At 49.2% G+C, this 72,089-nt stretch overlaps 1 protein-coding gene and 2 pseudogenes across 4 annotated transcripts; all 3 read left to right on the plus strand.

Annotated features, from left to right (window-relative positions):
- The first annotated feature begins 2,472 nt into the window (after window positions 1-2,472).
- LOC107277770 (disease resistance protein RGA5-like) lies at window positions 2,473-22,224 on the plus strand. Of its 4 annotated transcripts, none has more exons than XM_066305180.1 (6): window positions 2,473-2,622; window positions 16,839-17,728; window positions 19,416-21,336; window positions 21,519-21,623; window positions 21,724-21,823; window positions 21,920-22,224. In XM_066305180.1, the coding sequence occupies exons 2-3, from the start codon at window positions 16,911-16,913 to the stop codon at window positions 21,331-21,333; spliced, it is 2,736 nt and encodes a 911-aa protein (XP_066161277.1). In that variant the 5' UTR covers window positions 2,473-2,622; window positions 16,839-16,910; the 3' UTR covers window positions 21,334-21,336; window positions 21,519-21,623; window positions 21,724-21,823; window positions 21,920-22,224. The 4 variants fall into 4 exon arrangements, with proteins under 4 accessions (XP_066161277.1, XP_066161279.1, XP_066161276.1 ...); XM_066305182.1 differs by having other exon boundaries at window positions 21,923-22,224; XM_066305179.1 differs by having other exon boundaries at window positions 21,724-21,817.
- A 10,185-nt stretch (window positions 22,225-32,409) lies between these two features.
- Window positions 32,410-36,366, plus strand: LOC107278780 (disease resistance protein RGA5-like; annotated as a pseudogene).
- An 11,550-nt stretch (window positions 36,367-47,916) lies between these two features.
- LOC9270039 (disease resistance protein RGA5-like) lies at window positions 47,917-51,269 on the plus strand (annotated as a pseudogene).
- The last annotated feature ends 20,820 nt before the right edge of the window (window positions 51,270-72,089 follow it).

Consider the following 72,089-nt stretch of genomic DNA (forward strand, 5'->3'; position numbering starts at 1 on the left):
GTCTATTGATCTTAAGAATGTTTTTTCCCCTTGTTCTTGCAAATATTCAGCTTGTAGTGTTTCCTGACTGAATTCATATATAATTATGTTTTGTCAACCTGTAGAATATCAAAATTGTATGTTTCAACACCATTTTCCATTATTCCATTGAGCAACAGAAGTAGCAATGAAGACAGTATACTTGGAAGTGCCATATTCAACAAAAGAAGGGTCCTTAATTTTTCTTTCCATGATAGCTTCCAGAAATTGCAAGAGCACACATATATATCTAACTAGGAGGTAGCCCGTGCAGTTGCGCAAGCATGCATATATTTAGTTTGCCTTGAAAATAGGTCTAACAAAATAAGTCCAAATTAAATAAGTTATTTTTCATTTTTAACTGAATATTCATTACCACTCTTTCCTGAAATCTTTGAGAAACTTTTATTGCTAAATAAATGTATTTTATTTATACCTTTCTTTAATTCATTAATGCATGGCTGTGAATTAATAAAGATAGCAAAGTTCTTTAATAATATTTATTTTATTCTGAATTTAGGTAGTGAGTTATTTTAATTTCAAATTTGTTTTGAAATCAAATTTGTTGTTTTATTATTTTATTCTAAATTGTCTTTTGGGGGTTTTTAAATTGTATTGTGCTGTATTTAGGTTCTTCTTTTAATAATTATTTTATTATTCCAAATTTCAGATATATATATTCTACATGGACTCTTGTTATATTTTTATTACTAATTAAAATGAAAATTTTATTTTCGAATGCTTCTTTTGATTTTTTTTCCTGAAATTTAATTACGAACTCCTAGCAGTGGATCTGCCATAGCTATTGACCTCGCAGATCATCTTGTCAATATCCATGTCGGTGAGCCTCTTTTGATTTATTGGCCATGATGTGATGGAGCTCGGATGGAGATGAAGCTGTCTTCTGATCTTTGTCGAACACGCTGAAAAGCTCCATCAGCTCCTCCTCGAAGTCCTTATCCTTCATCTAATCATCTTACGCGCCATTAGGCCCACAAACTCTCCTGGAAGTCGATGTCGCCACTATCGTTGGCATCCACCTTGCTGATCATGTCCTGAGGCTTCGCCTCCATCGGGTTTCTGGCTGTGGCGGAGCTCGGCGACAGAGATGAAGCCGTCTTCTGGTCTTAATCTAATTGTCTTGCACGCGATTAGGCTCAGGAACTCTCCTGTAAGTCTATGTTGCCGCTGTTGTCGGCATCCACATTGCTGATCATGTGGTAATTTGAAGATACTTGGAGTGCATGTGGTGAATTCTTTTTTTACGAAACACAGTACTAACACAGCACTTATAATTATAATTTATAAGTGCCCGTTCTTCGAGAGAGGTATATTGGTGCCGGCCTTTAAAAATAACCGGCAGGAATATCCCTTCATCAATGATCCTCCGCCCACTATTGATGTCGGAGCTATAGATGGCCTTTTGGCCCGTCCGGCACGGCTCGGCCCAAGCATGGCCAGGCACGGCCCACCAGCCATCGGGCCGGCACGGCCCGATTCGTGCCGGGCCGTGCTGGCCCATGGGCTGCTCCTCCTGCCCAGGCACAGCCCATCAGCCGTCAGGCCGTGCCTGGCCGGCCCGAAGGCGCAGGTGGCCCATCGTGCCGTTTTATATAAGTCTATATTCCATCCCTCCTCTTTGGGCCGTGAAATATATATAGCGAAAATAAGTCTATTTTTCGTCCCTCTTCTTTGGGCTGTGGTATATATATATATAGTGAAAATAAGTCTATTTCTGTCCCTCCTCTTTGGGTTGACATATATATATATATATATATATATATATATATATATATATATATATATATATATATATATATATATATATATATATATATATATATATATATATATATATATATATATATATATATATATATATATAGCTAAAATAAGTCTATTTTACATCTCTATTCTTTCGACCATGGCATATAATATGTCTATTTTACTCCCTATTGTTTATGTGTCGGGCCTAGTCTGAGGCCCATCGTGCCGTGCCGGTGGAGAGGCCCAAGCACCAGCACGGGCCCGACCCCTGACGGGCCGTGCCGTGCTTGGGCCGGGCCATCGGGCCTCGGGCCTTTTGGCCATCTATAGTCGGAGCTTTATTAAAAACCAGCTTGTTTGCTTCTAAATAAAGTCATCACCACGCACGTTAAATAAAGTCGCTTGTTGCTGCTAAATAAAGTGAGATTTTCCAGTGAGACGCACTTGGCCTTATTTTTTTAGACCGGCGATCGAATAAAGTCGATTGCATTGCACAGGCGAATAAAATTTATCACCTCTAGTGCCGCACTACCGATAGTACAGACGCTTTTGACTCCAACACGAAAAAAATTCATCTTTCTCGTCATATCAACTCGCACCATCCTGAGTGACTCATCCATGTTCCTGATGCCTTCACCAAACTAATTTAATTAACCAGAGTAAGCTGAGAATCAAGCTCTCCCCACCATATGATCACTTTCCCTGAAGACCTGCAACCTCACGCTAGCTGATCCAGCTGCTAGCCATGGAGACGCCTCCGAGCCCCAGTTGAACCAAGCTGCGCCAACATCGATCTGCAGGAAGAGTTGCCGGCTCCTCTTCAGTTTGTGAGGTCAGGTATACATCCAATAAAAGAGGACTCCTTTAATTTGCCCAGTTGTTTAGTGCAGTTTGTAGGTGTTTCAATTCCTGCGTTTTGTTGGAGCACTCCCAATTATCCTCTAATTAGGACACACAATAGAGGAGAGTCAAGGGACGACTCAGAAGGGAACGCAGGCACCAGGTGGAGGACCGCCCATCAGAGATACAATTGATGATGGTGAGTCGAAGAAGTTCTATTCTTTCATGTTCTTTAACTCACCATCATCAGCCTCCACCTGGTGCCTACATCCCTGTCGGAGGGTTAACTCCTCCACCAGGGAACCGTGAGCCCTTTTTTGGTTCGGCCAGGGGCAGCGGGTGAAATTTGAGGCTTCGAGAGCGAAACTGAGTCATCTTGAGGGGATCAAGCCCCGCCCCCCCCACAAGACGATGAGACAAAAGGGGTTTATACAGGTTCGGGCCGCTATGAAGCGTAATACCCTACTCATGTGTGTACGATTCTTCTGTGCTTAGAAAGTCCCTGAATCCCTAGTATGCAAGCTAGGGTTAGACAAGCTTTGGCTCAGGGATTCTAAGTCCGATCCCCCCTCCTCGCTAGGCATGGTCCTCCTTTTATACTCTAAGGGGATACTACATGTGCTGCGAGTGCTACCTAGGGAGAAGGGAAAATATTCTCTATATTAATTACATGTCTTGTGCTTTAGCCCAAAAGCTATCTGCACGTCGGTTGTTGCGCGGGGCCCCTCAAATCATGCAGGGCGCCTTTGTCATTCGCCATTTAATGGATGAGGACTTCCGGGTTCTCGTTCACACCAGAAAACGGGAACCCGGGTCAGTTCAGAGTGGTTGGACCAGCTCTGACCGAGGTAAGAGGCTGTGAAGCCCCTCCTCATTATGATGGGACGGGATGGAGCATGCCACTCGCCGCCTGACACACTGATAGGGTGGGGGTACACAGTCGCCGTCCCATCGGTCATTCAACCGGTCACAGTCCGGTCAGATGCGCAGCACGCCGCATTTAATGCGGCATGGCGCGGTTGCATAGACCGCTTTAAATGCACTTAGGTGGGCGTTAGGCGCGCCCACCTAACCCTGTACACGTGGGCTGATACGTGGAGGGGGTCGGAGCAGCTCGACCCCACGCGAGGGCGGCCTCCTCCCTCTAGCTGGGAGGGGGCAGCCGCCGCGCCACCCCGGGCTCGACCCCCCTCGGGGGGAGCCACGTGGGTTTGGGGGCGGCCCAACCCCAAGCTGGGAGAGGGCAGCCGCCGCAAGACCTCGGGCTCGACCCCCCTCGGGGGCATAGTTGAAAAAACCGAATCGGCGATCGAACCGCTCGAGTCCTTAGGTCACCGGTCCAGCGGTTCAACCGCGGGTTTACACGGTTCGAATGTTGAACCGGAAGTGTTATATTGTATGCATATTCTCTTGTTGTCACTTGTGAAAGTTAGCTGGGTGATGGATGCATGGGGCTTTCAGCCAGCCAACCAGTGTTCGAATCCCCTTTCCACCCCTTTTTCTTGCTATTTTCAATAGTACACATGCACGTGCACAAGGCCTTGACTGGCCCATCAAGGCCCATCCTCTCTTGGCATGACAAACTGGCCGGCTCGGCTCGCTCTGGTTCGGCGGTTCACATGAAAACCGGCCGGTTCAGGCAGTTTCTTCCGGTTCAAATGCTGGGGCGGTCTTTACAGCAAACCGAGCCGTCCAGACCTCTGGTTCCGGTTTAGCCGCCGTGCCACCCCGGGCTCGACCCCCCTCGGGGGGAGCCATGTGGGTTTGGGGGCGGCCCAACCCCAAGCTGGGAGGGGGCAGCTGCCGCAACACCTCGTGCTCGACCCCGCTTGAGGGGAGCCACGTGGGTTTGAGGGCGGCCACCTCCCTCTAGACGTGATACCCCCGGGCCCATATCACCGACAGTAGCCCCCGGCGTTAGCCCTGTCCAAAACCTTCCCCCGGTGGCCAGGGTTGACGCCACTCTCCTAGTCTAACGATGTGGGCTCGGTCTCTTCTCCATTCTTTGCTGGCACTAGGGCCCATGCGCCTTTTTCGCTCCAACTTGAGGGCGACTCGACAGCCCGTACCTTAGGTTGTGAACTTATTTTCTGTATATATTCAGCAAATGTTGTTAGATTCTCTCGGGTGTGCGACTTCATGCTACGCACCTCGCTTGCCCCTGTCTTTTGTTAACCTCTGTTCATGTTCTACTTCATCTATTCAAACGATTATTTTCGCTTGAGTGTGAGGACTGAACTTTCCATAGCCAGCAATCCTCACCCGCGATCAAGCCAAGCTGGGTGCCATAGCCAGCCGGCGGGGCCAAAGCCAGCTGCTACGGGAGAGCCAGCACATGGGGCCCCGGGCGTCGACGGCGTCCAGAGCTCGACGCAGGGCTAGGATAGAGACAGGAATCGTAGCCCCCACACTTTTAGCAAAGAATCATTTGAATGGGTGAAGTGAATACAATCTTTTTGTTACCAAGGGGGGCAAACGAGCGTGCGACACGTGGGTATCGCGGGACCGTGAGGAAGAGATGGGTGAGAGATAAATATAAGTCATAATAACTTTGCTGATAAGCATGAACAAAGAAGATACAAACTTAAAGGAAGTATTACAAATGCTATGCTTAAAAAGAGCCCCCGGCCAACGCTAAGCTTTCCCAGAGAGGTCTGCTTTGGTCCGGATATTGTAATACCTCCTTTGTTACCTTTGTTTATCCTTGTTTGCACGTCGCGACCTTTCAAACCTTTAGCTCAAAGAAGGCCTCCCACCATGAGCTAGGAACCATTTTGGGTAGTCTGCGACCACTTAGCAAACGAGGTCAGGTTCCCACGAGCCTATGGCCCCACGCTACACATTCTGTTTGCTCTTTCCTTTCGGTGGCCTCCTTCCAATATCTCTCCCTTCTACATGGACGACTACCTTCGCACGAGTGTGAGAGCCGAAAAACTCTAGAGCCAGTGATCCCTTTCCATAGTTGAGCCAGGCCGGGCACCGTAGCCAGCCGACGGGACCAAAGCTGGCCGCTACGGAAGAGCCAGCACAGGGAGTCCCGGGCTTCAACGGCACCCGGAGCTCAACTTAAGGCTGGGATAGGGCTAGAAAACTTAGCCTCCACACTTAGCGAAGACCCGTTCATGTAGATGGGAGAGAGGTTGGGCTCTTACCACCGAGGGAGCAAACAAATATGCAACACGCGAGCCAAGCAGGGCCATGAGAATAAAATGAGGGGAAAGTATAAGATTTCATGCTGTATTAAGCTGACGAATTGAAAAATTGAAAATACTTGAAACTTTGAAAGGACGATCAGTTGAGCCGGGCCGAGCGCCGTAGCCAGCCGGCGGGACCAAAGCTGGCCGCTACGGAAGAGCCAGCACAAGGGGTCCCGGGCTTCGACGGCAGGCGGGACCAAAGCTGGCCGCTACGGAAGAGCCAGGACAAGGGGTCCCGGGCTTCGACAGTACCCAGAGCTCAACTGCAAGAATCCTCCCAGGAGTAGACCGAGGCAGGCGGCAGGTCCATAAGCGTACCCCGCGCTTGGCCCTGGAGGGCCATGGGGAAGAGGTTCGCCTTGACCCGGTCGTCACCCCCCACCGCCTCTATGATCGTCGTGTAGATCTTGAGGGACTCGGAGGGGTTGACGCTGCCGTTGCACATCTCGGTGAAGCTGGGCCGGAACTTTGGGGGCCATCGAACATTCCGAAGACTCGTCACAAAGACCTGGCCGTGAGGCTGGGCCGGAACGTTGGGGGTCATCGGATATTCCAAAGACTCGCTACAAAGACCTGGCCGCCAGCCTTACTCGGTGGGGATGTGGGGGGCCTAGCCCCCCTGCCTAGGGTGGCGCGGCACTCCAGAGAAGGCTGCGCCTTCCCCCACATCGGCGACGCGACGCTAACCATGCCAGCGCTCGAAAAACCTCAAAAATCACGAACGTGCCCCCTACCTGGCGCGCCAGATATCGGAGGGTTAACTCCTCCACCAGGGAACCGTGTGGTCCCCTTTTTTGGTTCGGCCGGGGGCAGCGGGTGAAATTTGAGGCTTCGAGAGCGAAACTGAGTCATCTTGAGGGGATCAGCCCCCCCAAGACGATGAGACAAAAGGGGTTTATACAGGTTCGGGCCGCTATGAAGCGTAATACCATACTCCTGTGTGTATGATTATTCTGTGCTTAGAAAGTCCCTGAATCCCTGGTATGCAAGCTAGGGTTAGACAAGCTTTGGCTCAGGGATTCTAAGTCCGATCCCCCCTCCTCGCTAGGCATGATCCTCCTTTTATACTCTAAGGGGATACCACATGTGCTAGAGTGCTACCTAGGGAGAGGGGAAAATATTCTCTATATTAATTGCATGTCTTGTGCCTTAGCCCAGAAGCTATCTGCACGTCGGTTGCTGCACGGGGCCACTCAAATCATGCAGGGCGCCTTTGTCATTCGTCATTTAATGGATGAGGACTTCCGGGTTCTCGTTCACATCAGAAAACGGGAACCCGGGTCAGTTCAGAGTGGTTGGACTAGCTCTGACCGAGGGAAGAGGCTGTGAAGTCCCTCATCATTATGATGGGACGGGATGGAGCACGCCGCTCGCCGCTTGACACACTGACAGGGTGGGGGTACACAGTCGCCGTCCCATCGGTCATTCAACCGGTCACAGTCCGGTCAAATGCGCAGCACGCGACATTAAATGCGGCATGGCGCGGTTGCATAGACCGCTTTAAATGCAGTTAGGTGGGTGTTTGGCGCGCCCACCTAACCCTGTACACGTGGGCTGATAAGTGGAGGGGGTCGAAGCAGCTCGACCCCACACGAGGGCGGCCTCCTCCCTCTAGCTGGGAGGGGCAGTCGCCGCTCCACCCCAGGCTCGACCCCCCTCGGGGGGAGCCACGTGGGTTTGGGGGCGGCCCAACCCCAAGCTGGGAGGGGGCCGCCGCCGCAACACCTCGGGGTTGACCTCCATCGGGGGAGCCACGTGGGTTTGAGGGCGGCCTCCTCCCTCTAGCTGGGAGGGGGTAGTCGCCGCGCCACCCCGAGCTCGACCCCTCTCGGGGGGAGCCACGTGGGTTTGGGGGCGGCCCAACCCCAAGCTGGGAGGGGGCAGCCGCCGCAACACCCTGGGCTTGACCCCCCTCGGGGGGAGCCACGTGGGTTTGAGGGCGGCTTCCTCCCTCTAGACGTGATACCCCCGGGCCCATATCACCGATAGTCCCCTTCTGTGTCGTGCTAGGATTTTATCTCTAGGAATCTATCTTATCTCTACGATTATATCTTATCTCTATAATTTATATTTGACTCTTATCTCTAACTGACATATCTGTACTTCTGACACAAACTCTATAGAATTTATAGTTGGATAGGCAGCTGCTTGTTCTCTAAGCTGAGGACGTGGGTTAAGGGTGTGTTTAGTTGGCAAAAAGAAAATTTTTGAATATCACATCGGACGTTTGACCAGATGTTAAAAAGGGTTTTCGGACACGAATGATAAAACTAATTTTATAACTCGCCTGGAAACATGTATGGAGTATTAAATATAGATTAAAAAACTAATTGCACAGTTTCCATGGAAATCGCGAGACGAATCTTTTGAGCCTAATTAGTCCATGATTAGCTATAAGTGCTACAGTAACCAACATATGTCCAAAGATTCGATGTGATGTTTTTGGGAAAAAAATTTGGGAATTAAACAAGGCCTAATTTGTTTGGTTGATAAACTGAGTGGAATGCCTGAACAATTATATGGGCTTAGCTTGGTGGAAGGAAAAGTAGGTGGAAGGAAAAGTTTGTGATGATGTTACCTGACAAGTGCATACCTGAGTTTTTTTTAAGTCGTGGCTGAGCTAATGGATCGGAATCACTCGTGCAGTTTCAATAGCAACTACTCCATCCGTTTCATATTACAAGTCGTTTTGCTTTTTTTCTAGACAAACTTCTTCAAGTTTGACCAAATTTATAGAAAAATATAATATTATTTTCACACAAAATAAACATATTATCAAAATATATTTAATATTAGATTTAATGATACTAATTTAATATTTTAGATGTTGTGAAATTTATCTACAAATTTGGTTAAACTTAACAAAATTTGACTAGAAAAAAAGTCAAACGACTTATAATATAAAAAAGGAGAGAGTAAATATTAAGCTACTGGCTACTGCACGCAATAGCAGCCATCCATTTTTTTTTGGTGAACGGACCAGATCGTAGGTACAGTACCAAAACATACGTACATAACACTACTTGCTAAAGTGGTCTACAACTCCCTAATTATAGATGGCCATGTAGGCCGCCCAGCACGACACGGCCCAGGCCCGGCCGTGCTTGGGCCGAGGCTTGTCGGGTCGGCTCGGCCCGACCGACGCACTGTGCCAGCCCATGTGCCACACTCACAGCCCAGGCACGGCCCAACATGACTTGGGCCGTGCCGAGCCGGCCCGAAGGCACGATGGCCCATCGTGCTTTTTCTCAGAATAACTCTAATTTTGCCCCCTCCTATTGGGCTGTGATATATATAGCTAAAAAAAGTCTATTTTACCTCCCTCTTCTTAGGGCTGTGGTATATAAATAGCTAATATATGTCTATGGTCCCTATTCTTTGAACGGTGACATTTATATGGCTATTTTTAATCCCTATACTTTGTGTGCTGGGCTGGCCCTACCGTGCCGGGCCAGCCTAGCGTGCCGGTGAGGAGGCCCAGGCACGGCCCAACGGTCGGGCCGGGCCGGTACGGGCCCGACCTAAGTCGGGCTGTGCCATGCTTGGGCCGGGCCAAAATGCCGTGCCGTGGGCCGGACCTTGGGCCTCTGGCCTTATGGCCATCTATATCCCTAATGACGTGATGCTTCTTATTTGCTGGGTCGATTATTTAGAATACTTGGACAAAGTAACTTTCTTTGCAAGGACAAATGGTTTATCTTTGTAACAAACCTTCGTTAGATTAAGTATGAAACCCTGCTTATCGATCTTAACTACTACGCGCAGATTGATCGATCAGCAGCGAAACAACGGTAATTTGAACTTCACATAATTCAACTTCTAGATTTGCTCTATGTGATCACCGCTTCTCCCCGAAGCAACCGACACCATTGCTCCCCGCGAAAGCCGCCATCTCCAATCACCGGAGTCAGCCCGCGTCGAATCCCGTCAGCACCTACACGACGACCACACCAAGCCGTGTTCCTACCCCCAAAGTTCGTCGCAAACAATTCCGCTCTGACCACCGATTCACCATCTGTCAATCTAGCCCCGAGCCGAAGCCGACAAATCACATGCCATCTTCCCAGCCACTGAATGACCCGAGCGCTACGTCTAGCCATCTCTCTGTTAAACGCAGCTCATCGAAAGGCCCGAGCCACCCTGCCCGAAGTGTTCGATTCCACCACGGAGAACACCGATCACCTCCAGCTTCAATCAACCCCGAGCATGAGGCCTCACGTTTCCCTGTTGAAAATAGCTCACCGGAAAGGTTGGGCCACCCACTCAAAGGGTCGAACCCACCGATTGGATCGCCAATCGCTTTTGTCGCCATCAACCCGAGCATCACGTCCGGTTGTCTCCCTATTGATTGTAGCCAATATCGAACTGTTCAGACCGGCGTTTGAAGTGTTCGATTCCACCGATCAAATTCCATTGATCGCCGCTGTGCTCCACCTTGCGTCCATGTCCGTCCCTAGACATCCTGTGTAGTCATCACGGCGTGGAGCACCTCTCTCGTACCTCTACCACGGATCTCCCGCAGGCTCTGATACCACTTGTTATATAATCAGCCCCGAAAACGACATCATTGCTAAGCGCAGAAGAAAAACGCCATAGGAGATCCAAACACGATGACGACACCGAGGCACGATATTTGATAATGAAGTTCAGCCGAGGCCTACATCTCCGGGGCACTGATTACGGGCGCTCCTCCCCAATCCAGCATATAACAGCGTATCAGAATTACAACGACTCACGGCCGGTCGCCGCCAGCAGCTGCTCCCTCTTGCTATGCTAAATCGCCATGCGGTTACAACAGGCACGCCCCTCTACTTATGAGAGATACTAGGTGTCACGCCCCGAACTAGCCCTGAACAGAACTAGCCCGTGACGCTTCAAATTAACCTGTTAATCGATACCAGTCCCAGGAAACAGTGCTGGTATCACAGGAAGACAGAATATCACAGCAATAGAGGTCTTTTTATTACAGAGTAGGAGTACAGTTATGTTGGGCTGCGGACAGATTCCGAGCTCACAACTGCATTACAAAAGGAAAAGCGGAAGCCAAGACTTGGACCAATCATCACAGGCGCGACTTGGGAACTAGGCCGAAACCATAAAACTCATCGTAACCGACTTGCTCCTGGAAGAACTCCTCGTCAGCGGGATCCACATCATCTTCTTCAGCGATTGGGGGGGATTATTTATATAGAGCATGGGTGAGTACAGGAGTACTCAGCAAGCCATGGGAATTAAGTGTTTAATGCAGGTTTCAAAGGAAAGGCTGTTATTTTTTGCAATTGATTTTATTTAAACTCCTTTTTGAAACATCTAAGTGAGTGCTTCTCAAACGACACGGAAGAGGCAGTGCGTCTCGTCCGGTCGGAGGATGTGCAATGTATCAGTCTTTGAATTGATTCAAGGTTGGCACCTGGCCAACAACCTTAAAACGGCCACTCGGGCCTGGCTGATCCCATCAGCCGTAGATTTACCAAACATCGAACCCATTCCACAGCAGCAATTTCACAAAGCAGTAGTCAAACAAAACTACGCTAGGAATCACCTCACATCCGCCCATAACCGTGGGCACGGTTGTTCGAACAGTTTAATAACCTCTGCAGAGGGGGTACACTTTACCCACACGACATTACTAACCCGGATCATCCAGCCCGTGCAGAACGGCCACGTCTAGAGACCTTAAGGCTTTCATGACAAGGCATTTCGAAAGCCGACACAGGTTCACCATATGCCAACGAGAGGGGTCCCAGACCAACACCAGATTAGGTCCCAGACCATACTGTGCCAGGAAACCCGGGGGTTCTCCCCGGCACCACCCCGTTGAATCCACATGTCTCTTGGCATCATGGCTCCCCCGATTAGCGAGTTACTCAGCCAGGGGTGTCCCATTCCACCCATGTGGTCGCAGTTGTCTTATGTTCGGATGAAATTCCAAGGAAACAGTCCTTAAGTGCAAGAGCGGGAAACCGTACTCCCGGTACGTTCCCCGGTCCGCGATTTTGGAAATTCATTTAGTTCGCAAGCACCGACCCAGGTGTCGGGTTTTCCAAGTCTTTTGTAAAACCCCAAGTTTTACCCATCGTTGGATATTTTAAATTTGAGGGGAGGTGTTCCGATGCGCGTGTGCGAAGGCCCGTGCATCGAAGCACAACGGTCGACAAAGGAGGTTTAAGTGTTCAATAATTCAAGGAGGGTAATTGCAGCAATTAGGATTGGGGCCGGCAGGCTATCTCGCAAGCCGTGGCCGATTTACTTGTGTTAATCCTATTCATGCAATATTTGTGGAAGAGAAATACTTAGATTTAAATTATAGGTGCAAGATGATCAAAGGTGACTTGCCTTGCTCGAGATCTTGAGCTTGATCTTTGAAATCCTCGCACTGCGGGTATTTGGGCTCCGAAACTACACGCAAAACGGGGCAACTCAACAAACGGCGAAAATAAAGCCCTATTATTGAGCTCTAAGCGTGCCATTAGCTGGATCTCGAGATTTGAGGATTTTTGGAAGTTGAACAGAGTCAAACGGATACACGGTTGAGAAGATATTGAATTTCTAAGATTATTGGATTTTTGGTCTAAAGGAAAAGGATTTATTAAAATCCTTTTTGAAAAAGAAAAGAAAGAGGGAGGGGGAATAGACTTCGCGGGCGGCTTGAGCGTGGCCCGAGAGGGGTTGGCGCAGCCCGGCCTTGCCATTGGGCCGGCCGGCCTGAGGGTCGGCCCAAGGGGGCTCGCGCGGAGGGGAGGAGAGAGGGAGCCGGTGGGCCGGGTTCACCTCGCGTGGTTCCGAGTAGGACCCGCTTGTCGGTGACTTGGCTCACCGTGAGTGAGGTGCACGCGGGGCGTGCTAGGGTTTGGGGAGGGGAGGCGCGGTGCACGCGCGCGGCTCGCGGTGGACGTGGTGCGCGGCGGGCCCACGCGCAGCCTCTTGGCTCTCCGTGGGCCGCGTGCACGCGAGCGGGGACGGAGGGAGCGGCTGACCGGGGTCGGCTTGACCCGGTCTTGGCCGAGCTGGCACCGACGTGGCGCCTACGTGGCTGCCACGCGGGCCGGCTGGAGGAAGACGACGACGCCGGCCGGAACGGACGGCGGACGGCGGCGGCGAGCGACGGGGTGATCTACGGCGAGGCAGGCGAAGGCGAGCACACCGGGAGGTTGCACGGAACGAGGGGAGATGAGCCAACGGCTCGGATTCGCCGGAGGGAGTTCGACGGCGGCGGATTGTGGCGGCGACCACCGGCGCCGAGAGAAGAGGGAAACGGCGACGAGACGACTAGGGTTCGATTCATTTACACTAGAGCATCTACGAAGTCTCCGGAGTTTGATTCTAGCGCCGGATTGGGCGGAGCTACGCCGAGCGAGGCCGGCGACGAGAGGCGCTATCGAGCTCGGGCGGCAACGGCGGCGAGCACACAGCGAGCGGCGGCAAGGGTTGGGGCGGCGCCAGCTAGCTAAGAGGGGGGTCTACTCGTGCTACTACCCGAGTATAAGGGGAGGAGATAGAGCGAGGAGGGAGAACGGGGAGATGCACTACCGTGCGGGCGGGCGTAGTGACGATGGCCGACGGCGCGCGGCGTGATCGCTCCGGCCTCGGGCCGGTGAAGAGGAGGAAGACGTGCGCCCGGAGTCCCCTTCACGCGTCCTTCACACGCACCGGCTCTCCCGGTGCTTTAGCGACGAACGGCGGAGGCGAGATAGAGGGGGGCAATGGTGCGGTGGAGCGAGGGCGAAAGGGAGAGGGAAAGGAAGGGAGGACGCCTTGGATTTATAGGGGCGACAATGTCGGTTTGGGAGGGAGGAACCGACATTGGGTGGTCAAGCCAGCGAGCTGGCGCTCCGGCTAGCGGCCAAAACGGCGACAGGGAGGATGACGCCGGCGGAGGAAGAGAGAAAATGGAAAAAGAAGAAAGAAAGGGGGGGCTTGCCTCTTGCCTATTTGGGAAAAGAAGGAAGAAAAGAGAGGGCGACAAGGCAGTGGGAGGAGGAGCTCTGCCTCCAACCCTTGGAAGCATGCCGCGGAGGTGGCAGGGTCGGGTCGTGACGACGGCGATGACGGCGGGGTGGTGTGGAGTGGAGCGGCGACACAGGCGGCAGGTGCGGGCAGGCGCGGCAGACGCTAACGGCGGCGGCGACCAGGCGGTCGGCCACCACGGCGCGCGCGCGCGGGAAGCAACGGCGCGCGGCGATTTGAGCGGCGCGGCTATAGGCGCGGCAGGGCAGCGGGGCTGGGCGGCGCAGACAGCGCAGGCGCGGCACGGGCGGCGACCACGTGGGCGCACGCGCGAAGCAACGGCGCGCGGGGGCCGATTTCACGGGCGGGGAGCTCGCCGGGGATGGAGGCGAGGAGAGGGAGAGCGAGGGGGGCGCTTGGCGCGGCTCTCGCGCACGCGCACGCGCGTGCGGCGCACGGCAAAGCGAGGGAGGGGAGGGAGGGAGGGAGAGAGAGAGAGAGAGAGAAAGATGGGCCGAGAGGGAAATCGGCCCACCGAACCTGAGGGAGGCAAACTAGACTTTTGCGGAGGAATTCGATTTGGGAAGGAATTGGATTCGGGATTTGAGATCTGGAATTGGCACGGAGACTGACTACAAGCAAAGAAACAATTTTCGCAAATAGGGTTTTTAGAATTTAAATTTTCCCGCTAGACGCCACGACGGAACGGGCGCTACACTAGGATAGAGTCCGAGTCTTACTCTAGTCCTAATACCTGATACAACTCTAAGTCCTAAACTGTAACCGACTACGTACACATATTCGACACAAAACTCTAACAAGGGGTATCAGGGCTCAAGTTTGGAACCTAGAACAATTTCCATGGGTTACATGGTAGGAAGGCCAGGTAACAGATCTTCGGGGTCACATGGGTTAATGTGACGGGGGAGATTTGTTAGGCCCGATGTATGACGGGGGAGATTGTTGGGTTTAGTGCCACATCGGTAATTGATGATGGGAGAGCACAACTTAAAAAGTGGGGGCGGTCCTCACCCATCATACTAGTGTTTTGGATTGTATAGGCCCAGGACCTAAAATTGTGGCTCTGGTTGGGCCTGTGGTGGAGCAGGCCCAATGTGACCTGGGTGGTCCACGGTTGGTTAGGACGGGCTGCGCACTCTAACACCAGCAGCAAGAACAAGAGCTTGGCTCTCTACTTCTTTTGCAAGGTCAGTGAGTTGTATTCGATCAAGTATACTCCTACTTTTCAAGTGCAGTTTGTAGGTTAACACTTGTCTGTTCTGGATTGTTTGGTGTCTACAAAAACATCTAAAACATTTGCAGAAGGAAAAAGTACGAATTATCCCCCTAAACTATCACAAAAGTACGAATTACCCCCCTAAACCATAAAACCGGATGTTTTTAACCCTGAACTGTCTATACCGCACAAATAACCCCCCCTCAAGCTAATCCAGAGTGATTTTGTCCAATGCGGCATACGCGTAGCAATCCAGTCAGCATTTTTCTTTTAAAAAATAGTGGGGCGACTATCTCACCTCTCTCTCTTTCCCCTTATCCTCGACCACTAGCGGTGTTGACTTCGTATTGCCGCCGGGACAACAAGGAGTGGAGGCGAAGAGGGCACCGTCGGAGTCAAGGGCACCGTCGGGAGCGGTGGGCAGTCGGTGGAGGTGAGCGGAGCAGCGTCGAGGCAAGCACCCCGGTTGGCGGCCTAGAGCGGTGGCACAGGGAGTAGCGCAGCGGCGGTGGAGATTGGTCCATGGCGGCACGGTGGAGAGGATATGGTGCCAGCGACGAGGCCTACGTCAGCGCCAGCGCCAACACACCCCGCGGTGACTCTGATCCCATCGTCCGCATCTTCTGCAAGGCTGATTAGGGCTTTAGTGTCACCATCCGCCAACGGCTCCGTCTTCGGGCACTATGGCCTTGTGACAGCCGACCATGTGTCCTGAACAGCAGGACCAGAAAATTCACTCCATGAACATGCACGTCGACGGCGGTCCAGCATGTCAGCGGTGATGGGAAAGACCAGCTGATCCAGCACACATTCAATATCTAATGCGTTGACGAGGCGTACTGCTTTGCCTCGCCCGTAGTGGCCTCCCACCTCTCCGCCATGCCCGCTGCTCGCCGCGCCTTTGCCAACCGTGCCGCTCACCGAGCACCGTGCGCCTGCCGTACCCGCCTCTCCGCCATGCCTGCCGCTCGCCTCGCCCCTGCCACCCCAGCCGCACCGCCTCTCCGCTACGCCCCCACATCGCCAGGAGATGAGGACTGACAGAGAGAGGAGAGAGGAGAGGTGTATGACAATTGGGGCCCATGGTTTTTATTTATTTTTTCTTGATTGAATTGCCACGTGTGTATACCACGTAGGATAAAACCGCTACAGATTTGATAAGGGGGGTTATTCATCCGGTATACATAGTTCAGGGTTAAAAACGTCCGGTTTTATGGTTAGGGGGGTAATTCGTACTTTTTCCTTTGCAGAACACACGGCAATTAATCTGGGTAGACTGGGATTTATTGTGTAAAATTGGGACCGAAGCAAATAGCAACGTTTAGTTTCTTGTATGAACCGGTCATTGGTACTGCCAGATCTGAGCAAACAATGTATGATCTGGTCATCTGATAGTTGTGTCCAGTGAGAGTTAAAGTTACAGAGGATGCCGCGACCATCTTCTCTTTTCTGCATTTGAAAGAACATCTGAAACATTTTTACACAATTGAAGGATTTGTGCTTTATTGTGACTATGAGAGCTTGATGTGATTCATTTGGATCCTGAATTATTGTTGTTAGTCTCTGACAAATATTATTGTTAATACAGATATTGAGTGAGTTTGGCTAGCAACGGTACTTGATTACCTGATAACTGTATTTCTGTCATCTATTTAATACCTTCAGCAGTTTCAACAATTATTCAGTTTTGTATTCTTTCAAAACTCCACCTTATGTGTAAACATGCTATGCCAGCTCTTTTGCCAAAATTTCCCATCCTTCAATACTTGCCAAATTACACATGCATCCATTGCTAACAGATTTCTTCATATGCTTTTCATTCCACCATGCAGTTGTCTGGTGGTGAACAGCACCTCATAATCATCACAAGAAATAGAGAGTTGGGGAGTAGTGAACCATCAGGAATGGAGTTCGCCACAGGGGCAATGGGCACGCTCTTCCCCAAGCTAGCGGAGCTGCTCAAGGAAGAATATGATCTGCAGAATAGTGTGAAGGAGGGGATAACATTCCTCATGGCTGAGCTCCAGAGCATACAAGCTGCCCTTGAGAAGATCTCAAAGGTGCCCCTAGACCAACTTGACAAGCAAACCAAGATCTGGGCTTGGGACATTAGGGAATTGTCCTATGACATTGAGGACAACATCGATATGTTCATGGTACGAGTGGATGGTCTTGAGCCAGCCAAGAAACATAATTTCACATGGTTAATCGACAAGTGCCACGAGTCATTGTCCAAGATAAAGATCCGTCACAAAATAGCCAATGAAATCAAAGATATCAAGAGCCAAGTTAAGGAGGTGATGGAACGACGCGATAGGTACAAGATTGATGATGTCGCTACTAATCTTCCAACATATGTGGATCCTCGTATCTTGACATTATATGAGAATGTCACCAAGCTTGTTGGCATTGATAAGGCAAGTGATGATCTAATGAGGAGGTTGTCCGTGGGGGATGAGGCGCCCAAGAAACTCAAGATGGTCTCTGTTGTTGGAATCGGAGGCTTAGGCAAGACAACTCTTTCCAAAGTAGTGTTTGACATGCTTAAACTGCAATTTGATTGTGCTGCTTTTGTTCCCGTCGGTCAAGACCATGAAATCAAGAAAGTCCTGAAGGACATCCTAGTTGAACTTAACAAGGACAAGTACATGTCATTTGATGTAACAGGAGTAAGTGAAAGGCATATGATTAATGAGCTTCGAGAATACCTTGACAATAGAAGGTTAGTGTGTAGTACCCACCATTTTTTTGTCTTTCATGTTTAACTTATGCTCATGGGAGTTCGATAAGCTACTAGAACAATGTTTTATTAGCTTATGGTTGTGATAGCTGTAGATCTTTATCTGTATTACTGGTATATAAAACTTTTTCTATATTTCTTTAATAAAAAGAAACCGCTACGAATATATTCTAATGTTAATTGCAGAACAGGAAAATGTATTTGACCATCTAACTACCACTGGTGGAGAAACCATCTTTACTCCCGGTTGAGAACCCCCCTTTAATCCCGGTTTTCCAACCGGGAGTAAGGATCCGGGACTAAAGATGTCCATCTTTAGTCCCGGTTGAAATAACCGGGACTAAAGATACATCTTTAGTCCCGGTTGGTACCACCAACCGGGACTAAAGAGAGGGGATCTTTTTACCCACCGGGACTAAAAAGACAATAGCGGCAGTGCATATGGTTCCTTTTTCTTTTTCTTTTTTTATTTTTATTTTCTCCCGAATCAAGTAGGCAAATCCCCAAATCAATCCCCAAATCTAACTAACATTTCAAAATCACATCACCAAATCCACATCACAATTATAAAGTTACTTATACACACAAATCAAATACATCACAATATCCTAAGAAATTACTCAAATACATCATAGATCCAAACAATGAATCACAAATTTGTAACTTCTCAGTCAAATACATCACAGTGAATCATCACAAATTAAAAAAAAAAGAAGCCGCTGCCGCCGCCGGTCGCCACGAACGACGGGCGTGGCCCCGCCACCCGCCGCCGGCCGCGGCCCCGGCGCCCGCCACCGCGTGCGGCCCCGCCGCCTGCTGCTGCCCGAAGCCCCGCCGCCCTCCGCCGGGCGCGACCCCGCCGGGAGCCGCCCCGCCGCCGGCCGCCGCAGCGCGCTGCCCCGCTGCCGGTCGGCCCGCCGGATGGGAAGGGGAAGCCGGCCGGGAAGGGAAGGAGGAAGGGGAGAGAAGGGGATGAGAGGAGGAAGGGGAGGAGTTGGAGAAGAGTGTTAGAGAGGATAGATCTGAGGAGAGGGGTGAGATTCAATCTGTCTAAGTTGTAACTGTGGAGGAGAGGATAAGGGATAGGGATTATATGCTACGTGTTTAATTTTAGTCCCGGTTGGTGCTGCCAACCGAGACTAAAGATCAAGATCAAGATCATCTTTAGTCCCGATTGGTAGTACCAACCGTGACTAAAGTGGTGATCTTTAGTCCCGGTTATTGACATCAACCGGGACTAAAGATCCTCGGCTCCCTGACATACATCTGACAGGGGATGAACCGGGACTAAAGATCATCTTTTGTCTCGGTTGGTGTTACCAACCGGGACTAAAGATCAAAATTTTTATAACCGGGACTAAAAACAATCTTTAGTCCCGGTTCTTTTTGGATCCGGGACTATTGTGGATTTTGCCGGACCAACCAAAGATGGTTTCTCCACCAGTGTACATTAAACCACTCGTTGCTAGTGCAAGGGACCAATTTGATCTAAAAACCATTTGATTCAATAGAATTAAATAATAAAATGAGAATTATCTTTGCACATTATTGTTTTGGGCACTCATATTGCTTCAGTTTGAGAAAATGAGAATTAAATAATCTCTTATTTGTACGTATGTACGGTTTATCATTTCACTAATACATGTCCCTTCTATTATCATTGGGGTAGGTACTTGATTGTTATTGATGACATATGGGAGCCATCAAAATGGAACATTATTAAACTTGCTCTGATTGATAGTAGTTGTGGAAGTAGAGTAATCACAACAACTCGGATTCGTCAAGTGGCCAATGAAGTTGCTAAAGAATTTGGTGATGTTTACATGATGGAACCACTTTCTGATGATAACTCAAAAACGTTATTCTACAATAGAATATTTGGTGTTGCCTGCAATGGTCCAACTGATAATCAATCGGTTGAGGCAACCGAAAAGATCTTAAAGAGATGTGGTGGCATACCTCTATCTATAATTACAATAGCTAGTTTGTTGGTTGATAAACCTGCGAGGGAATGGTCCGTAATTTATGACTCTATTAGTTTTGGGACTGGAGATCAAAATGAGGCAGTTCAAAACATGCGGAAGATATTGTCTTTTAGCTACTATCATTTGCCCTCATACCTAAAGACTTGTATGCTGTACCTAAGCATATATCCAGAAGATCATTTGATTTACAAGGATATTTTGATATGGAAGTGGATAGCCGAAGGCTTTGTCCATGAGGAACAAGATAAGGGGTTATTTGAGGTCGGCGAGAGGTATTTTATTGAGCTTATAAATAAAAGCATGATCCAGCCAATTGAGGAATTTTGTAACGTGAGTGGCTGCCGCATACATGACATGGTGTTAGATCTCATCCGAAAGATAGCAACTGAAGGAAACTTTGTAAAAGTATTCGACAAATTACATGAGATGCACGGTCTGTCTTCACAGAGGACAACTATCCGAAGGATTGCACTGCACAAGAGTTGGAACCAAGGCAAAAATAATGACCTGGCTGTTGGCATGACACACTTGAGGTCATTCAATGCCATCAACTGTAATATTAACATGATGCCCTCGCTTTTGAGCTTCCATGTTCTACGCGTGCTAGATCTAGATGATTGTAATGTCACGGGAGGTTTATACCTCAAGCATATCGGGAAACTACGTCAGCTGAGGTACCTAGGAATGAAAAACACAAGTGTTGCTGAGCTTCCAACTGAAATAGGGGATCTCGTGAACTTGCAGGCACTAGATGTCTGGGAAATAGGTCTGAGGGAACTACCGTCGACCATTTGCAAGCTAAGCAAGCTGATGCGGCTATGCGTCTTTGGAATAACGACCGTGCCAATGGGTTTTGGGAATCTGAGTTCACTGCAATACCTAGAGTTGGCCGAAGGTTCCATCAAAAGTATCGCAGACATCGCCATGGAGGTGGGCAAGCTGATGGAGCTGAAAATCCTCAGTATTAGTCTAGATAAGTTTGACGAGGGCACGGAGAAGGCTTTGCTACAGTCTCTGTGCGGCTTGCGTAGACTCCGGAACCTGAGGATAGATTTCTGGCTTTGTGAGAGTACGATGATCTGGCAAGGCTGGGATCACTGGGAGCCCCCGCCGCAGCTCCGTGAGTTCTGTATATTTGACGTGGAGCTGGCTCGGCTTCCAGCGTGGGTGAACTCCATGTGCGTCCCGTACCTATCCGAGCTGCGACTTGACGTGGTAGCCATGGAAGCACGGGACCTGGACATGCTTGCAAGGATGCCAGCACTCCGCACACTCTGCCTGAGAACCCAGGCGAGATTTTCGTGGACAGTTGGTGGTGCCGGACTGTTTCCGAACCTGAGATTCTGTAGGATGGACATAGCACTCGCATTTCTTCAAGGAGCCATGCCGATGCTCACGCAGATTGAATTATATCTGTGGGCGTCTGAATATTGTGCCGCCACTGACGTTGGATTGGGGCACCTCCTTCTGCTCAATCGCGTCGAAGTTATCCTCGACTGCTGTGATGCGACTACCAGGCAGGTGGAGGAAGAAGAGGCGGCGTGGAGGCGCATGGTGAATGCTCACCCGAACCGTCCTGCAATTGTCATGCACCAACTTTGAAAGGTACAGCTGATTTGGTTAATCATGATTAATCAATTGATTAGTTCACATTCCCTTACCTACATGCACGCTTCCCCACTTCTGACTGCTCTCCAAATTCTGTAACCAAGCTGCTTTACTTGTTGTCTGTTCTGTTGGTGTATTTCGTTCCTCAGTTCATATTGCTCTCGTAATTTCTTTTCCAGTACCAGATGAAAGGAAATGAAGATAACGATGAGGGAGAGATTTCAGCTAAGGATCATGTTGACGGAAATAGTGACGATGAGATTTCAGCACATATGGACCAAGAGGTGCTGCACTTGCGCGTGGCAGCACCTATTTGATTCTGGTTGCGTGATTAATTACATGCTCTTGGTTACTGACTAGTGGTTAATTTGTTGCCTGTTTCAGCTGGACAGTGATGCAGCCAAAGAAGAGAAGGAGGAGGAGATTTTACGAACTAATCTTGAACTGGCTCTCTGCACTCATTCGGTCATGCTTTCAGGTACATGTACGTACCAAAGATGCACATCGACATCTTCATGACATTCTTCAACTTTGATCATACCATGATCTCTAACTTTTCTTCCTGGCTGTAATTAAACAGCAGCAGCAGCAGGGCAAGAAGAAGATTAAAGGGCGAAGAGTTGAGCGGAACTGAAGAGAAGCTCATCTCCATCGCTGGGCCTTTATTTTTTCTTGCTTTTGTTTTTCTTTCCCTGTTTTTCTCTCAAGGATTTATATAGCGTGGTTTGTAATAATGGTTGTCTCGGTTACAATAAGTCCCAACTAGACTGAGACAGAAATACTGAACATATTGGCCACCAAACTGTAATGCGTGATTTTTTACACTATGCTTGTTTTTCAATATCACCTGTTTTACTTGATTCAAGGTTTGGTTGGAACGTGGAAGCATTTTGTTTGAGACATGAATTCTTAAATGGCCAGCAGGCAGCAACAGCACATCATACTGCTGCTTGCTGCCTGACCAAGTGCCCAGGGATGAGAACTCACTCCTGGCCATGATCTGATCCTCTGAGTAGTAAACTGATGCTTAGAGCAAGTACAATAGTAGGCTATAAGCTAGCTACAAATATATTTTAATAAGATAATAGAGGAGAGAGAAGAGCAACGGGCTACATATCTGTAGCCAGCTGCAACACGGACTCCAAGACGTGATGTGCGTATGACAGGTGGGACCAGGTATTAATAGTATAGTAAGTAACTATTGTATGAATTTGCTATTAGATTGGTTATAGATGAATTGGAGCTAGTAGTGGGCTATACTATTGAACTTGCTCTTAGTACTCATTTTTCATGTTCCCCTGTTTTCTTTCCAATGATTCCTGTTGTGATCTGAATGCCCTTACTCTCTGTTTTGCTCTGTTTTATTTAAACAATGGTAGCAAAAGCAGAAAACCTGGGAATCTGTGGCAATTTCGCAGCGCAAAATGCACCACGTCATTGACATAAAACCAGCCCCGAAATCGACATCGGTAGCTAAACGCGGAAGAAAACACCATAGGAGATGCAAACATAATGACGACACCGAGGCACGATATTTGATAACGGAGTTCAGCCGTAGCTTACATCTTGTTGCGTCCCAAAACGACCCTAAAATACATCCTTTAAATTATGCCTAGAATAATTAAAATCCTTATGAAAGCCTCCAAAAATTAAAATATGCAAAGTTAAAAGTCAATTAAGGCTTGGAGGATTTTTGTATATTTCCTAAAAGCCTAAAATATGTAAATAAATTTTAGTGGAATTTTCGGAGCACAAATAATAATTATTAAGAAATAAACAAAGTTAAAAAGGTTTTATAAAAAGAAAAACCTTAAAAATCCCTCCTTCCCTCTCCTGGGCCGGCTCGGCCCATCTCCCTCCCCCTCTCTCCTCTCCCCCGCGGCCCATTAGGCCCCTCCCCTCGCGCGCGCCACTGACGGGCGGGCCCGCCCGCCACCCTCACTGACGGGTGGGGCCCACCCGTCATCCCCTTCCTCCCGCCGCTCCCGCCGCCTCGCCCGCGCCTAGCGCCACCGCCGTCGCTAATCCCGCCGCCTCCCGTCGTCCCCGCGTGAAATTAATAGGGGGGAATTACTCCCTGTGATTCCCTCTCCCTTTCCCCCCATTTTTCCCTCTCTCTCTCGCATTCAAATGGCCGGATTTGCTCGCGCAAATCTCGCCGGCGCCATTGATGGCGGCCGGACCTCCCGCGCCTATTCCTCCCCCGCCGGCCGCCCTCTCCTCCTTCCAACCCCATTTAAACCCTGCCCGCACCTCCTTCGCCCGTTTCCACCCTTTGCCGCGCCTTCTCCTCGCCGGAATCGAGCTCGCGCCGTCGCCCTCTCTCTCCTCCATCGCCGACGACCTTCGGCCGACCCTCTCCGCTCGCCGGGACCGCCTCCCGCCCCGGCGCGGACTCCTCCGGCTTTGCCGCACCGCCGTCGACCCCGTCCACCCTCTCGTCGAGCTCGCCGACCGTCGGAGCGCAGCCGTCCCCGTCCACCCGAGCCGCGCCGCCGCCTTCATCCGCTCCGGCTGCCTTTTTCGTCATCGCCGTCGACCTAGGGTGAGCCGTGGACCGCCACCTCGTTTCCCCCTTTCCCTCCCCTCTCTCGGCCGCCGCTCCGCCGTGCCTATGGCCGCCGCCGGCGACCATAGGGGCGCGGGTGCGCCGCCTCCCGCCGGCCGCGCCGACGTGGCCGCCTTCGGGCTCGCCGAGCTGCTGCCGCGTGGGGCCCGGCCATCTGCCGCCCGCGCCCTCGGGTGCGGCTGACGCGTGGGGCCCACGGCGCCGGCCGGTGTGAGCCCGGGTGCACCCGGTCCACCGTGGACCGTCAGGCTGCCGCGTGGGCCCCACTCCCGTGGACCCAGTTCGCGCGCCCCTCCCCCGGCTGACACAATAAACCCTTTTTAAATTAAAATTTAAATGAAGAAATTCGTAAATATTCATTTAAAGAGCATATAAACTTCAAATGGCCATAACTTGGCCATTTGAACTCGGAATTGGACCGTTCAAGTCTCTAATTTTTCCTTAAGAAGTCAAGAACCCATTTTTTGCTTTGTTCCTGCTTGTTATGTGGAGTTTATTAGAGTAAAAGCCTGTCACGCCCCGAACTAGTACCGACCGAAACTAGCCCGTGACGCTCCAAATTAACCTGTTGATTGATACCAGTCCCAGGAAACAGTGTTGGTATCACAGGGAGACAGATTATCATAGCAACAGCGGTCTCTTTATTATAGAGTAGAGATACAGTCATGTTGGGCTACGGACAGATTCCGTGCTCACAACTGCATTACAAAAGGGAAACGGAAGCAGGACTTGGACCAAACAACACAGGCGCGACTTGGGAACTAGGCCGAAACCCTAAAACTCATCGTAGCCGGCTTGCTCCTGAAAGAACTCCTCATCAGCAGGATCCGCTTCATCTTCTTCAGCAACTGGGGGGGATTATTTATATAGAGTAAGGGTGAGTACGGGAGTACTCAGCAAACCAAGGGAAAATAAGTGTTTAATGCAGGCTTCAATAAGAGGCTGTTGTTTTTGCAGTTGATTTTATTTGAACTCTTTTCTAAAAAAACTAAGTGAGTGCTTCTCAAACGACACGGTTGAGACAGTGCGTCTCGTCCGGTCGGAGTATGTGCAATGTATCTGTAACATCCCGGCCTAGGGCTTAATAGGATTAATAGAATACTCATATCAACAAGTTGCAACTTCTTTTCCGGAAGCGTGCTTGGTCTGGAGCAATTTGGGATGGGTGACCGACCGGGAAATTCTTCCCGGGTGCACACGAGTGAGGACAAAGTGTGCAAAAAAGACATATGTTGGTCTGTGATGGCAATCTATGACCTATGAAAGCTATCAGATGTAAGTGGGCCCGGCTTGGGGGAGGCCGACCGGGAAATTCTTCCCGGGTGCACACGAGTGAGGACAAAGTGTGCAGAAAAGACATATGTTGGTCTGTGATGGCAGTCTATGACCTATGAAAGCTATCAGATGTAAGTGGGCCCGGCTTGGGGGAGGCGGGACGTTACAGTATCAGTCTTTAAAATTGAAAACAAGGTTGGCACCCGGCCAACCGCTTTTCAAACGGCCACCCGGGCCAACAACTTTCAAACGGCCACCCGGGCCTAGCTGATCCTATCAGCTGCAGATTTTTCAAACAGCGAACCCCTTTCCACAACAGCAATTTCACAAGCAGTAGTCAAACAAAACTACGCTAGGAATCACCTCACATCCGCCCATGACCGTGGGCACGGCTGTTCGAACAGTTTGTTAACCTCTGCAGAGGGGGTACACTTTACCCACACGACATTACTAACCCGGATCACCCAGCCCGTGGGGATCAGCCACGTCGGGAGACCTCCAAGCTTTCATGAAAAGGCATTTCCAAAGCCGACACAGGTTTACCATATGCCGACGAGAGGGGTCCCAGACCAACAACAGGTTAGGTCCCAGACCATACTGTGCGAGGAAGCCCAGGAGGTCCTCTCCGACACCACCCCGGCGAATCGACATGTCTCTTGGCATCAAGGCTCCCCTGATAAGCTAGTTACTCAGCCAGGGGTGTCCCATTCCACCCATGTGGTCGTACTTATCTTATGTTCGGATGAAATTCCAAGGAAACGGTCCTTAAGTGCAAGAGCGGGAAAACCGTACACCCGGTACGTTCCCCGATCCGCGGTTTTGGAAATTCATTTAGTTCGCAAGCACCGACCCAGGTGTCGGGTTTTCCAAGTCTTTTGTAAAACTCCAGTTTTACCCAAGTTGTTACTCAGATTTTAAGTTTGAAGGCGACCGTCGATACTCGCACAGAGTGCACGAATATCGAGGCGCAACTAGATGGTTATAAGGGGACATGGTGTAGCAGTTAACAATGGAAGGATCAAATGCAACAAGTTAGGTAGGTCCGCCAATCTGTCTTGCAGACGGGACAACAGATTAAGTGCGATCCTATCAATGCATAATATTTTGCAAGCAATATAATTAAATTTCAAATATAGGCTTAAGATGTTCAAAGGTGGCTTGCCTTGCTCGAGATCTGGAGCTTGATCCTCGAAATCCTCGCGCTGCGGATTTTCGGGCTCCGAAACTACACGCGAAACGGGACAACTCAACAAACGGCAAAAATAAAGCCCTATTAATGACCTCTAAGCTTGCCATTAGATAGATCTCGAGATTTGAGGAATTTTGGAAGTTGAACGGAGTCAAACGGATTTACGGTTGGGAAGATATTGAATTTCTAAGATTATTGGATTTTTGGTCTAAAGGAAAAGGATTTAATTAAATCCTTTTTGAAAAAGAAAAGAAAAGAGGGATGGAAATTAGACTTTTCCTCGGGCGGCTAGGGCGCGGCCCGAGAGAGATGGGGCGGCCCGGCCGAGCTAGATGGGCCGGCCGGCCCAAGACGGCCCAAGGCGCGCGCGCGCGGGAGGGGAGAGTGAGCCGGTGGACCGGGCTCACCACGCGCGGTCCTAGGTGGGACCCGCTTGTCAGCGGCTCGGCTCACTGTGCGGAGGGAGCACGCGGCGCGGCGCTAGGGTGGGGGAGGGACGCGGTGCACGCGCGCGGTTCGCGGTGGACGCGGATGCGGCGGGCCCACGCGCAGCCTCTCGGCTCGCGGTGGACCGCGCGCATGGGGAGGGGCTGACCGGGATCGGCCCGATCCGATCTCGGCCGAGCTGGCACCGACGTGGCGCCTACGTGGCTGCCACGCGGGCCGGCGGGAGGTAGACGACGACGCCGGCCGGAACGGACGGCGGACGACAGCGGCGAGCGGCGGAGCGAACCACGGCGATACAGGCGAAAGCGAGTACACCGGGTGGTTGCTCAGGACGAGGGGAGACGAGCCAACGGCTCGGATTCTCCGGAGGGAGTCCGTCAGCGGCGGATTGCGGTGGCGGCAACCGGCGGAGAGAAAAGGGGAAAATGGCGGCGAGGTCACGAGGGGCCAATTCCCGGCGGCGAGAGCATCTACGCGGCCACGGGAATCCGATGCTAGCGTCGGATTGGGCGGAGCTACGCCGAGCGAGGCCGGCGACGAGCGGCGCTTCCGAGCTCGGGCGGCGACGGCGGCGAGCACCCGGCGAGCGGCGGCAACGGCCGGGGCGGCGCCGGCTAGCTACAGGAAGGCTACTCGTGCTACTACCGAAAACTAAGGGGGAGAGGTGGAGCGAGGAGGAAGAACGGAGGGAGCACTACCGCGATGAGGAGGGGCGCTGTGACGAGAGGCCGACGGCGCGGGAGTAATCTCTCCGGCCTCGGGCCGGGGAAGAGGAAGAAGAGGGCGCGCCCGGGGTCCCCTTCCGCGTCCTTGCTCGTGCCGGCTCCTCCGACACGCGCAATGACGAACGGCGACGGCGAACAGAGCACGGGGCGGCGGCAATGGCGTGGAGGCGAATGGGAGAGGAAGGGAAAGGGGGGGAGCTGGGGTTTATAGGGCGACAACGTCGGTTTGGGAACCGACCTAAGGCGGTCAAAGGAGAGGGCTAGCGCTCGGCGGTCGTGGCCAAAGCGGCGACAGGGAGGAGGGAGGAGGATGACGCCGGCGGGAGGAAAAAGGGGAAAAGAGGGAGAGAAAAGGGGGGCTTGCCTCTTGCCTCTTTGGGAAAAGGAGGAGGAGAGCGGGGACGTCGCGGCAGAGGGAGGAGGGCGCTCTGCCTCCGCCCCTTGGAGGCTAGCGCGCGGAGTGGCGGGGGCCAGGCGATGACGACGGCGATGACGGCGGGCGGTGTGGAGCGGAGCGGCGACACGAGCGACAGGCGCGGCAGGCGCTGACGACGGCGGCGACCAGGCGGTCGGCCACCACGGCACGCGCGCGCGGGAAGCAACGGGCGGCGCGGCGGTTTGAGCGGCGCGGCTCGGGCACGCGCGCTGGCTAGCGGGGCCGGGCGGCTGCGCGTCAGGGCAGCGGGGCCAGGCGGCACAGACGGCGCAGGCGCGGCAAGGGCGGCGACCGCGCGGGCGCGCGCACGCGAACACGGCGCGCGGGAAGCGGCAGCGAGGGAGCGGAGAGGGAGGACTCGGCTCGGCGCGGGCGGCTCACGCACACGCGCGCGGGCAGAGCGGAGGGGGAGGGAGTGCTCGGCGCGGCTCTCGCGCACGCGCGCGCGGCGCGCGGGCGGAGCGGAGGGGGAGGGGGAGAGAGAGAGAGAGAGAGAGAGAGAGAACGCCGGGGAGGGAGGGGGAGATGGGCCGAGAGGGATTCGGCCCATCGACCCCGGGGGAGGCAAAATAGACTTTTGCGGAGGGATTTTATTTGGAAGGATTTGGATTCGGAATTGGACTCAACGATAGATCAGGGATTGAGATCCGGGATGGCACGGACACTAGACAACAAGCAAGGAAACAAATTTCGCAATTAGGGTTTTTAAGAGATAATTTTCCCGCTAGGCGCCACGACGGAACGGGCGCTACAAAGCCCTTTTCTTTTCCGTTGGTCGTGTAGACGCTGCAGCATCGGAAGATCCGCTCTTCGTGGAGGTTGAAGCCGACATTTGTGAAAGCGAGCAAGGCAAGTCACATCATCTTTGAACATATTGGATCCCACTTTGTGAAATTATTTTGATTTAAATTATTGCATTATCGCTTTACTTAAATTCCCGCGTTATCACTATTTTATTTAGCCATGCCTATTTACCTTTGTTATGACCTTATTATTATTGCTATTGTTATTATTACCTTGTTCACCCTAGAATAAACAAAACCCCAACTAGTGGGCACTCTATTCATGGTTCCACTAGTATAAATTTAGGTAGATGCTTCGCTGGTTAATTAGGCAAACTTTAGGTGGTTTTATAATTCTAGACTTTGGGAATATTCATATTACTTGGACATTATGGAATGGTTGGATTATTGTGGAATTGGACACACACCTCCCCCTCTATTCAAAACCCTCAAAATGGTTTTAGGCTGGGCTCGGGCTGCATGGTTTTGATAGTAGCACCTCGGCCACATAAGGACTGGTCTTCGGGCCTCTGTTGCAAAGCACTACCATACTTCCATATGTCTAGTGGGTAAGGCTTAGTTTGTGGCTCAGTCTGGTTATAAACAAAAGTACACGGATGGAGATGGACGAAGTCGGTGGTCGATGGATATCTCTAGGACAAATGAAGGCTACACGAGCTGCGGCCCGGTAGTCGAGATGTCATGGCACAGGGCTGGTGTCCTGCTGCTAGAGGCTCAGTCCTGCCTACCCGTCCTGGAGGTTCCGGCCATAGGTGGGGTTAGGTCGGTACTCTTGTCTATGGCTAGGATAGGTTGGAAACTATGTCATGTCTTCCGTCCATATGCCGTGGTGGTATGTGGCACGTGGTTGCACGTGAGGAAGACGTGTCTTGTGGATAAAGTTGTACACCTCTGATCAGAGTAAAACCTATTCGAATAGCCGCGCCCTCGGTTATGGGCAAGCCTAGCAATGTACCCAAGTTAGAGTTTTTAATTCTTGAAACCTGCTTAACAACTAAAATGTGGAATGGTTGGCCTGGGTTGGCTTGGGACGAGCTAGGACCCAGGGTTGGGTTGCCAGTTCGGTCTGAATCATCGTAGGCCTTGGGTTAAGGCAGGTTCGTGTGGGTTCACGGCCTTGTTTCATTATATTAAATAGTTCTAGGATCGTGTTTTAAAATTTAGCCTTGAGCAACTAAGTGTCTTTTAAATGCTGTTTACTGCAAAACCTAACCCCTATACTATAACACCATTGTACTCCTTTGCATTTATGTTGCACTTGTGGGTGTGTCTTGTTTAGTACGGTGGTTGTACTCAGTCTTGCTCAATTTTTCCCAAACCCAGAAGAGGAGCTCCTGGATGATGAAGGCTTTGGTGTTTAGCTCATGCCTGCCGTCAAGCGCCTGTGGTCGTCGCCCTAGTCTTCCACTGTTTGCCATTGCCTTTCTGTGTGCTGGGCCTTCGTCGCCCATGTAATAATTAACTATTTACGCTTTCGCTTGATTAAACTTTGAATTGTATCAACTTTTGGTGTACCTTGCCTCCTGGGACAAGGAATAATACACGCACGTATAGAACGCCCGTTGGGTTATTTCCGGTCGTGACACATCTCCGGGGCACTGATTACAGGAGCTCCTCCCCGATCCAGCATATACAGTGTATCAGAGTTACAACGACTCACGACCGGTCGCTGCCGGCAGCCGCTCCCTCTCGCTATGCTAAGTCGCCATGCGGTTACAACATGTACGCCTCTCTATTTATGAGAGATCCTAGGATAGAGTCCGACTCTTACTCTAGTCCTAATACCTATTAAACTGTAACCGACTACGTACACATATTCGACATAAACTCTAAAAATAAATTTGCCATTGCCACTGCCTTTCTAATTTGCTGGTTAAATTGCTGCTGCGATGCTCTAGTACATGATGGATCACACCACAATTCACTCATTAACTCAAAAGATGTCTTCAGTGATACAACAACTCGTTGGCCATGTTTGAGGGCCTAACACACAGTAAAAGCTCAGGAGGGACACAGTGTCTTGGAATGTCAAGAAAATAGCTGGAAAACCAGATCAACACAACTCTTTATTGTTCGGTATTGCAATCAGCAGGACAAAGTCGCCATTCTACATTTGTCAAACGCAGCCTAAAGACTCGGTGGCGGCCGGTCAGGGAGGGCGGAAGAGGGGGAGGCAGTTGGCTCCATCAGCGGCAGCGCGCCGCCTCGCTGCAGCTACAGCACGACAGCAAGCGGGAGGGCATGGAGGCCTGATGTGGGTGTTGCAGCCAGCTCGAGAATACGGCGGTTGGGGAGCACAGGAGCAGCGAGTCCGGAGGTGGGAGGCGGCCGGCTCGCAGTGGGGATCCTCGCTGCCGTGGTTTGGGAAAGTCAGGTGCTGGGAGGTCGGATGTAGGGGATAAAACCGGCTAGGGCGGGAAGTAGGGCATCAGGAACGCGGGAGCAGCCGAGCGGGGAGGAAGTGCTCTGCCACCACGCGCGCGCTGTCGTAACAGAGTGCCCTACCATATGAATGCACGACGACATGTACTCCAATCTGAACTTGAAATGACTCAAAAGCCCTTTCCAAATAATGGTCAAATACCTAACATAACCTTCTATATCAGTACTGATAGTATATATTTGCAGTACAATATACTAATGTACTGTAAAAGTTCTCAAAGCAAATTGTCCTCCAAACTCAGCCTAAATGTACACTTCGATTCCAAACATTTCGTATTAAAAAAAAGAGAATAAAGAAAAGACATGTTGTAAAAAAATAAAAAGAAAAAAAATACCTGATTAGGTATTTAGGTGAGGCTGTTGGCCAACCTATGGCTTTGTATATGGCCGTATGCTTGTATTTCTCTCCGTCTTCCTCCTCCTGACGTCTCACTCCACATCCAATCCTTCCACACACCTTCCTATTCCTGATCCTCAGTGAGTTTTCCATGGCGATTCCACCCACCTGAGCAGCAAGCTCTCCCTGCTCTCACCTCTCGCTACATCCCCACCACCACAAGGTCCACAACCATCAGCCTCATGCAGGAAACCCGTTGCCTCATTTACTTTCCGTAACCCCAGCCATGGGGATTAATGGAGCCACCAAGAGCAGCAAGAACAAAGCTTGGCTCTCTACTCCTCTTTTTTTTCAAGGTTAGTTGAGTTCAATTCAAGGGTTACCCCTCCCTCTATTTTGCAAGTGCAGCTTGTAGGTGAACAATTTTCTGTTCTCAGTTATTAGGCATCTGGAAGAACATCTGAACATATGCAGAAACATGTAAAACATCTTGTATGAACATGTAAAACATTTGTAGACAATGTAGAATTTGTGCTTTATTGTGATTAATTCTACTTAAATATATTGAGTCAGCTTAGCTAATAAGGATATATACCTGACTGCGTGATACATGTACTTTCCCTTCTCTCTAACAGTTTCAGAAGTTTTAATATTTATTCAATGAAATCCGTGTGCCCTCATTTCTTTCAAATTTCTCCCTTTGGTGCAAGCATGCTATGGCCAACTCTTATGCCAAAATTTTGCATTCTTCATTCTCATTAAAGAGCGTGTACACTGCCAACGGATGTCTTCATATGCTTTTCATTTTACCAGGGCTTTTCAAAATGCTTTGTGCAAAGTGTGGCAAATCCTGCAAATAGATATTATGAAAGCAACTGACCTGTAGTGAACCAACACCATATCATCATAGCATTATCATCACAAGAAACACACACCCAAGCGAGGGAAGGAGTGAACAATCGGAAATGGAGTTCACCACAGGGACAATGGGCACCCTCCTCCCAAAGTTGGGCAAGCTTCTTAAGGAAGAGTACAACCTAAGGAAAAGTGTGAAGGAAGGAATCATATTCCTCAAGGCCGAGCTCGAGAGCATACAAGCTGTCCTTGAGAAGGTCTCAATGGTGCCACTAGATCAACTTGACACACAAATCAAGTTCTGGGCTAGGGATGTTAGGGACATATCCTACGATATTGAGGACACCATTGATACCTTCATGCTGCATGTCAATGGACTTGAGCCAACAAACACAACTTCACATGGTTAATCAATAAGTGCCACAAGTCTTTATCCAAAGTAAAGATCCACCACAAAATAGCCAACGACATCAAATATCTCAAGAGGCAAATCAAGGAGGTGATGGATAGACGTGATAGGTACAAGATTGACGATATTGTTGCTAAACCTCGAACAGTGATTGACCCTCACCTCTTGGCATTATATGAGAAGGCCACCAATCTTATTGGCGTTGATAAGCCAGCTGATGATCTAATCAAGATGCTATCCATCGGGGATGAGATATCGAGGAATCTCAAAATGGTTTCTATTGTTGGATTTGGAGGATTGGGCAAGACAACTCTTGCCAAAGTAGTATTTGACATGCTTAAAGGGCAATTCGATTGTGCCGGTTTTGTTCCTGTCGGTCAGAGACCTGACATCAAGAGAGTTTTTAAGGACATCCTAATTGAAGTTAACAAGCACAAGTACATGGTATTTGATGCATTGGCATTAAATGAAAGGCATTTAATTGATGAACTCCGAGAATATCTTGACAATAGGAGGTATGTATGCAATACCCACCAAATTAATTGTTTGTCTTGATCAACCTAAGGTAATAGAGTTCTATTAGCTACTAGAATTATACAGTAATTTACTTCTTTCTGGTTGCGGTAGTTGTACATTTAGTAAAGTAGGTGAAACCCCGGACGTTGCTGTGGGAGTTTATTATGATAATAATAAGTAATTATAACGTGTAAGACAACTTAAACAATATAAGCTTACATAAACATAAGTTCATATAAGTTGATGTGATTTAAATTTAAATAGGATGTGGACTGATGATTCAAATGTAATAGTAATGTTATGTGCCTTTATGAGAGAACAGAAGAAGAAAGATAATTTAGACCATAAATCTAAGGGCTAAAAAAATTGCGATGATATGGCTTAATGAGAGAAGAAAAAAAGAGAGATATTTTGAACCATAGATGAATCATCTAAGGATAAAAAATAATTGATGTGATATGACTTAATGAGAGAAAAGAAAAATAACATGAACTAAGTGAGGATGAATTATATAGGTATATAGGATATTAAAAAAATGATGGAGGTATATTGAAATATTATGTGAATTATGTGGGATGATTTAACATGCTTACATTTTAAATCTCTAAAAGTTAATAAATTATTAAATTATTGATAATATAGTATATATTTGCGTGATGCTTAAATGTAATAATTGTTAGTGGATGATGATGTGGTATCTTTACATGTTAAGCTTTAGAAATTAGAGGGTTATAACTTTATAGTAAGAGATGATATGTATTAGTTGTATTAGTGGTCGATTCAATTTGGTACTGAAAATGGGACACAAGTTAATTTATTCCCCTCATCAATCATCCTGTTGATGGGTGCTTATGTCACTATGATCTTTGATGCTTATACATTTCTATCTACATGGATATACTAATTCCAGCCCCTTCCATTCCCATGCTGATAGGTATCTGATTATCATTGATGACATATGGGAGACATCAACATGGAAAATTATTAAATGTGCTTTCTTAGATAGTAACAGTGGAAGTAGAGTAATTGCAACAGCTCGTATTTCTCAAGTTGCCAAAGAAATTGCTAAAGAATTTGGTTATGTTTACATCATGAAGCCACTTTCCATCAATAACTCAAAAAAGTTATTCTATAGCAGAATCTTTGGTGCTGATTACAATGGTCCAAGTAATAATCAACCGGCTGAGGTAACTGAAAAGATCTTAAAGAAATGTGGTGGCGTACCATTGTCTATAATTACAATGGCTAGTTTATTGGTTCATAAACCATTGGAGGATTGGTCCGACGTGTATGAATCTATTGGTTTTGGGTCTACAGATCAAAATGAAGTAGTTCATAACACAAGAAAGATATTGTCTTTTAGTTACTATGATTTGCCTTTATACCTAAAGACTTGTATGCTCCACCTGAGCATATATCCAGAAGATCATTTGATCGAGAAAGACTGTTTGATATGGAAGTGGGTAGCAGAAGGATTTATCCGTGAGGAACAAGGGAAGGGGTTATTCGAGACTAGAGAAAGGTATTTCATTGAGCTCATAAATAAAAGCATGATCCAACCAACAGAACAAACCCTTTTTGGCTGCAAAGTGGATGGTTGTCGTGTCCATGATATGATGCTGGACCTCATCCGCATCTTGGCAACAGAAGAAAACTTTTTAAAAGTACTGCATAGAGGGCATGAGCAGCAGAGCCCATCTTTGCACAGCAAAACAATCCGCAGGCTAGCACTTCATAAGAGTCGGAACCAAGATAACTTTGCCATAGGCATGGAGCAGCTGAGATTGTTCAATGCCATCGAGTGCCCTATTAACATGACTTCCCCCCTTGTGAACTCCCACGTTCTACGTGTGCTAGCCTTAGAAAATTGTGTTGTCATGGGAGGTTGCCTCAAGCATCTCAGAAAACTGCTTCAGTTGAGGTACCTAGGATTGAGATACACACGTATTGATGAGCTCCCAAGTGAAATAGGAGATCTAATGCACTTGCAAACACTAGACATAATGAACACCGGGTTAGAGGCACTCCCAGCGACAATTGGCAAGCTTACCAAGCTGATGCGTCTGCGTGTTGACAATGGCACAAGAGTTCATGCCGGGGTAGCGAATCTGACGTCCCTCCAAGAGCTGTTGCTAGGAAAAATTTCCGATGACACCTGCCCAAACTTTGCCGTGGAGCTGTGCACATTGACAGACTTGAGGGTGCTCAATATTTGGATCAAGATGGAAGATGAGGGCACATTGAACACACTAGTGGAGTCTCTGCAGAGTCTACGTAGAATTCAGAACCTAAATATTCGTCTCGACATAAAGGACACTGGCATGGAGACAAAGTACTCCATGATGTGTATTTGGGAAGACTGGGAGCCCCCACGGCAGCTCCGTGAGTTCTATCTGAGTGGTTGGACTGGTTTCTTGCCTCGACTACCGGCCTGGATGAACTCCAAGCGCATCCCGAACCTCTCCAAACTGGACATGAAAGTGCTTGCCATGGAACCATGGGACCTAGACACCCTTGGGAGAATGCCGATGCTCCACTACCTCCGCAGGCGTATTTGCACGAAGATATCTTCATGGACGGTTGGTTGTGGATTGTTCCCAAACCTGCGATACTGCATGATGAACATAGAGCTCAAGTTTCTGCAGGGAGTGATGCCAATGCTCATGGAGATTGAATTTTATGTGTCGGCGTCGAGCCTTGGTGTTCCCAACGACGTTGGATTGGGGAACCTCCCACTGCTCAACTGTGCCCATATTTCCCTTGAGTGCAAGGGTGCGACAGGGAGGCAGGTGGAGGAAGCAGAGATTGAACTGAGGCGCTATCACCCGAATCGTCCTGCCATTTATGTGTTCCGCTTAGATGAAGTTCGATTGGTTTTGTTAGTCATCATGATCATTTGATTGATTAGTTAGTTGAAGTTCACATAAGCACTCCCACAATTAATCATATTTTTTCTCAATTCGTCAATTACATTCCTCAACTCACATCTCAAGGCCCTCTCAATTTCAATTTCAGCATCTGATGAAAAGGGACAAAGATGATGGTGATGAGAAGACTTCAGCTGCGGGCCAAGTTGTAAAGCACTTTCCTGGTGTGCAGACAATCAGGAGGAAGAGGTTGCGCAAACAGGACGAAGGTGTTCACCAATATTGAACGAACCCGTTTTTTGTCAGCATGCGGTTTACTCATGCAGGTACACGTCGAAAAAACGGCACCCCAAAATTTTGGCATTGTGTCCGGCTATTTATCTCTTTTGCACAAATTTTGGCATAAAATGGAACCTACGGTACCTTACGAAACCTTGGTATGGCACCACACAAACCGGCTCCAAATTCGTTCTTGTTATCCGTTTTTGGTTGTTCCCCTGTTCTCCATTATTCTGTTGAGAGCTCGGCTGGTTTTTATGCAAGTACTTCCTCCGTTTCACAATATAAGTCATTTTAGTATTTTCCACATTCATATTAATGTTAATAAATGTAGATATATATATATATATATGTCTAAATTTATTAACATCAATATGAATGTGGGAAATGATAGAATGACTTATATTGTGAAACGGATGGAGTAGCAATGAAGAAAACATGAAAATCTGCGGCAGTTTTGCAGCACAAAACGCACTGCGTATATGTTCTTTTTTGTGCGTGCGTGTGAATTGTGTGAAGGAGCTGGGCTGACAATCCTGCACGAAAAAGGATTCAATTTCGATAGTGGCACTTGTGGATTTAGCCTTATCGGGTCTTCCATTAGGTCCGTGGCCTTTATTTGGTATTCAATTAAATGCAAAAGTATCATTGGGCTAGAATCTGTTTACCTTCGGTCGATCATTGGAGTATTGGCGAACTAGAATCTGTTTAACTTCGGTCGACCTGTCAGACCTTGAGGTAGATTTTGATGAGAGAGAGAATTATGGAAGCCATTTCCAATTTAGCGCCGGAAAAGGCACCAGGGCCAGACGGCTTCATCAGCGTTTTTTTCAAGCGTGCCTAGGAAATAATAAAAGTGAAGTGCACCAGCGGTCCCTAAATTTGTGTGGGTGTGTCATCTAGGTCCTTGAACTCTCAAAATGTATTTTTGGGTCCCCGAACTTGTTTTGGGTGTCATATAGATCCAAACGGGCTTCGACCCGCTCCATCCGCTGATGTGGCATGCCACAGTGGCGTCTACGTGTCGGTGAGGACCCACATGTTAGTCATATTTATAAAAATAAAATTAAAAACCATATTTTCTGGAGACACACGGACGAGCACCTTGGGTGCGCTCGATGCCGTGCGGCCCCGACCCCGTGCGCCCTCAACTCTGACGCCGCCACCTCTTCTTCACGACTTCACCCCCCTCAAGAAAACTCGCCACCACCCCGCCATTCTCCTCCGCGGAGCCGACGGAGGCGGCGCCGCAGCCGAGCCCTGTGCGACCGGCGGAGTAGACGGAGGCATGCGCTGGTGTGTTGAGACGGCGGAGGCAGCGGGGTCGCGGCGGAGCTCCGCGCGGAGGGCGCGGCCTCGTCCGAGGCGAGTGCGCCGTCGCCTGCGGCACGGAGACCGGAGGCCATCCGAGGCCAGTCCTGCCGGCCGTGCGGCTGCTTGAGGGCGGTGCACGAGGCAGCCTCCGCCGGGAACAGTGCCATGCATAATGTGGCAGTGCCATCCAAACGCAGGCATGCCTGCTGGCTAGACGCATGCATGCCAGCGTGGGCGTGGGTTCATGCAAACGCATGCATGCCTGCTGGCCCGCAGGAGGCGGCAGCCAAGACGGGCGCGCGGTGGCGACGGTGCCGCACGTGGCTGGCGTGGTGCGAGCGGAGGCGATCCTGCACGGCGAGGCTGCCCGGCACGACCCCGCACGGCCCCGCACGGCTCCGCATAGTGCAGCGGCGGAGGTGTCGGGGACGCGGGGGCTGCCCGGGGGCACGCGCAGGGTTGCTTCGGCCGGAGCCACACTAGTAGTGGGATATGCGTAGAAGGGGCTTCGGCAGCAGGGGTCACACAGAGGCGGCTAGTCGGTGCTTGAGGCGGATCCGACGGGGCCGTGTAACGCAGCGCCCCGCTTCGACCCGCGTGTGCGCTGCCGCGCAACCATCGCCTCGGCCGCGCCGTCGTCGCCGGGTCGCCGTGCCTCCCTTTCCATCCCCACCACCGCCTCTCCCGCGCCGCTGTGCTGCGCCGACATCGCCCGGCCGCCACCCGCGCCATCGCGCGCCAGCCGTCTCCCTCTCGGGCGCGCACACATGTGAGAGGGGAACAAGAAAGCACAGCAAAGGAGAGGAGGAATCGAGAAGGGAGAGGAAAGAATAAGGAGGAGAGAGAGATACCGACATGTGGGACCCACATGGGCCCCATCGACACGTAGACGCCACCGTGGCATGCCATGTCAGCGGATGGAGCGGCTCGGAGCCCGTTTGGATCTACATGACACCCAAGACAAGTTTAGGGATCCAAAAATGAATTTTGAGAGTTAAGGGACCTAGATGACATACCGCACAAGTTTAGGGACCGCTGGTGCACTTCACTCAAATAATAAAATCAGACCTTGCACAGGCACTTTCACACTTTGGTGAGCTAAACTCAGATTTTTAGATAATGGAATATAATATCCCGGCCTTTACTCAAAAAGAACTACAGCCAATTATTACAAAGATCCACTCCAGAAGAGAGTGTAGTTCAAGACAAGTTGAACACACCAAACAAGAGAAGAGAGGACCCAAACTGAAAAAAGCAAAACAAAATGTGGAGCTAGAAGGCCTCGTCAAAGCCTAGGATTGAAGTTCGAAGCCAATGCAAAGACCAATGACAATATCCTTGCACGAAGAGATTTCTCCAAAGCGGTGCCCTCAAGGAGGATGTGACGTGGATCGCCGCCACCGCTCGTTCGGAACCGAAGCAAGGTTTTCACCCGGAGAATATGGTAGGGAAAGGAAAGGGGTATGCTAAAACAACGCCTCCAAGGAGGGGAACGACGCCAAACGGCGTCGCCGTTGTCAGCCAGCCAAATGGCTCGGCAAGGCTTTCGCCTGCGATTCCCTGTCCAAACCACACCACCAATCCGCACAAGAAGGATCGTCGTCGGTCAACAACATTGTCCTTCAGCGATTCGGCCAAGGCCACCACCCACAGTTCTTCCCGCCGTCGACGGCGCGCCCGCACCCGGACTCCTTCCCCGCCGCCAGACCCCTTCCCCACCTCCACATACCGCCGCCGACGACGACGCACCGTCAGCCGGATGATGGCCTTCAACCATCGCCACCATAGGTACCATCGTCGACAGCCGCCACTTCCACTGCCACAGCCACCACTGCCACCGCCACGACCACCCCCGTCCAGCCGCCACCGTCGCTAGCCAGCGCCGCCAGACGCCAGCTGTCCAGATCCAGCCGGGTTTCGCGGATCGGAGGTGCAGCGCGAAGCGCGGGTCGCCGGCATCATGGAGGAAGGCGTCACGGGCACGGCGTTCACAGCCGGAGCAATGAAGAGGGCGCCGCGCCTCCCTCGTGGCGGCGAGGTTCTTGACGAGGGCCGGCGTCGCGGCACGCGCCGCAGTCCGCCGCCGTCATCGCCAACTACGTCGCCGCCACATCCGCCACCATCGCCGCCGCTAGCCACCCCCCTGCCAGGTCCGCGGAGCGGCGCCGGCGTCGACCGAGCGTCGCCGGTCACCCCGGCCAAGCGGGGAGACCAGATCTGGCGACGTCGTCGCCCGTCGCTGAAGCCGCAGAGAGCCCCACCGCCACGCCACCGACACCTTGGAGCGCCCCACCGCCGCGCCGTCCCCGTCGTCACGACCTCGTCGTCCCGCCGCCATCGTTGCCACGCCCGCGCCGGGGCGAGGTGGAGCCGAGGAGGATGGCCCCGCCGCCGCCATCCCAGCGCGTTGCCCGGCTTTGCCGGTGACGAGCTCCGGCGGCGGCGAAGCACGGAGGAGGGAGGAGGAGGGGCGGCGGCGGCGGCTAGGGTTTCGCCAATTTTAGGAAGAGAGAGAGAGATAGCGATACGGCTCTGGTTTCCAGCTAAACTCAGATAGATTGCAGGATCTAAACTCGGCAAATATTTGCTTGATTCCAAAACGGATTTGCTAGAAAACTTCCGCAAGTTTTTCGCCCCCAAAACTTTCTGATGTGTGACCATCGAATCACCTCAAGATTTGTGCTGGAAGGAAAAAAACGCTAAATTTTTTTTCACACATGTCACGCATAAGATCCCAATGCTAGTTAACCAAACTATAGTTGAATGTAAGTTTTATATAAGTTATATTGTAGTTACAGTACAGTTAAAATGTAATTACACTTCAATTATACTATAGTTACATATGAAAGTATTTACTCAAAATACTTGCGGCAGTTTTTTATATACTCCCATTCCAAACGAAGAAGAGGCATACGTAGTGGAGAATGTTCGATGTTCGTTATATGCCGATGGTGTAGCCCTTTTTGTAAAACCATCCGAAGATGAGCTTTCGACACTGAAAAAGATCCTTATATTCTTTGCCCATGTCACTGGTCTACACACAAACATGAGCAAAACGGAGATACACAACATCTTTTGTTCAGATCTAGACCTTGATGGAATCTTACCGTTCTTTCCAGGAAATATAAAATCATTCCCCTGCAAATATCTTGGTCTACCTCTTCATACCAGGAAACTGAGGAAAGTTGAACTACAACCATTGGTGGATAAGATAGGATCGAGAATACGAGGATGGAAAGGCAGATTTTTCTCTTCGGCTGGCAGGGAGGTCCTTGTCAAATCGACCTTGTCAGCAACACCAATCTACGACCTTACAGTTTTACCACAAAATAGATGGCTTTATATGCGGATTAATCGCTTTAGATGATCTTTCCATTGGAAAGGAGATGGCATGGACAATGTCAGTGCGGGAAGCTGCCTACTAAATTGGAACTATGTTTGCAAGCCAAAGGATTATGGTGGTCTTGGAATCCTGAATTTGGAAAAATTTACGCCAGCCTTCAGACTGCGCTGGCTCTGGCTTGGTTGGAAAGATGATTCGAAACCTTGGGCAAACATGGAAACCCCATGCAACGACATTAATAGAGCCCTTTTTCGAGCAGGGACTGTCATTTCCATTGGAAATGGGGAGAAAATAAAATTCTTGACAGATAATTGGTTGCAGGGGAGCTCTCCCAAAGAAATAACGCCTTCAATCTTCCGACTAGTGAAGAGGAAATCAAACTGTCTAAAATGGGATTTTGAGAGCAATCACTGGATGGCATGGAAGTGTCTAAAAGAACTTTTACGGTACAATATACTAACAATATATACTGCAAGTATTTACAAGGGTATTATAGGAATATGCTAAGAAATGTAAGGGCAATTTAGTAATTCGCTTTTCAGATCAATCCCTATCTGTTGATGCCGTCGTGCGAGTGAGAGGGAGAGATGAGCCCTACCGGTGGCGCAATTCGTCCTCGTCGGCGGCGGAATTCCTCGGTGTCCCTCTTCCCGCCAAAGCGAACAGCCGCTATCTCCCTGTGGTGGCATGGCCACATGCAGTCCCGCATACTAGCGGCAGGCCAGCCGGCAACGCAGTGCCCTCTGCCGAGCCGGAGTTAGAATTAAACACCATGCGCACTCTACAAGCATACGCCCTGATCTGTGCATAAAAATGCATACATGTGCAGTCTACAGATGTCTGTTATTTAGACCCTATTTAGATGGGACAAAAACTTTTAAGTCCCTATCACATCGAATGTTTGGACACTAATTATAAATATTAAACGTAGACTATTAATAAAACCTATCCATAATCTTGGACTAATTCACGAGACGAATCTATTGAGCCTAATTAATTCATGATTAGCCTATGTGATGCTACAGTAAACATTCTCTAATTATGGATTAATTAGGCTTAAAAAAATTGTCTCGCGAATTAGCTTTCATTTATGTGATTAGTTTTGTAAGTAGTTTATATTTAATACTCTAAATTAGTATCTAAATACAGGGACTAAAATTAAGTCCCTAGATCCAAACACCACCTTACTCTGTACCCTCTTCTTCGTTCATGCAATCTGCAAGAGGGGTCATGTTCTTACAAATACTCTATGCCATTTTAATCTGAAGATGGCAATGGTATAGGGAGTGGCGGAGCTAGGTCCGGCGACCCAAGGCCGGTGCTCGGGCTGTACCGTCTACCAGCAACATACAGCAATAATACAATAGTATTTAGTCACCGTGCTTAAGCAGGGTAGCAGCATGTAGTACTTAATCATCATTAATTCCTTTAATTAATATGCTTAATCTACATCTTCCAAACATCCAATGAACATCATATCAACAATGCAAACTAGGAAATTAATCAATATCTGACAGCCTCACACCGGTGCACCTTTGCCTGGGTGAGCGACGGCCTTAGCCTGGGGTGAATGACGGGCATGCATGGGGAATCACTATTGGATCTTGCGGGGAACACCCAGTAGTGTGCTTGTCTGCTGGAATTAACGGAATTGCCCCTGCGCAATAAAATAGAAAGACAAATATGCCCTTTTTAATTTTATATTGTAAGTGGTAAGTAAATCAATCTACACCGTTATATCATTTATATTGGCAGTATATACTGTAGTATATTGTACCGTAAAAGTTCTCTTATAAAATGGGAAACCCGACTACTTCGGTGTCAGAGATTGATGAGGTAGTGCAAATTGGAAGCAAATTACAAAATGTAACCCTAACACAAAGAAGTTCAGATGATATCTCGTGGAAATGGAGTTAGAATGATCAATACTCAGCGAAAAGTGCTTATCTAGCACAATTCCAAGGAGGAACCACCCATGCAATGTTTAAACCAATTTGGACACCACAGGATAAACCTAAGCAGAGATTCTTTGGATGGCTGCTCCTTCACCAGAAGACACTCACTGCCGACAACTTATTGAAGCGACATTGTTCTTGTGATTGGATCTGTGGTGTTTGTACAAGCGCTTTTGAAGACGCAAACCACCTAGCAAAAGAATGCACTTTCACTCTTTCGGTGTGGAACCAAGTTTGTCAATGGCAAAGATACAATGTGATTTCTCAGCAGCACTCGGCAATCAACCTGATAGTATGGTGGGATACGTTGTGTCACATTTCGCTAGTAACCATGAGGAAGAAGATTCTTGGAGATACCTGCACATAACTTGGTGGAATGTCCAGCTTGAACGCAAACGAAGAATTTTCCAACAAATCTCGCATAATGAAAACCATGTGGCCTTCTTAATAAAGGAAAAATATAGACCAAATAGCTCCATCGAAAAGGCCTATGTGATGGCCTCAAAGAGTTTAAGGTCCCGTTCGTTTATTCCACTAAAAAAATGGATAAAATTTTGGATATTCAAACTGCTAAACGATGTGTTTCGTACAAAAACTTTTATAAAAGTTACTCTAAAATATCATATTAATTTATTTTTCAAGTTTGTAATAATTAAAACTCAATTAATCATACGTTAATAGCACATTGTTTTGCGTAAAACACTTAATCTTCATCTTTATACTTCAGGAGAAAAGAATACCACCACCTAAGAGTCAATGTGCTGCATAGGATTGTACTCATAGCAAGACTCTTACAACTGTATTAGTTGCTTTCTTTGTTCTTTGTCTGTTATGTGAATTATCTAACTTTTACTCCTTCTAGTATATTCAGCAAGTCTTTTGCTGCCTTTAGATTAAAAAAAAACATTTCTAAAAAATGGGATCAAGAAATAAAGCTAGGAATGGTGTGCAACGTCGTCGTCGTGCAAGCTGTCCGGAAGATGTTTTTACCAGCCAGCTGCTTTGTGATAGCAGTCTCCACTTCGCTTCTAACGGAGCTTGTAAAGCTGCCTTTCGTCTGCTCGCTGCACCAATATAAGGGTGGTCGTCTATTCACCGATAACATCAGCTTTAGGCCTTGTTTGGTCGATCTCTATGGAGGTAGGATTAGAGAAGATTAATTTCGTACCTTAATACTCCCTCCGTTTCAAAATGTTTGACGCCGTTGACTTTTTAGCACATGCTTGACCGCTCGTCTTATTCAAAAAATTTAAGTAATTATTAATTCTTTTCCTATCATTTGATTCATTGTTAAATATATTTTTATGTAGGCATATAATTTTACATATTTCATAAAAAATTTTGAATAAGACGAACGGTCAAACATGTGCTAAAAAGTCAACGGTGTCAAACATTTCGAAATGGAGGGAGTAGTTGTGTAATTATTCCTCTCTTCGAATTAAGGATTGAAATTTCGGACACCCTCGCAAGCGAATTTACCGTTCAAAATTTTCGGATTTTTAAAATTTTCTTTTTGTGAATTTGCTGATCATTTATTCAAGTTCAGTGAAAGTTTGTTAGATTTTTAATTCTTTTTGCATAAAAACATAAAAATTACTGAAATTTTGGTGACCCAGTGACCACTGGAATTTTGGTCCTTGCGAAATTAAAAATTTCCTTATAGGCGGGATTAACGGAACGTGACTTAACAGTACTTTTACCACCGATCACTGCAAATCCTCGCTGTCAAAACAATGTAACAGTCACGAACAGTACTGCGTAATTGCCGGGGTTAGCATCTGCATGTGACAATGACGCCCGAAGTTCAGGACAATTAATACATTGTCTGCAACTGTAGGCGTCCCGCGTCCGTGCAGTGGGAACCTGGGGCGCCATCCTTACCTTCCATACCATCTATAGTTTCTATAGCATTAATACATTGTCACGTAAGTAAAAGTCTGATATGTGGCAAGAGAGTTAATGAGAAGAGAGATAAAAAGATGATGAAATCATTTCTCATGCAAAAAAAATCATCTCTACACAAGAAACAAGAATGAAAATAAGATAGGTGAATAAAATAAGAGAGATGAGAGATGATTAGATGACAATTCAATTCGAAGACACCATCCATTGGATATGTGGTTTCTATATATAATGTCTATATGACATGGCAAGTATAAAAACTACTAGATAGTTTCTGGGTTGGGGATGGCCTAATATATACTTGCACAGTTTCAAAATATAAGACATAACCCATTAACCTAAAGCCAAAAAAAAATTATTTTCATCTCATTATTTGAATCTTCCTAATAAATAAAATACATGCGTTCAATAGAATTAGGGATTTTTGAATGAAAGAGTTAAAATAATAATAATTTAGTAGAGAAGATGTAATAGTTAAGTACATGAATGCATGCATGCACATTTTATATTACGAAACATCTAAGAATCTAAGAAAATTATAGTTATACCATATTTTAAAGTAGATCAGAGAGTAATGTTTTGAAAGCTGAGTCATTTCTTGAGCCAACTTGTTGATCTTGACCAAATTAAGGTGACAAGAGGAAATAGATCAGGGAGAATTCGTCACATCGAGAGCAAATTTTGCCAAATTGCTGTATTGATGAGTATGTAGGATTGGAGAGTTTTTCCCTCTCGATATGCTCCCTCGAACAGCAGTAAGAGGAGTGAGACGGAGAATTTCAGAGAGCAAGGGAGGTGACTAAAAAATCCATGTGGTCAATGAGTCAATCGTCTTCGCTACACCGTGGAGTCAACCCAATCCAGTCTTCGCAACATTGTGGGTCTTCACTATTTACGTGGGACACACTCACATGATCATTGGAGTATTAATGTGAGATTATAGGCAATAGAGGTTTTTCATTTCAATAGGGACAAATAAATTTAGAAGGGAACAATATTACAACTCCGTATGCGCGCTGGGAAAGAAAAAACATTTATTTGTTTATTTTTACAAACAAGGCTAAATATGTTACAACTGTTCTGGTTAATTATATGGTCAAGAACGAAACTTCTATCGTTGAGCCGAACATTATTTTGTGTATGCTCAATGAAGCTTTATTTCGTAAGATGGAAGTTTGGATTAGTAATTTTATGGACAGAAAGTTTTGTGGTCTTTGTATGATTCCTTTTTCCTATGGTAGAAAGTAGAAACTAAGTTTGCTGAAGAAATTAGTTTGTTTAGATTATTTTTATGTGGAGATGAAAGTTTAATAATGTACAAGCTTTTTTAGTTTCAGAATCAAAGTATCTTTATAGAAGTTCTCTAATTGAAACCTTGATGTTCAAAATTAGGAAGAAACTTAGTATGCTAGAAAACACTATTTTTCTTCTAAAAATAATGGGTAGTTGGCACGAGAGTGAGAGTAGCTTGCGGCTCGTGCATACATGACAACGCAATTGTGCCTTCGTACGTGGACCTATGGATATGGGCCACATAGTGTAGACTGATTTTTAAGTATTTTTCTATTAGTGGACATAGAATAATAGATTAAAACTTATCCAACATTTTGTATTCGGAAGTTCTTGTTTTGTTAGATTTTGATTTTTTTTACGATCTTTTAGTCATTTTAAATACTTTTGAACTGAAATTTTAGTTCAAAATTCAAAATTTTGAGTAAACTTCCAGCTTAAATTTAAGACTGTCAACTCAAATTATGAAAATTTTCAGCTAAAATTGAAAACTTTATAATTTAACTTGTTTTAAACTTCCAACTACACATTTGAAAATTGGAACTCATATCTTATAAATTTCAACTCATGTACTTATTTTTATTATTTTATTATAAAAAAGTAAGCTTAACAGTAAGGTTTAGGTCAAGTGTTCGGGAGACATGCATATGGACATGGCTGTGGGAGATAGCCTCGCGAATAATGTGTTGGAGCTGTAGATCAATGCTGTTAAACAACGATGTAAAGAAATCTTATTTAAACTGGACTTTGTTGGTGAGATAGAAAATAACAAATTTAAAACCAAAAAAACTATCCTCACGTTTAATTCAAAATCCTGTTTCGAACAGGCCCTTAATTATCTGAGCTATCCTGCATGCTTACAACCGCGTCAATATAATGGGTATAGATGGACACAATTTGATGGCAATGGGGAGTTGAGCGAGAAAAAGGAACAACTGGCCAGTCTATTCTTATCCACGTTGCTGGTCGACTTAGGACCTGTTTGGATTAAGAACTAAATTTTAGTTCCTGTCATATCGGATGCTTAAATACTTATTATAAGTATTAAATATAGACTAATAACAAAACCCATTAAACGTACTAATTCGCGAGACGAATCTATTGAGCCTAATTAATCTATGATTAGGCTATGTGATGCTACAGTAAACATGTGCTATTGATGCTACAGTAGTGATTGAGAGTTTGTAATCAAATCAATTGTTCCATTTAGTCTTTGATTAATTAGTTTTTACAAAAGATAACTGTACTTGCCCTTCCCTCTTTGATAATCCCAGCAGTTTTCTACATTTATTCAGTTCTATATCCGTAGGCCCTAATTGCTTTCAATATGTCCCTTATTTGTAAACATCCCATACTGGCTCTTACGCAAAACTTTCACCTTCTTAAATCTTAAGAAAGCCTACGCTTAGGGTCATTGAGTAAAAACAGAAGATAGAACCAAAATAAGTTGCATACATAGGTAACTGATGTTTTCATATATTTTTCATTTTGCTAGAGCAGGTGAATCTACAATGAGATAATTACTACAAATAGACACTGAAAGCAGCTGATTATTAGTGAGCTGATGCCTAGTTATCATATCGTCATCACAACAAAAAAGAAAGGCAGAGTGAATTATCATAAAATGGAGTTTGCCACAGGGGCAATGGGTACACTTCTTCCCAAGCTTGAGTAAGATGCTCAAGGAAGAGTATGACTTACAAAAGAATGTGAAGGAGGGGATCAAGTTCCTCAAGGCTGAGCTCGAGAGCATGCAAGCTGCCCTTGAGGATGTCTCGAAGGTGCCGCTAGACCAACTTGCCAAACCAATCAAAATATGGGCTAGGGACATTAGGGAGTTGTCCTACAACATTGAGGACAACATCGATACCTTCATGTTGCGTGTCGATAGTCTTGAACCAAGCAAGAAAAACAAATTCACATGGTTAATTGATGAGTGCAAGAAGTCATTGTCCAAGGTAAAGATTCGCCACAAAATAGCCAATGACATCAAAGATGTTAAGAGCCAAGTCAAGATGGTGATGGAATGCCGCGATAGGTACAACATCAATAATGTGATTGCTAGGCTGCCTACTACTGTTGATCCTCGTATCTTGACACTATATGAGAAGGCCACAAAGCTCATTGGCATTGAGAAGGCAAGTAATGATCTAATCAAGAGGTTGTCAGTGGAGGGCGAGGCATCCAAGAAGCTTAAGATGGTCTCTGTTGTTGGATTTGGAGGATTGGGCAAGACAACTCTTGCTAGAGTAGTGTCTGATATGCTGAAAGAGCAATTTGACTGTGTCGTTTTTGTTCCAATCGGCTAGAAACCTAACATCAAGAATGTTATCAAGGGCATCTTGATTGATCTTAACAAGCACAAATACATGGAATTCGATTCAGCAATACTAAGTGAAAGGCATCTCATTGATGAGCTCCGAGAATATCTTGGAAATAGAAGGTATGAATGCAATCCTTTTAGACAAGGAAGATGAATTATATCCTTGCCTATGCATGCATCTAAGGTACAGACAAACAAAGTCATTATAACTAAAAAAATAAAAGAGTGGGACAAACCCTATAGGAATTAAATTAAGCATAGCAAGAAAGAGAACACAACTTATAAATAATCCGGCATCCAAAGTTGGTGAAGAAGCCCATGATGATCTACTCCGGGTGTGTGGCTCTAGTAGCCATAATATCTTGGTCTGCCTGTTGCTGCATCACATACTAGGTATGGAGCCAGTAGATACACATGAATAAGACTCAATGGAATTAGATGTTTCTTTGTGTAAAAAAACCATGTAAGGATTTTAACTTTTAGGGGAATTCTAATGCTCCATTTGTTCTTCCGACCAATACTTACACTTGAATTCAACAACACATCGCACATTGATTTAATTGTAAATTCTCCGTTCTTATGTGACACCATTTAAAAGAAAGTATATGTATGCAATACCCATAAAACTAATAGTTATTCATGATCTCTATATGCTGATGGGATATTTATTAGCTACTATAGAGTGTTTAATTAGCTGCTGGATGCAGTAGTTGACATCAAGTAAATCTACATTCCTTTATCTAAGGCCTCTTAGAAATTCTTAATGCTAGTACGAGGGGCTAATTTGAGCATTTGATGGGAAAAACAGAAAATGATAGGATTTCTAATATTGTTAGTCGTCGAAGAAGAAAATATTGTTGACCATCTGTGATCACTAGATTACATACTCCACTCATTGCTAGTGCCAGGGGATAATTTGAGTCAAAAGTATTGATTATCAAGCAATTACAATAAAATGAGGATATCATTTATATGCAATTGTTTTAGAAACCCATATTTATTCAATTCAAGAATTGTTGATGTTTTCTTAAGGCACTTCGGATCCATGATGCTTAAGAGTTTGTTTTTTTTTATACAGATATACTCTAGATCATTTTACTAATCCATACCATTTCTACTCTCTTGTCGGTAGGTACTTGATTGTTGTTGATGATATATGGGAGACATCAACATGGAAATTATTAAATGTGCCCTGATTGATAGCAATTGTAGAAGCAGAGTAATCGCAACAACTCGTATCTCTCAAGTTGCTAAAGAAGTTGCTGAAGAGTTTGGTGATATTTACATCATGGAGCCGCTTTCTGAAGATAACTCGAAGAAGTTATTCTACAGCAGAATGTTTGGTGTTAATCACAAAGATGCAGCTGATAATCAATCAATTGAGGTAACTAAAAATATCTTAAAGAAGTGTGGTGGCGTACCATTATCTATAACTACAATAGCTAGTTTGTTGATTGATAAACCTATGGGCGAGTGGTCCACTGTTTATGACTCTATTGGTTTTGGACCGACAGATGAAAATGAGGTAGTTCAAAACACGAGAAAGATATTGTCTTTTAGCTATTATGATATGCCCTCACACTTGAAGACTTGTATGTTGTATCTAAGCATATATCCAGAAGATCATTGGATTGAGAAGGATAGTTTGATATGGAAGTGGATAGCTGAAGGCTTTATCCATGAGGAACAAGGGTAGGGGTTATTCGAGGTTGGAGAGAGGTACTTCACTGAGCTTATAAATAAAAACATGATCCAACCAACAGAGATGTATGGCAGCGTGTATGGTTGCCGCATCCACGACATGGTTCTAGATCTCATTCGCATATTGGCAATAGAAGGAAACTTTGTAAAAATATTGAATAGAGTACACGAGGAGCACAACTCGTCTTCACAGAGCAATACTGTCCGCAGATTAGCGTTGCATAAAAGGGAAAACCTATATGAAAATGATAGCATGGCTAAAGACTTAACACAATTGAGGTCATTTAAAGCTACATATGTTGAGGCACCTAGGTCTAAGAGACACACGTGTAACTGAGCTTCCAAGGGAAATAGGGAATCTTCTGCATCTTCAGTCACTAGAAGTAGCATTCACTGGCCTGAAGGCACTGCCAGTGACCACGAGCAAGTTAACTAAGATGATGTGCCTATGTGTCTATGGAGAAACAAGAGTGCCAGTGGGGATTGGGAATTTTAGGTCATTACAAGAGCTAGACCTGGGCATGGGAACCATTGAAAGTTACGAAAACTTTGGCATGGACTTTGGCATGGAGGTGGGCAAGCTGACGGAGCTGAGGATGCTCAATATTAAGGGGATCGACGAGGGCAAGTGGAAGGCTCTAATACAGTCTGTGTTCATGTTGCCGAGAATTCAAAAGCTGGAGATTAGTTTCTTCTCACTCGGGAAGATGATCACCTGGGATGGTTGGGACCACTGGGAACCCTCGCGGCAGCTCCAGCAGTTATCTATAAATGGGATCTGCCTTCCTCGGCTACCAGTGTGGATGAACTCCATATGCATCCCTCATCTGTCTTGCATGGACCTTAAAGTGTCAACTATTGAAGCATCAGACCTAGATGTGATTGCGAGGTTGCCGGCTCTTTGCGAGGTTGTCCTGCAATTTATTTGGACCGATATAGAAAGGTATGCCTAGTTAATTAATAATGATTTACCAATTGATTAGTCTCATTCTCGGGAGCGTACTGCATTCCTCAATTCATTGGTCCTTAATTTTACTGTACCCCTACTTGAGGTGGTAGTAGTGTAGTAGCAACTAATCTAATCTTCCGTAGCTATGGGTAATTTAGATTTTTAGTTCACTAGCAAACATGTCCGTGCGTTGCAACGGGTGAAAAAACCAATGATAATATATGTTTTTCATGCAATAACCACATGTCGATGACAATCAGAAAATCAAAAAATTTGAACATCTTAAATGTAATGGCCTAACCTTGATAATAGCAACCTTACCAATGTTTGCTTTACTTAAAATAATTGGATTATTCATATGACAACATGCATATAATCTAAAATATTATTTTAATCTCATTCTTGCAACCAATCAAATCCTACACTACCTCGCATGGTCAAGTCTACATAAAATAGAGTCACTGTGCACTATTCTCTAAACAACAATTAAAATATGTTTGATTTCTAATATTATTTTCATATAATGTGTTATCAAGAATAGTAGTTATACTTCACAAAAATAGTTTGATAATTGCCTACATAGATGCGCGGGGTCTTCAATATAGGAGAATAAATGACGAAACAAAAGCAGTGTAGGAGATGGAGAAAAATCGATGGATCATATCCAACCAAGCGTCCATCAATTTAGCGTTTTTTTTTACAGTTTTTTCCTCATATGCTTTTTTTTTGCTTATTTTACAGACAATAGAAATATTTTTTCTCACGTGTTTTTTTGGACTATAGAAACCTTTTTTTTCTAGCGCGTTTTATTTTGTGCTTTTTTTCTGTCATTTCATTTTTTTAAAACCGTTTTTATTTTCTCGTGCATTTTTCTTTTTTAATATACGATGGAAACTTCTCTTTTTAAATATTTAGATTAGATTAGAGATAGAGAAGAGATATATACGGAATACTAAAACTATGAATAGAAATTAGACATTTTTTGCCGCGCTTTTTTTTCTGCCCTTTTTATTTTTTTCTTGTGTGTTTTTTACAAACGGTGTTTTTCGCCACTTTCTTATAGAGTCGGACCTTTCTATCTTTTTTTTGGTTTTTTTTTAATTTTTACGGATTTTTTTTTGTTTTTCACTATGTATGAATCGGACTTTTTTTTTCGTTGTGGGAATCGGATCTACGTTTCTTTTCTTTCCAGGAAACGAACTTTTTTTCCCGTTTTAGTTGGGAATCGGATATATTTTTAAAATCTACGTTTCTTTTTTTGTTTTTTCGCCAGGTATTGTATTTTTTTTCCATTTTAGGTGGGATCGGATCTATTTTTTTGCTAGTGAATCGTATTTTTTAGGTTGTTTTGCGCTGTTTTTTTTATGTTGACGGACGACGGAAGCATGTTAAAATTTTTAAGTATTACTAGATAGATAGATACTAGATAGATAGATAGATTAATTAATTAATATGGAAGGGCAAATTAGTCCCTTCTCTCGCTCCCTCTTGGCTCTCGCATCTACTCCAATTGCCAACCTGACTTGCTGGCCTCCACCATCCCCCGTGTCCCATGACCTAGTCCTAGCGTTGCACTTGCTAACCAGCTAGCAAGGTTTATTACCCCTACGCCAACTACAAATCCATTATCATGCCATCTACTTTATTTTCAAGATTACCCCTCTACGAATTCTACGTCTACTACCAGACGTAGTAGGATTACATCTAATCTGTTGGATCGAAGGTACTTTTAAAGAAAATCTCATTTCGTGCCCCCTTTCAATTTCAATTCCAGGAGGATATGAAACAGGACAAAAATGATGATGGGGAGATTTCAGCATATACGAATCAAGAGGTGCTGAACCTGCACATACAACATATTCGATCCTGGTTGTGTAATTAATTACCTGATCTTAATTACTGACTACTGGTTTATGTCTGTTTCAGCTGGACAATGATGTTACGCACCAATCTTAATTACCGGCCCTATGCACTCTTTCGTTCATTCGTGCTGGTAGCCAGGTACATGCACCAAATTAAGTAGCACAGCAACATCTTCACAACATTCTTCAACTTAGGTCATAGCTAAAAATTAAGGAGCACATGACAGGGGCATGACAACTCTTTTCCTGCTGTAACTAAGGAGCACAGGACAGGAGCAGCTCGATGCCATCTGGACTCCACCTCTTTATCTCAAGGATTTATATGATATAGGGTGGTTTGTAAATTGTAAATGGCGGCCTCGGCTACAATAATTAAGCCACAATTATGCTCTGACAGAAACATTGAGTCTAAACTGTCACATCTGATATTTGCCCCATGCTTGTTTTCCAAAACCACCTACTAAAATGATTAAGGGTTGGTTGAAACACGAAAGCATTTTGTTTGAACATATGACGGGGGTTCGATTTGTCAGTAGGTTTAGGCTGTGTTCGGCAGGGACCCTCCAAACACGCAAAACAAGTGGTTCATCACTTAGTACGTGATTAATTAAGTAGTAGCTAAATTTTTTTTAAAAAAAATAAATTAATAAGATTTTTTTAAAGCAACTCTTGTATATATTTTTTTAGCATAAAAATGCACCGTTTAGCAGTTTGAGAAGCATGCGTTTGAAAAACGAATGGAGCATGATTAAACGGATGTTCAAAAGTTAACGATGTCATATATATATCTATTATATATTAAAAATCAATTAAACTTCCTATGAATACTCCTGAACCACCACATGTCTTCCTACAAACACTCCTGATTTGACACTTGACACTTTCAAATAAGTTGGACCCACCAATTTCTTTTATTCAACAAAGGACCCACTATTTTTCTTCATTACATTTATTTTAATAGTAATAATAATAATAATAATAATAATAATAATAATAATAATAATAATAATAATAATAATAATAATAATAATAAAAGGCCCATGGGGCCTGTACATGTACGTGTGCTGCACAACTGCACATACGTACGCCCATAACCGGCCGGTGCATCTCCTCTTTTCTATTTTCTCTATTTTCATGCCCTATTAGATTGAAACATATTTTGTGGTAATTTTTTTTTTGAACAACTATAACATCTACATCATATATATAGCTAATTTTTTTTATCCATGCATATACTATTAGATCATTTATAACAAAATTTATAATTCAAGTCCCAAATTAACTGTATCTAACAAGTGAAACAAATACATTGCTTTTTTTTGGATCAGCTATTGGCCACTCAACACACATTTTTTTATGGAAAAACACATAGATTTTTAAACCATGTGATTAACAACACGTAGTTTACACTAGACAATATAAAACACATAAAACTAATTAATGAGATTAAAATAATGAGAAGTTAACTAGAAAATACATATTCCCCTGCCCCAAAATATGAGAAATTTTCGTTAGATGGACACGGATTTAGATTAGTAGTACTATGATATACCATTCAACCAAAATCTTATATTTTGTGCTACTACAAATATGTCATTTTAGAAAAATGCCGCTACTATTCACGATATCAGTTACGTGCCACTTAAATTTGAGAAAATTGGAACCATGCCACTCCATCACGTTTTCCGTCAGACCCCTAGACATGGGACCCACACGTCAGTTCCATCTCCCTCATCTTTCTTCCCCATCTCTTCCTCCATCCGTGCGACTGCTATGAGGACAACAGCGACGACGGCGGCGGTTCCCGAGCACTCCCGTTGCGGATGGCATCAAGGATGGCCGCAGCGGCGGCACCCGAGACCTCCATCACGGATGTGATCGAGGACAGCGACGGCGGCGGCTGCTCCCGAGCCCTCCCACGCAGATGGCGTTGAGGATAGCGGCGGCGGCGGCTGCAAGTTCCAAGCCCTCCTGTCGCGGATGGGGTCGAGGATAGTGATGGCGACGGTGGCTCCCGAGCCCTCCCTCATGGATGGCGTTGAGGACGGCTGCTGTCGAGCGTCTTGCCACAGACGGCTGCGGCGGCGATGGCTCCCAAGCCTCCCGCCGCGGATAGGGCCTACGATAGCGGCGACGACAATGGCTCCTGAGGCCTTCGCGGAGGTGGTCGATGATGGCGGCAGCGACGGTGGTGGTTGACGACAGTGGCGGAGAGAGAGGAAGGGGAAAGAGAAGAGAGGGGAGGATGGTGAAGAGATGAAACTCACAGCTAGGTCCCACGTGCAGTTGGGGCTAATGGAGATTTTTTGACGAAAAATATGATGGAGTGGCATGGTTCCAATTTTCTCAAATCCCAGTGACACGCAGCCAATATCGTGAATAGTAATGATATTTTTCTAAAATGGCATATTTGTAGTGGCATGGATCCAATTAACCCTTTCCTTTAATCTTTTTTACAGTAGTTGAGATAATATTTGTTATTTATCATAATAAATTTTAAACAACTATACATTCAAAATTACACATACAATTTTTACATACATATAATGTAATAGTTGACATACGCTTAATGTGGTGCTGACATATTTTAAATTATAATAAATAAATAAATGTTTTTTGGTCGTATATTGACCTTTTTCATCATATATGACAAACAAATGGCAACATATATTATTTTATCATATATCACTTTTACAAACATGCATAACTAAATTCACTCTACAATTGAAAACGAAGTTTAAACCATCATATTATTTACCATTAAATTAATATTTTACTATCTGTATTGAACATATTTCAATTTATAAAATAAATTTATATTTTAGGTCGCATTTTGATTCTTTTCATGTAATCCAAACATACATGAAAATTAAATAACAAATGACAATATAAAGTATATCATTATATATCCGTTATCTGTTGACAAATATTTATGACTAAATAGGATGACAAAATCCAAAAATGCTATTGACAAACGTCTAATTTCAAGAAATGTCATCAACAATTTTATTTATAAATACTCTGCACATACAAATTTTATTTATATAATTTCTCTCTTATTTCAATTTAAATTCATATTTCCAAGAACATAGTAAGCATATGAAAAAAGGAGGTTGTAGAAGGATATATAAATTTGTTGTAATTGGATAAAATTTTCCTCTTACCATATATCCTAATAGAAAGTTTCTTCCATTAATATATACTAATAATCATAAAGATATCTATAGTACACAAGAAAAGCTATTACTTAAAGTTTAGAAACTCCGAAAATAAGATATACTCCCTCCGTTTCACACTGTAAGACTTTCTAGCATTGCCTATATTCATTAACATCTATATGAATGTGAACAATGCTATAAAGTCTTATACTGTGAAGTACTAAATATTTAAAACACATATAGTACAAATGAAAGGTTAATATGAATCAACTTCATTTTCACGACATGATATTTTCTCATAAACTCAAGCAAATAATTTTAGTGTAGAATTTATATGTTGCTAGGATAGTTAGAAGAAAATCATGACCAACATTCAAAACAATCCTAAACAAATTATGGAAAAAAACAGATTTAGAATATAATAAAAAAATATTACCCAAAAAGTCACCCACATGTTAATATTATTCATAAAAACTCAAGCAACATTAAACAAGGTGTCTGCAACGTGCCCGCGCATGTGCGCGGGCCACCTTTCTAGTTAAGAACTAAAGGGAGCATGATTCTCTACTACGAGATAGTCAATGTTTACACTCAAATTTGGCACCTAGAGTCGAAATAGGGGAAATTGCCAAAATTTGGAAATCTACCGGTGTTTCCTCTGGGAGGCGGGTCTGACCACCGTGTATAGGCCGGTCAGACCGCAGCCTGAACTCCAGTCAGACCGTCGGCATGTGGCCAGTCTGACCGGCAGATTCCGAGCCCGAGTCTGTTTTGTCGGGTCTCGAGTTTTCCTTGCTTGGGAAGGCATGTTTCGGGTTTCCTTTGGTTTTTGTCGCGACCGAGAAAATTGCCTTTTCCCGAACGCTAGTGTATTAATCCCCGTCTCAGGAAAAGCCGGGGTACACCACACAAACATGATACAAAAGGCACATCTTTATTATAACGATAATATTTACATTATTACAAAGGCACTTCAGGCCTGGCAATCAAAAATAAACAGCAGCGGACTAGCGGGCCTACGGCTCCATCTTCACAGGCGCTCAACTGGGGTATAAGCCAGGACTCCACCTAAGACTTCTTCTCCAAAGCTTCTCTTACTGAATGGGGGGAAAGATAGAGCAAGAATGAGTACAACCACAGTACTCAGCAAGCCACACCGGAGATGCATAATTAATGCAAGGGAGTACAAGGGGATAATAATATAGGGGTTAAGTTTTGCAGTAAACAGCATTTAAAAGTCACTTAGTTGCCCAAAGCCATTTTATAAAGACGATCCTAGAGCTACACAGTATTATTAATCAAGGCCGTGAACCCACACGAACCTGCCTTAACCCAAGGCCTACGATGATTCAGACCGAACTGGCAACCCAACCTTGGTCCCAGCTCGTCCCAAGCCAACCGAGGCCAACCATTCCACTTTTTAGTTATTAAGCAGGTTTTAAGAATTTAAAACACTAACTTGGGTACATTGCTAGGCTTGCCCATAACCGAGGGCGCGGCTATTCAAATAGGTTTTACTCTGATCAGAGGTGTACATCTTTACCCACAAGACACGTCTTCCTCACGTGCAACCACGTGCCACATACCACCACGGCATATGGACGGAAGACATGACATAGTTTCCAACCCATCCTAGCCATAGACAAGAGTACCGACCCAACCCACCTACGGCCGGAACCCCCGGACAGGCAGGCAGAATTGAGCCCCTAGCAGCAGGACACCAGCCCTATGCCATGACATCTCGACTACCGGGCCGCAGCTCGTGTAGCCTTCATTTGTCCTAGAGATGTCCATCGACCCCCGACTTCGTCCATCTCCATCCGTGTACTTTTGTTTATAACCAGACTGAGCCACAAACTAAGCCTTACCCACTAGACATGTGGAAGTACGGTAGTGCTTTGCAACAGAGGCCCGAAGACCGGTCCTTATGTGGCCGAGGTGCTACTAACAAAACCATGCACCCCGAGCCCAGCCTAAAACCATTTTGAGGGTTTTGAATAGAGGGGGAGGTGTGCATCCAATTCCACAATAATCCAACCATTCCATAGTGTCCAAGTGATATGAATATTCCCAAAGTCTAGAGTTATAAAACCATCTAATGTTGCCTAATTAATCAGCGAAGCATCTACCTAAATTCATACTAGTGGAACCATGAATAGAGTACCCACTAGCTGGGGTTTTGTTTATTCTAGGGTGAACAAGGTAATAATAACAATAGCAATAATAATAAGGTCATAACAAAGGTAAATAGGCATGGCTAAATAAAACAGTGATAACGCAGGAATTTAAATAAAGCGATAATGCATTAATTTAAATCAAAATAATTTTATAAACTGGGATTCAATATGCTCAAGGATGATGTGACTTGCCTTGCTCAGAGAGAACGGCCTTCCGAACCTTCGGCGACGACCGCGAACCACGCTTCGAGAACCTCCGGAACGACAGAAGCTACGCGAAGCACACAAGCAAAGCTAAACCCTATAAAGAAGCAATAACAATACATAAAAAGAAAGCACCCGGTTCTTTAGGTTTTAACAAACATTAGGAGACTTGAACGGGTCGATTCGGGGTTCGTATGACCAAGATATGATCATCCGAAGTTTAATGCTGTTATATGGAGATTTGCGGATTATTATAATTAGGTTTTGCAATTATTAAACATGTGTAAGCGCAAGCCTGGAAAAGACAGGAAGGCTGCGCTGTTGACATGCGGATCCCACATGTCAACCTAAAGGACCGCGGTAGACCGAGTACACAGAGACGGTCCACGGGTCGACGGAAGCGGACCCCGTGTGTCAACCGAGGCGAGTGGCCGACAAGCGGACTCCACTAGACACCACACGGGCTGCACACGTGGAAACCACGCGGCTACCGAGCGGACACACTAACACGGTCACCACACGCACAAGCGAACGACTGCCGACACCGATACACGGGTACCGGGGCCGACAACCGCACAACGGGCACGGGCGACACCGAAAGGACGAGGACGGGGCAGCGAGAGGACGGATCCTTACCACCACGCGACGAGGCGTGGGAACGACAACGACGAACGGGCGAGGCGGAGACGGACGGCGAGGGAACGACTTCGGCGGCGATCCTTGGACGAAGGCGAGACGCGGCCGGCACAAGGCTTGACGACGCGGAGGCGAGGACGAAGACGACGACGGGGCTGCAGCGGCACACTTGACGGACGCGGACGACGGACGAGAACGGCTTGACGGAGGGACGAACACCACCACGACCGGGAACGACGAGAGGACGACAACGACGATGACCGGGGCCGGCGAGGAGACGACGAGGGCAGCCGGCGGCAGCTGCACGGAGACGGGGACGACGTGGAACGCGCCGCTGCGAATCCGACGACGGAGGCGGCGCCGCGAGACGACGAGCCGGCGAGGATGGACGGTGAAGACGACGACGGGTGGAGGGGAGGCGAGGCCGAGGGCGACCTTGCCGCTGCGATGCCGGAGGTGGAGACGGCGACGTCGGCTGGCGCACTGGCACGGCGGAAGGGGCTGCCGGAGTGGGTGCCGACGAGACCGAGGGAGAGGCGGCGCGGGCGACGGCGTTCCGGTGAAATACGGGCGACGCCGTGGCTTGGCCGGGGAAGAGAATGGCGTTCCGGTGCCGGGAGAGGTGGTGGCGACGCCGGCCGGCGCTTAGGCAAGGAGACAGAGGCGGCTGGAGGTGGTACAGTGGCGGCGACGCCACTGTACACCAGCGAGGACGCGTCTCCGATGGTCCCCGTGCGAAACGGAGGGCAGGCCGGTGTAGAGGGGACACCTGCGAGGCCGAGGAAGGTGGTGGTGACGTCAGCCACCGCACGGGCGAGGCGGCACAGGCGGCTGGAGGGTGGCCGGCGGCACGGGAGAGAGAGGAGGACGGCGGGGAGAGGTGGGGAGGCCACCGGAGAGCGCGGGAGGGGGCTAAAACGATAGAACGGAGCGAGGAGGTTCCATTTTATAGGGGAGGAGAGGGAGCCGGCCACGGGAGAGGCGGGGAACGGCAGCGGAATTTGTGGCCGGCGGCCATGGAAGGTGGCCGGAGTTGGCGCGTCCGTTCCCGGCGATTGGGGGCGCCATTCAAGGGGGAATTAAGGGGGAAAGAGAGAGGAGGGAAAGGGGATTAATTCCCCCTAATTAATTTTGGAATTCCCGGTTTGAATCGCGTGGATTTAGGGGAGGAAACGACGCTAGGTTTCACGGGAGAGAGAAGAGAGAGAGGATGCCGGGCGGGAGGAGGACGACGACCTGGTGCGTGGGCCCCACGCGGGCGCGCGCTCAGCGCGCGTGCGCGGGAGGGGAGCGGCTCAGCTTGGGCCGGGGGCGGCTGTGTGGCGCGGTTTGGGCCGGGACGTGGCCCAGGCGGGAGGGGGCAGGGCGGCCTGGGCCGGGCAGGAGAGGAGGGAGGGGCGGCCCAGAAGGAGGAGGAGAGGAGGGAGTGGGCCGGGAGGGGGAGGAGAGGCCCGGGAGAGAAGGGGAAAGAGAGGGAGGAGAGGGAGACTTTGGGCTGGGCCGAGAGAGAGAGAGGGAGGACTTTGGGCCAGACTTGGCCCAAAGGAGGGAGAGGGATTATTTTTAGGTTTTTCTTTTTAATAAACTTTGATAATTGTTTTTGTTGCTTAATAATTATTTTCGGTGCTCTAAAAATTCAAGTAAAATTTGAGGGCTCCTTTTAGATCAAGGAGAATTTAACAAAAATTCTCCGGACCACATTCGAATTTTTCTTGTACGTATTTTAGTGTTTGCCAATTTCTTTTTGAATTTTAATTAATTCTATTATTCCTTTTAGAAAATGATTTTTATTTTGGGATGAATTTATCAGGATGTGACAGTTTTTATCCCGAGTTGGACGTGGAGGAGGGCCTGTAAAGGGCAAGACCAACCCCTATATAAGGGACAAGGTCAGTTCAATTGTAAGATACAATCATACAATCAATCCATAGAATCCTTTTTTTCGTATTTGTCGGTGATATGGGACCGGGGGTATCGTGACCAGAGGCTTGAGGCAGACACAATCGCCCATGCGGCCTGGCACCTTCGGGGACGTCGGGCCCGAGGGTGAGGTGTCCGCCCTCCTCCTGATTTCCCCCGAGGGGGGGTCGGGTTACTCCTGCCCCGGCCCCGAGGGCCGAGGCACCCCGACCCCTTGAGGAAGTTTGCGCCACATATATGGGATAGGTGAACACGGCAGTGCTCACCTAACCGCATTTATTGTAAGTCTGGTCAAGCGTGTCACGCTGCATGCAGCGCAGTGCAGCGCGTTCCTTTATCCGGTCTGTGACCGGTCACAGACCGGTCAGATCACGGGTTAGGTGGCGACTGGCGGTCTGACGCACGCCTTGCCCCATCCCGTCAAGACGAAAGCCTCTAGGCACTCGTCTCAAGCCAGAGCTAGCGTGTAATCTCTTAGAGATGGCACGTTAGCCCTGGTTAGATTTATACCAGGCTTCATCCCAACCATTACAGCCTACATGTTGTATGAAGAAGGGCGAACATGCAGATTGTTGAACTGACGCGTGGAGGACAAGAATGACCGGTCTGACACTGGTCATGTCGTCGGCAGACAGCCACGTTCCCACGACGCGCCTGCCTTCGGCAGAAGTGGAGGTAGGTGTGTGCCGTCCCGTCAGAAGGATGTTCGGAGGACAACCGTGCAAATCTCCGTCCATTTATGAAGAGAAGAAAAGTCCAGTTTGGAAAGAGAGGGGTGCATGTGGTATCCCCTTGAAGTATAAAAGGAGGACCTTGCCCATAGGGAAAGGGGGATGATCTTTTCCAGATTCGGAACTTAGAACAAGTGAGAGGTTGGCTCACACTTTGTAGCTCCCTCATACACAGATCCACCAAAACACAGGAGTAGGGTATTACGCTTCTCAGCGGCCCGAACCTGTATACATCGCCCGTGTCTCGCGTTTCTTCCTGGCTGGCGATCTTTCCACATACCGAGAGAGCTTGAGATTTCACCCTAAGCCCCCGGCCGAACCGGCAAAGGGGGGCCTGCGCGGTCTCCCGGTGAGGAGCCACGAGCTCCGTCATCTGGCGCGCCAGGTAGGGGGCTCAGCGTGTGTTTTCTGAGCTCTCGTACTCCTCCGTGTGCGCCAAGTTTTTCTTGTTCAGCCTAATGGCCGAGCAAGCAAAGGTGCACGACCTCTCTCCGAGTGTGAGCGGCGACGACGGGGAGCCAAACCCACGCCGCCGAGCTCGTACTCCCCCACCTCCTCCACACCAAAATCCTAAGCAGGGGGAGGCGCTCGAGAGGGTTGAAAAATCCGCAGCATCGCCAGTCGCGGGTGATGCAGGAGAACGGCGAGATGGGGAGCGTCGCCTCCTCGTCTACGGCGACGGCAGCACGCCTCAGGGCGCGCTTCAGGCTGTTGGCGCGCTCCTACGTCACCCGCCCGTCGTCCCTGACCCGGAGTCTCCAGCCCAGCGATGGCTGGACGACGTGGCCAACTTGGTCATGACGGCACAGCAGCGCCTGGGTGCTGGTGGACGGTCCGCCACCACCAAGACCTCCGGCGCCGCCACTACCGGCTCCGTGTCGTCAAGGCGGAGGGCGCGGCGAGCGGCGGCTGTTGCACGCCATTCGGCTGCCACTCCCTCGTCGGCACCTCCGACTCGGGAGGATCAGCATGGAGAGCCGGATGCTCGCCTCGACATCGAGCGCCGGCGTAATAGCCGGCGTACTCCCCGCGCAACGGAGGGCGCCTCTTCGTCCAGAGTGTCACCTCGACATGGACGTGAAGACCAGCCCTCCGTGCCCCCGGCTGGTGGTGTCGGCTGTAGAGCCTTTGTGGCGAGTCTTCGGAATGTCCGTTGGCCCCCAAGGTTCCGGCCCACCATCACCGAGAAGTATGATGGGAGTGTCAACCCCACCGAGTTTCTCCAGGTCTATACGACCGGGATTGAGGCCGCTGGGGGTGACGACAGGGTCATGGCGAATTTCTTTCCCATGGCCCTGAAGGGACAGGCGCGGGGTTGGCTAATGAACCTGCCACCTGCGTCGGTCCACTCTTGGGAGGATTTGTGCCAACAGTTCACTATGAACTTTCAAGGCACTTATCCGCGCCCAGGCGAAGAAGCGGACTTGCACGCGGTACAGCGAGGGGATGATGAGTCACTTCGCTCGTACATTCAGCGGTTTTGCCAAGTCCGCAATACCATACCATGCATCCCTGCACACGCAGTGATCTACGCGTTCAGGGGGGGTGTGCGGCACAACCGCATGCTCGAAAAGATCGCTTCCAAAGAGCCCCAGACTACCGCGGAGCTTTTTCAGCTCGCAGACCGAGTGGCTCGTAAGGAGGAAGCATGGACCTGGAACCCCTCCGGTTCCGGAGTGGCAGCTTCGGCCGCCCCCGGATCCGCCGCTCAGACAGGGCGGCGTGACAGGAGGAGGAAGAAGAGGTCGGTCCATTCTGGCGACGAGGGTCATGTCCTCGCCGTCGAGGGCGCTCCGTGGGCCACCCGAAAGGGGAGGCCTGCGAGCGACAAAAAGAAAGAGGCTGGTACTCCCACCAGGGAGCGCCCAGCCGGCAAGTGGTGCTCCGTCCACAACACCTCCCTCCACGATCTCGCGGACTGTCGCGCAGTCAAAAACTTGGCTGAGCGAACAAGGAAGTGGGAGGAGGACAGGAGGAAGGAACGCCGTGAGGGCAAGTCGCCGGCAACTCCCTCCGGTAAACGGCGAAGTGAGGCCAAACAGAAGGCCCCCGCTGTTGACATCGATGACGGTGATGATGACCTAGGTTTCCAAGAACCTGGGGCCACCATTGCCACTGTCGATGGGGGAGCGTGTGCTCACGTCTCTCGCCGGAGCCTCAAGGCCATGAAGCGAGAGCTTCTGGCCGCGGCCCCTACTCATGAGGCGACGTGCCGGGCGCGGTGGTCGGAGGTTGCCCTCACTTTCGACCAGACCGACCACCCACCGTGCGTCGCCCGGGGAGGGCAGATTGCGATGGTGGTTTCCCCCACCATCTGCAACGTGAAGTTGGGGCGTGTCCTCATAGATGGGGGAGCGGCCCTCAACATCATTTCCCCCGCGGCTTTTGATGCCATCAAGGCCCCGGGGATGGTGCTCCAGCCGTCCCAACCGATTATCGGTGTGACGCCGGGGCACACATGGCCGTTGGGTCACATCGACCTACCGGTCACCTTTGGTGGATCAGCCAACTTCCGCACGGAGCGGGTGAACTTCGATGTGGCGGACCTCAGTCTGCCCTACAACGCGGTCCTGGGGAGGCCCGCGTTGGTGAAGTTCATGGCGGCGGTCCACTACGCCTACCTCCAGATGAAGATGCCGGGCCCCGGTGGCCCCATCTCTGTCCATGGCGACCTGAAAGTCGCGCTCGCTTGCATGGAGCAGCGCGCGGACCACCTCGCTGCTGCGTCCAAGCCCGAGGGTGGTGACGAGAGGCTTGGCACCTCCGCCCCCACCGCCCCGAGGCAGCGGATTGTCACATGCGCCGAGGTCCCGGTCAAGGGGGTTGCCCTGGGCGACGGCTCATCCAAGACCACACGGATCGGTGGTCTTCTGGATGGCAAATAGGAAGACGCGCTCGTCTCCTTCCTGCGGGCAAACGCTGACGTCTTCGCATGGAGACCGGCGGATATGCCCGGGGTCCCCAGGGAGGTGATTGAGCACCGTCTCGCCGTGCGGCCGGGCGCAAGGCCGGTCCGGCAGAAAGTGCGGCGGCAGGCCCCGGAACGTCAAGCCTTCATCCGCGAGGAGGTGGCGAGACTTCTGGAGGCCGGATTCATCCGTGAAGTCATCCATCCGGAGTGGCTGGCGAACCCGGTGGTCGTTCCAAAGGCGAACGGCAAGCTTCGGATGTGCATCGACTACACCGACCTTAACAAGGCATGTCCTAAGGACCCTTACCCCCTGTCTCGCATAGATCAGATTGTCGACTCCACCGCGGGGTGCGACCTTTTGTGTTTTCTAGATGCATACTCTGGTTACCATCAGATTCGCATGGCTAGGGAGGATGAGGAAAAAACTGCGTTCATTACCCCCGTAGGAACCTATTGTTATACATCAATGCCCTTCGGGTTAAAGAATGCAGGTCCTACTTTTCAACGTACTACTCGAATTTCTTTGGGTAGCCAAATAGGGCGTAATGTTGAGGCTTATGTCGATGACTTGGTTGTAAAGACGCGCAACCAAGAGACTTTACTCTCAGATCTAGCGGAAACTTTTGGAAATCTCCGCTCCGCCCGCATAAAACTGAACCCCGATAAGTGCGTGTTTGGTGTACCTGCGGGCAAGCTTCTCGGGTTCTTGGTCTCTGCCCGAGGCATCGAGGCCAACCCCGAGAAGATACGAGCTATAGAGCGGATGCGCCCCCCAGCAAACTTAGGGATGTGCAATGCGTCACCGGTTGCGTTGCCGCCCTAAGTCGTTTCATATCGAGGCTGGGAGAGAAGGCGCTACCCTTATTTAAGCTCCTCAAGCGCTCGGGGCCGTTTACTTGGACGGAGGAAGCTGAACGTGCCCTCACTCAGTTGAAGGCATATCTCAGCTCTCCCCCAGTTCTAGTCGCCCCGGGGCCAAATGAGCCCCTACTACTCTACTTAGCGGCGACCCTTAGTGCAGCGTTGGTTGTGGAGCGCGATGAAGACAATCCTCATTTCGCGCACCCCCGCCCTGTGCTGACTTGGCCCGGGAGCGAGCAGGGAGGAGAAGCCCCCGAGTCGAACGGTGGCCTAAGGCCCCTGACGACCGGAGTCGGCCCTCTGCCCGCTTGTCAGACGGTGCTGGGTGCCCCCGACCCTCAGGAAGGCCCCGAGGCCACTGCGGGAAGGCCGCACCTATCGCCCTTTGGCCCCGAGGCTAACCCTGTGCTGACTCGACCCGGGAGAAAGCAGGGAGAAGAGGCCCCCGAGCCGAACGGAGGCCTGAGGCCCCTGACGACCGGAGTAGGCCCTTTGCCCGCTTGTCCGACGACGCCAGGAGCCCCCGACCCCCAGGACGGCCCCGAGGCCACTGTGGGAAGGCCGCTCCTGTCATCCTCCGACCCCGAGGTCATCGGCACAGAAGACGAGTGCGCCCCGAGAGGCCACTTGGACGAAGAACGCCCCGGGGATGCGGCCCCTAGCGAAGAGGATCGGCCCCGCCGAAAGGTGTAGCGGCCTGTCTACTTTGTTAGTGAGGCCCTCCGGGACGCCAAGACCCGATACCCTCAGGCCCAGAAGATGCTTTACGCTATTCTGATGGCCTCGAGGAAACTGCGCCATTATTTCCAGGCGCATCGGGTCACTGTGGTTACGTCTTACCCCCTCGGTCAAATCTTGCATAATCGAGAGGGTACGGGACGAGTGGTAAAATGGGCAATCGAGCTTTCTGAGTTCGATCTGCACTTTGAACCACGCCACGCTATCAAAAGCCAGGCCCTCGCCGATTTTGTGGCAGAGTGGACCCCGGCTCCAGAGACCGTCTCAATCCCCGAGGCCAGCACGGACCCCTCTCAGCTGCCTCACACCGCCCACTGGGTGATGCAGTTCGACGGTTCTCTGTCTCTCCAGGGCGCCGGTGCGGGGGTCACGTTGACCTCTCCGAACGGAGACGTTCTCAGATACTTGGTCCGTCTCGACTTTCGAGCGACTAATAATATGGCAGAGTACGAGGGACTCCTTGCCGGACTCAGAGTGGCAGCTGGACTGGGGATCCGCCGCCTCTTGGTGTTAGGCGACTCCCAGCTGGTCGTTAACCAGGTCTGTAAGGAGTACCGGTGCTCTGACCCACAGATGGACGCTTACGTACGCCAAGTGCGGCGTATGGAGCGCCATTTTGACGGGATAGAGCTTCGGCATGTACCCAGACGGGATAACATGGTTGCCGACGAACTCTCACGGCTCGCGTCCTCACGAGCCCAGACCCCACCGGGCGCCTTTGAAGAAAGGCTTACCCAGCCGTCGGCGCGACCCGACCCCTTAGGGGAGACGGATGCGCCTGACCGGCCCCCGAGGCCCGTCGGAGTCCAGGCCTCGGGACCCGAAGGGAGCGCTCCAAGCTCCCTTAGATTGATTGCTTGGATCTCTGAGATCCAAGCATACCTCACAGATAAGACTCTACCTGAGGACCGTGAAGGGAGTGAACGCGTCCAACGCATTTCCAAACGCTACGTGCTGGTAGAAGGGACCCTCTATCGGCGCGCGGCTAACGGAATCCTCCTGAAGTGCATTCCTCAGGAACAAGGCATTGAGCTTCTTGCCGATATCCATGAAGGCGAGTGCGGAGCCCATTCCGCCTCGCGCACCTTGGTTGGCAAGGCCTTTCGTCAAGGGTTCTATTGGCCGACAGCTCTCAATGATGCAGTTGATCTGGTCCGGCGATGCAGAGCGTGTCAGTTTCACGCCAAGCAAATCCATCAGCCGGCCCAGGCCCTGCAGATCATACCACTTTCGTGGCCATTTGCTGTCTTGGGGCTCGATATCCTGGGACCGTTTAAGCGGGCCCCGGGCGGGTTTGAGTATCTGTATGTCGCGATCGACAAGTTCACTAAGTGGCCCGAGGCTTATCCGGTCGTCAAGATCGATAAGCACTCTACACTTAAATTCATTAAGGGCATCACGGCCCGTTTTGGAGTGCCTAACCGTATTATTACGGATAATGGCACCCAATTCACTAGTGAACTCTTCGGCGACTACTGCGAAGACATGGGCATCAAGCTCTGCTTCGCCTCACCTGCCCACCCCAGAAGCAATGGCCAAGTGGAGCGCGCCAATGCAGAAATCCTCAAAGGCCTTAAAACCAAGACCTTCAATATTCTCAAGAAGCATGGCGATTCGTGGATCGAGGAGTTGCCAGCGGTGCTCTGGGCAAACCGAACCACACCAAGCCGAGCATCCGGGGAAACGCCTTTCTTCCTCGTCTATGGCACAGAAGCGGTTCTCCCATCCGAGCTCACCCTGAGGTCTCCTCGGGCCACCATGTACTGCGAGGTTGATCAAGATCAACTTCGTAGAGATGACCTCGACTACTTGGAAGAACGAAGGCGGCGCGCGGCCCTCCGAGCCGCGCGCTACCAGCAGAGCCTGCGGCGCTACCATCAGCGCCACGTCCGGGCCCGATCACTCTGCGTCGACGACCTCGTCTTACGCCGCGTCCAAACGCGTGCTGGATTGAGCAAGCTCTCACCAATGTGGGAGGGTCCGTATCGAGTGATCGGTGTCCCCCGGCCGGGCTCCATACGGCTGGCCACGGGCGACGGCACGGAGCTGCCTAACCCGTGGAATATCGAACACCTTCGTCGCTTCTACCCCTGAGGGGGGGTCGGGTGTCAGGTTTCGGGCTCGGGCCAACCCCGCACCCCCCTCGGGTGTGCAGGGTTGGCCGGGGGCTACCACACATGCACTTTCTTATTTCTCTTATTTCAGCATTTCAATAAAAGCAGTTTCAATTTCCTAAAGGTTGTGTCTGTGCCGTTTTTTCCTTTTGAAGAATCTTGACTTGAAATAAGGTCACTCGTGCTCAGCCTTGCCCTCGGGGGCTCGGTTCGGTCAGCTAAAATCGCCAAACGGGGCCCAGAACCGAGCCGTGCCCCGGGGCGTGGTGAACTCCGGGGGGGAATCGGCAAAAACCCACAATCGGGTCACCCATAACCCTCGGTCACCACGTTCCCGGCCTGGCCAGTCTCGACATGTGGATCTCCCCAGGCACTAGCCCCGACCCGAGCCATTAGAGGACTGGGACTTGGGCACGAGCCCTTAAATCAAGCTAAGACACAAAAGAGGACCACGGCACAGATCATCCTCATCTCATACGCATAGCAAAATAAAATTGACACGAATTTTTTCATCATTTTTGATTCCAGATTAAGTTGATCTATACAAAAAAGAGGCATGAAGACCTTAGAAGAAAGAAAAAGAAAAAATTGGAGATTGGCGGGGGCCTGGGGGCTCATTCCGATGCGCCCGGGTCGCCGGCCTCGTCGCCATCGTCGTCTGCACCACTGGCGTCGCCCTCCTCGTCGGAGTTGGGGGCGAACGTGAGCCGAGGGGCCGAGCCCTCGAAGCTGTTGACGATGTGGTCGGCGGCATCCCGGACCCGCGCGCGCGCGTCGTCCTCGGTCCCGGGAGGGAACTCATCCAACGCCATCCATGGAGAGAAGTTGGGGTCCCTGGCCTGATAACTCGCTAGTACGAGTTCAACCGCTCCTTGGGCGAGGTCCCTCGAGGATGACTTGATGGTCTTCTCGAGCTCCTCGGGGAGTTGTTGGAGAGCCCAGGCCATCTTCGTGAGGTGCGGAGCGAGGCCTTCCAGGTTGGTGGAGTGCGTCGTTGTCTGGCCTTTCCAGAGGCCCGCCTGCCGACCGGCGCGATCTAGGCGGGAGACCGCATCCCAAAGCATGCCGGGCCCTATCTCGCCCGCCAAGCGGAGGGCCTCGGCCTCCCCGGCGGATGAGTCGAGGGCGCGCTGCATGTCGGCGACGGTGTGTTCGGCAGCTGCGAGGCGGGCGGCTAAGTCGCTTTCGCCCGCAGCCGCCCCACCAATACGCGCCCTCGCGTCCAGCTCCTTTTCCCGCGCCTCGAGGTCGGCAGCCCGCTGCTCCAGTGCGGCTCTCTCGGCGCGGACGGATTCCAAATTACGGCGTGCCTGCTCCGCCAGCGCTGCCTCACGGAGGGAAAGGCTATCCGCCAACCGTTGCGCCACGGCCTCGGCCTCTTCGAGAGCTCGCTCCCGCTCAGCGAGTGCGTCCTCGCGGAGGCGGAGCGCGGACTCCTCTTCGGCGCAGGCGGCCTCGTGCACCGCCAGCGTTGCCTCCCGGATAGCGGCGGCGGCCTCGCGGTCCGCCAAGCCCCTCTCCACGGCGCCGGCGTGTTCCTCCAATGCCATAGCACGGGCCTCAAGGGCCTCCTCGCGCCGCCGGGACGCCGCTTCGATCTCCGTTGCCCGCCGCTCTCGGGCAGCGGCGGTGTCAAGGACCCCTTGGGCGGCGTCGAGCTTTTTCTTTAGCTCCGCCTCCCAGCTCCCGTGTTGAAGGCGGAGGGTGTCCTGCGCCTCGATCATCGCGGTGGTGGCAATGAGGGCGGCCTCCCGCTCCTCCTCCACCTCTCGGGCGATCTCTGCCAGCGCCGCTTTGCGGGCTTCAAGCTCCGAGACGTGACGGCGGTGAGCCTTACGGCCCACCTCCACCATGACATCCACCGAGCGCCGCCCCTCCTCGACACGCGCCCATGCGGCCTCGAGCTCCGCTCGTTCCGCTCGCAGGGCCTCCACTTGGGCGCTGAACCCATCTAGCACCGCGGTGTTTGCGGCGGCCAAGGCCTGCAGAAGGGGCTCGGCGCTCAGCGGGGCGACAGAAGACGAGGAGAAGAGCCACCTTGGAGAGAATGCGACGCGGCTCGGCCCGCCGGAGGACGCGCTGGGCTCGGGGATGTCCCCCGGACCCGTTTGGTCCTGGGCATCGCCTGGGGAAGTGGGCCCAAGCGACGCGCCAGCAGCTTTGTCGTGAGCTGCCTCGGAAGACGCCATCGCCTCAGCCTGACGAGCCTGAGCGGCCTCCTCCTTAGCAGCTTCTTCGGCTTGGCGAGCCCGGGTGGCCTCCTCCCGAGCGGTATCCTCTGCATGGCGAGCCCGAGCGGCCTCCCGGGCGGCCTCTTCAGCTTCCCGAAGGCGATCTGCGGCCTCTCGCCGGTCAGATTCTCGCCTCCGTTCCTCTGCGGCCGCCGGATCTTCGGCCTCGGACTGGCCGGACTTGGGATGGCGGGAGGAACGTGACGGGACATCGCTGAAGCAAAAGAAAAAACCAGAAGACAAACAAGATGGGTAAGAGAAAACTTGCTTTTGGGATAAAAGAAAGACGGTCGCAAAGAGAGTGGGACGAACCTGCGAGGGGGTCGGTTAAATGACCACCTTGGAGGGGAAATCAGGTTTCCCCGGGATGGTTCCGTCTCCCCCGTTTTGCGAAGCCGCTTCTTCTTGCGCTCCCCCTCGGGCTGCGATGTCGGCGCGGCCCCCTCCGGGTGTCGACTGCTGGCACGCACCGCCCCGCCCCCTCGGGGAGGAGATGGGGGAGGTGTTCCTCCCAGCTTCCTCTTCCCCTGGGCGTCGGCAGGGCGGCTGCTCCCTGAGCCCCCGACGCGGGGCCCAGAAGCACCACCCCCTCCTGGGGTAGATTGTTCCCCCCGGCGGCTCTCGCCCGCGCCGTCGTGGCCCTTAGGAGTTTCCTCCTCTGAGGCCCCGACCCCCATCATAATGGTCAGAATGGAGGCGCGGTCGGGATCGCTGCAGAGGGGGAGGATTCCTTGAGGAATGAGAGACGCCTCCACGGAGCTGAGATTCAGCACCCTTTGGACCACGATCTTGAAGTCCTCGGGAGCCCAATCCCATCTGACTCCCTGGTGGGTCCGCATGTAGTCTTCGGACCCGGTGTACTCCCAGGCGCCCCGGGCGCGCCGTTGGAGCGGCGCAATCCGGCGACGGAGGTAGTCGCCGTACACCATGGCCCCTGTGAGCCCCTGGGATCGCAGGCCCGCCAGGCGGTCGAGGACGGCGTCATAGTCATCCCCCAGATCTACCGGCGCCCGCCAGCTGGAGACCTGCGCCGAGGGCTGACTTGGAAGTTGGAGGCGCGCTTCGTTGGCGAGGGGGGTGTAGAACCAGTCGCTCTTCCAGTCGTCCCACTTCTTGCGGAGGGCGCAGGGGATGTAGCGGTTCAACACCGGCCCCCGCGGCTGGAAATAGCAGCCACCAACCACCGACGGCGGCGACACCGACTGCACGGTGAAGAACCACCGGAACAACCGAAGAGATGGGCGCACCCCAATGAACATCTCGCACAGGTGCGCGAAGATG

This window comes from Oryza sativa, chromosome 11 (assembly GCF_034140825.1).
Source record: "Oryza sativa Japonica Group chromosome 11, ASM3414082v1".
Lineage (NCBI taxonomy): Eukaryota > Viridiplantae > Streptophyta > Magnoliopsida > Poales > Poaceae > Oryza > Oryza sativa.

Excerpts from the sequence above, each read along its gene's own strand:
- LOC107277770 (XM_066305180.1), top strand. The coding sequence starts at position 16,911 with ATGGAGTTCGCCACAGGGGCAATGGGCACGCTCTTCCCCAAGCTAGCG. Across the intron at positions 17,729-19,415 it reads GAATACCTTGACAATAGAAG|GTACTTGATTGTTATTGATG; the intron begins GTTAGTGTGTAG and ends TCATTGGGGTAG.